Raw genomic sequence first — 72089 nt, 5'->3', positions numbered from 1 at the left:
AGATGCTAACCCACTTTTGAGTTAATAAGTGGAAGCTGTAGTGAACTCTAAAAAGTGAAATCCTCTGACTCTACTGCTGACTGATGCATTAACTGTGGTATTTTTTAGAAAATGCAAGGAAAAAGTGAGATATGCTAGTGAGGATTGTATCTTGTTGTGTGTATGGTCTTTCTAGTTATGTGAATAGTTGGCTGTCACACCATCTTCTTGTGTCATGGTTTAACCCCAGCCAGCAACTAAACCCCACATAGCTGCTCGCTCACTCCCTGACAATAGCATGGGGGAGAGAATCGGAAGAAAAAAAGTGAAAAAACTCATGGATTGAGGTAAAGACAGTTTAATAGGTAAAGCAAAAGCCATGTGTGCAAGCAGAGCAAACCAAAGGAATTCATTCACAGCTTCCCATCGGCAATCAGGTGTTCAGCCATCTCCAGGAAAGCAGGGCTCCATCATGTGTCATGGATGCTTGGAAAGACAAATGCCATCACGCCAAACATCCCCCCCACTTCCTTCTTTTCTCCTAGCTTTACACGTTAAACATGACATCATATGGTATGGAATATCCTTTTGATCAGCCTGGGGTCAGCTATCTCAGCTGTGTCCCCTCCCAACTTCTTGTGCACCCCCAACCTACTTGCTGGTGGGGTGGGTGAGGAGCAGAAAAGGTCTTGGCTCTGTGCAAGCACTGCTCAGCAGTAACTTAAACATCTCTGAACTATCAACACTTTTCAGTAGAAATCCAAAACACAGCCCCATACTATTTACTATGAAGAAAATTAACTCTACCCAAGCTAAAACCAGCACAGCTTGCTATCTCCTAGCTAAAACTTCCTGATTTTCTTTGAAATCTAATGCAAACATATTTAGAAGGCAAGTATGAGGTTGCAAAACATTGTGGCTTACAGGGAATTTCCATATATCAAACTTTTAATGAAGATTCTTATCTATTTCCTTTATGATTCAATTGATCATCTGTGAGACATGACTTGTAAAAACTGGCCCTGAAAAAGCAGGTCTGCAAGAAACAAGGACTGAGAAAAACAGCCTGAGAAAGAGATAAAAGTTAGCAGGGGGAGTGGAGACCCTCCGAGCTAAGGAATGTCTCAAACACTCGCAAGTAACGAAACTATAGTCATGGGGTGGATGGTGTGGAGGTCGAAGCTGATAAGGCTGCCCGAATAACACAGGATGCAGCTGGAGGGGGGAGCCCTGTGGAGACAGGACGGCTCTGCTCTGGTGTACCTGGCCAGATTTCAAGGGCCATCTGTCAGGTGAATGAACTTTGCTTCATTATCCACAAAATGTATATTAAAGTTAACACCCCTCAATATGCTAACGAAGACTAATAAGATCATGCTAATTACATCATCCCATGGAACACCTTGCCCCTCCCCATACATGGAATACGTAGGTATGTGGGTTGACCCAGGGGACAGACCCAAGGAAAGTGTGTATAAATTGAGAGAGGGCAAAGTGGGGGTTGGAGGAGGGCCTGGAGAGTGAATTGAAGTGAAGAAGACAGATGCCTCCCGGAACCCTTGCTGGCGGGGTCGACGCAAGAACCCAGACCGGTGATCTCTATTCTTCTATTCTCTCCATCATCTTTCTTTCCTTTTTCCCCTTTTCCTTCATTACCATTAAGTAATGCAAGGCATACTGTATTACTTGCCACAACTCGTTATATATTTAGTCAATTATTGTGTATCTAATTAGTACATTGTGGGAAGTTAATAAATGTTTGAACTTTGAGCCTTGTCTCACCGTTGTCCACTCTGTTGGGGATTTACGAATCTCCCTTGTCTGAGCAGGATGTGGCGTTACCCCTGCCTTTCACATGGTATTCTGGTACCTGGCAGCTTTTCCTTTTTCCTAAATCAAAATTGACCTGTGGGTATCTTAACCCCATGTGGATGTGGAAATCTCATTTTCTGTCCTCCAAGGCTATAAAAAGTAGTCCAATTTGGAAAAAATGTCTTGTCTCCTTGAAATAAAGAATAAAGAAAAGGAATATATAAAGCTACAGAATACTCTCGCACTTACTATGTGCTGTATCCCTGTCACTGCCACGACTCTTTACACATCCTCTCTGAATTAGTTTAAATAATCATTAGCATTCCACATAATGCAGCATATAATAGGGACTGTAGTGCTGATTCCAGGCAAGTGGTAATGTGAACTTTAGGGGGTTGTTTAGTATTCTTTGTACACACTTTGAAAAAAGACAGAACATATTTTTCAAACTTCACTGTACACCTGTGCCTCACTGCATGTGTATTGTGGGCCCTAGTGGCCACTGAACAAGCTGGGCCAAATCTGCCCTCCGTTGCACTCTTAAAAATCTGGATAAATTCCATGCTTTTAAAAACAGAGATACCCTATTTACACCACTGTAGTGGAAGGCAGATCAGGCCCACTGTTTTTTTCTGGCTGCTCTGATTGTCTGATGGTCTGTGCTTAATGATATTACAGGCCTGTAGGGCTACCTATACAACAGTCTCAATTCAATTTGTTGATTTCAGATAAACACAGTGCACTGAGACTCTTCTTAGGAAGAAATAAGAAAGGAAAAAAAAAGAATGCCAGCCTCCTCTGGTTTCAAAAAGGATCTTTTGGTAAAGCCTCCTGGTCCCTGATCTTCCATGTGCACCTACTCCCCCGAGCGCTTCTCTTGTCACCAGGGTCAAAGCCTTAGATCGTCTTGTATTTTCTGGGCTGTAATGTTGGTTTTCTAGGTAAAAGATTTGCATGGCAGTGCATCAAGGTCTTTAGAGTAATTCATCTTAGAGACTGCAAGATCATCTCTTGCTGTGTATATTCTGCTGTATTTCCTTGCTGAGTGCTAGAATCAAGCCTAGTCCTTATGTGACAGAACTCACCACTACCTACAGATCTATGTCAGGTAGTCTGATAAATTGATTTTATTTTTCATTTATCCTGAGTTATGGTTGCTCTATTCTAATTTGCTTAGTTTATGTTACACAGCATTGATGCGATTCTTCCTGTAGCCACAGAAGTCTCAGGGTTAACTTTATATTAAGCTGTATTCAAAGGTAATGGAGGTGCATAAGACTGTTACTGGAATAAGTGATTTTTGTTTGTTTCTGTATGTCTATTGTCAGTAGAAATTATGCTAATAAAGCATGTATGAGCTAAAATTCTTTACTTCATGGTCCTTGGTATTTAAAACAGAACATTTCTGAACTGACTGTAAATGTGGAGAAAACTTTTTGCCAGCCATATAAGTATAATGTATGATGGTTCTAAGAGGTGCTTTTTGAATATGGCAAATATGTATTATTTTTTGTTACAACTTTTGGAATTAGGGGAATATATTGCACCACCTTTATACAGTGCCTGGAAAAATAGTCTAAAATATTTTTCTAATCTCTGCCACCACAGTTTATAAGAACGGACATTTATAACACTTCATTCTGAATCACTGGCATTATGTGACAGTATATTTATTCTTTAAATGATAGGGGTAAGAATTTTGTTCATTTCATAAGGCAGGTTTTTGTGTGTGGTTTGTTTTTTTTTTTTTTCTCCTAGCTGCCAATCCAACCTGTGATCTGAATTATGAGCATTTTTTCCTAACTTCATTGGCCCAATCCTGCTTGGTAGCAGTGATAATCTTAATGAAGGTATATGAGAAAAAAAGTCTATGTAGATCCCTCCTTGGGGCAAAGGTTAAGGAAAAAACACCATAATAAAACTTTGAGTGGAAAACATTAAACTGATAAAAGTGTATGATGCAAGATATAATTGATCTGTACAGAATTGCGATCAGTGGGTGTAGTTTAGGCTAGGAGTTTGATGAAATTTAAATACATTTGGTATATTTTCCGCAAGTACATGTCACTACTGGCATGTGTTCCTGGCATTTCCATTTGTGGTTCTAATTCTTCTTACTTACATGAAAGCAACTGAATAAATCGAATAAACACTCAGTAAGCATTTATTGACTGTCTGTGGTACTAAATTATGAACTGAAAGCTCTTCTTCACAGCTATTGCTTAAGTCATTGCTTCATGTCAGCTCAAATCTCTGGTCCTGCTTCTGTTTACTGAACAGTGACACTTAAGTTCTTGTTTTTTACCAGCATACTGCTGTACACACCTGTGACATACTTTCCTGACACCTCTGGTGACATCACCTTGCAGTAACGAATGACTGCTTTTATCCTTTTCACTGGTGGTAGTCTACAAAAAAGACCACAACCACCAACTAATCTGTTTAGTTCTTCAGGCTGAGCAGTGCCTATGGTCTCTGTTGCACTTATTAAAAGTGGGTGTCTTTATCTTTGCCTAAACTTAAAGGTGTCACTGAGTGACCTTGAAGCCATCTTTCATGTTGCAATGGGTTTATTTTTGCTCCTTTCTTCTCACACTGCAGCTACATTTACTTTCTTAGCCAGATGACCATGCTATCTGGCTAGAAACCCATTTGCCTCATTTCCATGTGGTGATGATTTTAGTCCTTCCTCTCACATTAGTCATCTTTACCACATGGTTGACTGCCCATCAACTTCATTGTTGTTGGGGTTCAGCTTTCACCAGTTCTTTCAGCAAAGTGTTGATTTAAGTGAAGTATTATGAAACCTGTGTGAGGATAGCTTTTTCTTTGTCAAAAGAAGTTAGAAGAAGTTGCAATCTCTTGTACTGTTGCTGCACCGGCTGTCCCGATTGATAAATTTAAGGAGTGATAATGCTAGTGAGGGGACTGGACTTTGTTACTTCACAGTGAAAAGACTTTAGGGTTAACTCAAGTTGACTCAGGGTAAAAAAGACAGGGAGACTGCAGTTTGGAGGTTGTTTAATACTGTATCAGGAGGACAAATACTTCCTTCATCTGTGAGTCAACGCTGTAGAAAAAAAATAATTAAAGAAACTAAAATTGGAAGTGAAATAGCTGGAAATTACTCTGAATGATGAGAATAAACAGAGACCAAGCAAATAAAAAGCCACAATACGAGTAAGAACCAGAAGGGTTATACCTTTTATTATTTTGGTGTTATGGTGATATGACTCATCCTTCTGTGGCTTTCTTTATTTGGTATTCATTAATCACTCCACAAATAAGTCCCTGACTCATCTGAACTTGGAGCTAGCCATCTCAATTTTGAAAGAAATTTCATGTTTGGGAAAGTTGCTGAGCTGACAAAATTGTACAGTGTCTACTAATTGCTAGGTCTTAAGTAGGAGAGCTTCGGATTTTCCACCACTGGCCCACCATTCTTTTTCAAACCTTCCTTAAATGATACACCTCTCTGAGCTTGATAACCATTCAGTTATCTTGCTTGTCAAGTGTGGTCTTAAATCTGAAATAGAACACTTTAGCAGTCACGTACTTCTTGTAAAATGGAACAGACAAGTGTATTTATTTGTTTTACTTCTGATTTGAAGCAGTGCTTTAAGGATGAAAGGTTTTTTGTCTTACTTCCCAACTAAGATATCCCAACAGAGATTCAGCTGACCTAAACTGTAACATTATATCTGGCTGTGCAACCTGCGTTTAAGACTCTCTGCTGCTTATGTATATTAAAACCCCTTTTTTTACCCTGTTAAATATCAATACCAGCTCTGAACAGAGTTGCTCCCGAGTAAAGCAAGCCTTGATCTGTCTGTAGCGTGCTCTGCCGGGGAGGGCTCCACTAGATGGCAATGTGTATCCAGATTCTGTTTCCGTCTGCTTTAGTGGGATATCTTCCAAGTGCATCAGCAGATTTTGCTAGTGGAATGATATATTAAAAAGTTCCATAGGATAAAAACCTTATTTAATTAAATAATCTTGATTATTTTGTTTAAATTAAAACCATCGTGCGTTGTTTTAATGTTGCCAGATTGATGAGTGCAAAAGTGCAAAAAAATGATTGTTTTGTAAAATGTTTTCTTTCCCTGCCCCGTTCCATATCATAAAATATGTCTTTGTCCACACAGTATTATTTTATTCAGACAGATAACTCTGTATAGCAAATACAGGTAATTATGCCCATTCATAATTCAAACAATACCCTTTTTTTAGTGAAGGAAACATTGCAAGTTAATTGTGCCTGGCTTTGTATCACTTTCTCTGCTCGGCTCTAGCTTAGTTGAAGACTGTTTTTGAGAGCATCCTGACTCATACATGTAGACCGTAAGCCCCCAGTCAGTTCCCTACAGATTAGGGAGGTCTTTGTGCGGGTAGAGAGGTGAGCAAGGGGGAAGTTCTTTTGTCAAAAGTGATAGGCAGGAAATACTTTCCTAGTGATGAAAGGCAGGAGTAACTCCCTTTTCAGTCTGTGTAGAAGATATTCCTCGCTCCTTTATTACTGTTGGGCTCTGGTGCCTTCCTTCTTTACATGAAATCGTGGATAACTAGAGGCAGTTGGTCCCGGGGGCTGGGTGCAGTAATACATGGGGAGCAGAAGGACTCTGTGCACAAGAGGCTGCATTTAACCACAGAGGCAAAATGGAATCAGGTGATACTGAGGGAGGTTGTTTTAGCAGGTTTTTACCAGTTTATCACACACACACATACACACAAAGTGAAGCTTATTTGTGAGACAATGAAGGAAGGGGTAGCAGGGTTGGGGGAGGGAGAGAAAAACAGTTCCTCCAGGAACTACAGTACTATTAAAATCTGGTTCCCAGCGGATGTCTGTGCCTTATGGAGTCTAATAGGTATGAGCTATAATCTAATCTTTGCTGGCAATTGGTATATTCAGAGACTGCTGAGTAACACCAAGTTTCTCTTTCAGGGGGTGTCTCAGGTGAATAATAATGTTAGAATGCATGCTTTAGCCTCTCCATCTTCGGGCACTAATTTGGTCTTTCGTTGCCTGTCTATTTCCAAGCAATTTCCTTTGACAACCCTTTGTCTTATTTGGCTGAAATTGAATGTAAATTTCAAATATTGTCAAAGGGAAAGAGACTGGCAGAAAGAGACTGAGGTATGGGCACATAGCAAGAGCATGTAAAAGCATGTTTCCACCTCTCATGCTAGTGGGGGGAAGAACAGCGCAAAAAAATTCAATTTCTGTTCCTCGCCTTAAAAGTTTTGAGGAGACAGAAGGTCGGTAGTGAGGAAATAAGGCTGAACTGTGTCTCCTACCACACATGAGATGACATGTATTTTAAAAAAGATGTAAATATTTTGGGTGATGGATATTCATTTGAATGGGATTTGTCAAGATGAATGGAAATGGACTTTATTTTATATGCTGGTGGGCTGCTTGTCTCTCCTTTTACTCTCCTTCTAGCCTCCTGAATTGACAAGGGTCTGCTAATTTTCACCACTAGAGCATCTGAACAGTTCTTACCAGACACAGTCACCAACTCTCCTGTAAAAAAGACAGTTCTGCAGGAGTGCACATTACTGAAGGAATTCAAAAGACTTGCTCCCATGTAACTAAATCTGTGAGCTATAAGCATTCATCTTTAGAGATTTCATTCTGACGTGTTGAGTTTCTTTTGGTTACTTTAGTAAGGTAAGAAACTATTTGCACAATGTTTTTGCCCTGCCTAGTTGTAGTCTGTGTTTAGAGAATATCTAGGAATTTTGCAATATATTGGAACACCTCAACTTTCAATTTGTTAAAAGCACTGAGCATTTTCACAACAGTGTTTCAAAAATATGTCTTTTGGTAACACAAATGTGTAAGATAACGTGTGAGCTTGCTGAGTTATCTGAATCATCAGTGGAAAATGCCTGTTTATTGATGCTTGTGTCTGACTGGTGGCATACCTGATTTCCATACTGATATGAGCTTGGCAACATGATTCTCATTTTCTGACACTACCTAGATGATGCGAGCATAAAGTGACCCTTCTTGATTCTTGCTGGATAAACAGAAGTGAAATTTTGACTACAGTGAAGCTACAATAAATAAAGTTACAAGTGAAGTTTCAGTGTGAGAAACTTGTTCTGAAGGACTTAAAAGTAGCTAGACTAAAAGGAGGCATGAGAGAAAGCTTTTCTTTTAGTCTAGAGGTGGATAACTGAGATATCAAGGAAGCTAGGTGGGACTTTCTGAAAAGCACATAGCTGATATGGAGATCTAGCTGGGAGCTATCAGAAATGCCCATGTATTATACCAAACTAAACAGGATTCCCGGCAGTCCCCCTGTACTCCTATGCACCTCTAATAACTCTACTCCTGTGTGAATTTTTTGATGGCACCTTGGTGAATGTAGGCATCAAACCACTTTCCACAACCATGTCTTGACACAACCACTGAGCTTTGCTTTCACATGCAGTGGGACTGTGCAATGAAATATCTTATTAAGGATAGATGCCTCATTCAAAATAAGGCCTTGTGACTTTGGTTGTTGCATACTTGCAAAGTTCTGAACTGCATCTCAGTTCTGCAGGGAGGTGACTGCAACAGCTACAAAAGCAGTATGCAAATGACAATGGTGCCCTGAAACCACTTCTGGAAAAACAAAACCCAGCATGACCCAAGAAAACAGAAAAATCCTCTTCAGTCTGCCACCTGATGTCCTATGACTAGTTCTACAATTCAGTTACCAGTGCAAACCAGACACCTTGAGCACACCAAAAGTTCCTGTCTTGCACAATGCAAAACTGCAGATGAGATCTTTGCAAAAATATCACTCCAAAACTGAAACACTTATTTAAAATTGGAGATGTGGTAGACAGCAGCATCAGCAACATCAGTTGCACAGCATATGAATAAATCAGGTCCCATCAATGGCTAATGAAAGGCTTTTTGATACGCTTAACACTAAATTACTTTTGATTAAAAAGCTTGCTGGAGAGACAAATGTAAACTATAGCTAGGTGCGCTTACGTTAGACAGTTATGTGCTAAATCTAATTTGAAATGGATAAGTGCTAACACATTTAATTTCCTGCAAACTCAGTGAGACAATGTTTGCAGTTTTTTTAAAGAGTAATTTTGAGCGAGTCTTTCAAAGTGCTTGAGTCAGCAACACAGCAAGAGTGTTTGGAAAGATGATCATGCAAATGGAACTTCAAGTGATTTAATATGCTCACCATTGCAGGTAGATAGCTTGATCTATGGCATACTTAGAATGATGGAACAAGCTGTGTACACCAGTGGTGTATTTAAAGTTGTTAGTATTCTTAGCAAATAATGTTTAATATGGGTTTCTCTTTAGTCTGGAAAATTTACCAGGAAGTGTGATGAATAGCAAAGTTATGGAAGCAACAAAAAAAATGAGAGTGGATATCTGAATGTAATAACAGAGGGGAGAGAGAAAATAAGCTGGCTGGGTTGCACCATAACAATTTAAGCTCCTTATGCTAAATTATGTCAGAACTGTGATTTCTTATGATTATTCCTTAGACTGGAATCTAGCAATCTAAGAGGAATAGCATGTGTGGTACTAGTCATCACAGGAAGGAAAGTATGTAACTCTGTGGGAAAGTGTGCAACACAGAGTTCAGGGTCAGTCAGAGAGAAGCAAGTACCTCACTAATGGAAGTACTGGAAGTCAGGTAACTTTGTACCAGAAAAGGGTATTTCCAAAAGTGAAAAGCCTTGAGGTGAAGCAAAGAAATGTTGTGCACTGACAAAAGCTTTTTAAAAAGGTAGAGTCTGTAATGATTTTTTAAAATGTAGCTAATTCTGTTTGTGAATGTTTTGCCCAAAGGTAATTATACTGCATTCTAAACAAACCAATAGGCATGTAGTCCTGTCCTAGCATCATCCTTTTAAAACTCCCAGAAAACAAGGAGTATGCTCACTCTTTACTCAGCAGCACTCCCAGAATAGTTATGGCCCTCTGTAGCAATCTGTATAAACCAAGTTTTTCACAGAAGAAATATATGCCTTTTTGAAAGTCTGTAAGGTAGACACATGTAGTCTGAAAGTCTGAATAGGTAGACACTATTTTTTGCACTTTTGATGGCTCTTTAAACGGTTTTGAAATGTACTGATATCACTAAGTTTTTCAATGCAAAGGTATAATTTGAACATAACTGATATTCTTATTTCTCTTCTGACCAGACTTTGGCCACAATTTCTGTGATGGCAGCAGCCTGTTATCTGGTTTGGTGTCTGGCCCATAGCAGGAAAAGGAGACATGAGGTCTCTGGACCATAGTGAGACAGGGTAGCAGCTTAGTAGACACAGGTCTGTGCTGAACAGAGCAGGAATAATACATTTGAGCAGCTCCAAAACTGTTGTTTTATTGTGCTTTTTTTCCTGAAATTTCTGCTTCAAACTAATAGTTATTCTTGATAAAAATTTGTCTTTTGGTCCAATCTGGTTGCAAACAAATTTAAAAAAAAAAATTTCCAGTAGGATAGAAATTATAGAAAAGTCTATGTTGAAAAGAACCCCTGGAGATCACCTCATCCAACTTTCTGTTGAAAACAAGGCCCTGTCAAGCTGAGTCTTCAGTATCTCCAACAAAGGAGATTTCATCACTTGCAGCGTTTAGTTATCACGGAATCAAAGAATGGTTGTGGGTGGAAGGAACCTCTGGAAGTCATCTGGTCTAATTCCCCTGTTCATACAAGTTGCCCAGGACTGTGTACTTGAGGTGAAATATTTTTTTTCCTACATTCACATGGAATTTCCCCTGAAGCAACTTGTGTTTGTTGCTCTTCTGTCACTGTGCATCCCTGCACAGAGTACCTTCACCTCCTCTGCATCTGCCCTTTAGTTATGGGAAGACTGTCATTAGGTCTCCCCTGAGCCTTCTCTTCTCTAGGCTGAACAAACCTCATTTCTTCAACGTTTCTTTGTATATCAGATTCGTCAATCCTCTAATCACCTTGGTGGCTCTTTGTTGGACGCTCTCCAGTCCTTCAGTCTCCTTCTTGAGCTGCAAAACAAAACAAGATGTATTATTCCAGGTGTGGCCAGACAAGAGCCGAGAATAATAATAACAGCTCCCAAACTGTTGGGCTACCTCTGGCTGACACAGCCCAGGATTCTGTTGGCCTCATTGCTGCCAGGGCACATTGCTCACTCAGGTTGATCTTGCTGTCCCATGGGGACCTTCCTAGCAAGGCCGTTAGGTGTCCCCAGCCAGGCAGTTACATCTATCACCAGGCTAACCTATCTGTCTGATCTGCTTTCTCTTCTTACTCAAGATACCTTCCCAGGTTCCCCTCCACTGCTCTTCACTGCCTGTTTGTGAATCTCATGTAAGAAAAATCTAAAACACGACTTAAATGGTTAAATTTATCTAATCCAAGGGAAGTAAAAATACAGTGCTCCAGCTAAAGCTTTAGAAAAAGGGATAGACATGTCATGTCATGATGTAGTAAGCTTCCTGTCAGAGAAAAGGTACCCCAAGCCTGAATTGTACTTGAGCCTGGCCATTAATGAGGAGTCAGCCTGAATACTTAACCATCCCATCTCTGAGGAGGGGATGACAGGCTGTTTTTTTTCTGTACAGTGAGTTATTTAATTAATGACAGATACATGCATTTTATCTACCATTTACCTAACCATTGTGATTTTTTTTTTTTTTTTAATTTTTAAGTACAGAAGGAGTCAAATACAAAAGAGGTACAGCAGAGGGTATAAAAGATGTGCAACCAGCTCTTTACTCCAAGTGTCAGCCTCTGTGTTGATTCCATTTTACCTTAACTGGCTGAAATATCCCAGTCTTTCATGCCAAGACTAATTACATCATATCTGTTCCTCAGCCAGAACAGTAGTACTTCTGAGCTGAATACCTTTAAACCATTGTCCCAGAACAGTGTTTTTTCTTTAACTTTTAGAAACTGTAAACAGTTTAACTGCATTAAGGGTATTGATACAGACTATTACTGATTTGTTATTAACTTGAGTTGATGATTTTTGTTGATTTTCATAAGGAATGATTAGGACTAATCAATTAAATGGAATCTCACAGAAATATCATTTTTTATAAAAGAGAGTGGTATAATGCTTTAAGTAGTCATAGAGATGTTGTATTTAGTTTAAAGTAACCGTACAACCAGTTATGCTGCTGGACGAGGTACCATTGTTAGACTGTTTGGTGAGGATGGTTTATTGCCCTGTAGACCAGGTGTTTTAAAAGTTGCGTTGTGAAAGGGCCTCGAAGCATGTTAAAATTGCAATGTGAGCCAAAGTCCTTGAGTCAAGGGTGTTGGAGGGTCTTTCTTTTGGGTCAGTAGTCCGTGGTGGTCTCAAAAGCAGCTCCCCGACTCATTTCAGGACTCAAGTGCACATGACCGGAAAGAGGTGGGAATATGAAAATGAGTTACAGGGATTATCATGTTTATGTATGGGAACTTGATTGATATGTATTACTGTATCCAATATAATCAGCATGCTACATGAGTTAGGTGTGCGTTGCTGGTGAGACAACTCCCCTGCATACCCATCCGTTAAGAAAGGAGTGTCTGCTTATCTACATCAAATTGGTGTCGATAAGTTCTTTTATCCCATTTTGGTGACAGTATTATACGTATTGTGTTTTTAATTTGGCACTGTTTCTGAAGTTCACGTAGACTATCTAGCCTACTGAGGTAAATGTTTGTTTTTCATGATTCATCACCTTTACTGTACCTATGGATATATGTTTAAGCTTTTTGTGCTGAAGCTAACTTGGGGTTAAAAAGTACTATTTTTAAATTCCCTAAATCAATCATGGACATATTGTTATTAATCTTCTTTTAGTGAATCTTAGATTAATCCATACACATATGCTTTAAACTGCCCTCTACATTCTCTTCAACCCAGAGGAGAACACCTTGTTATCAGTATAAAGAAGATAGAAGTGAAAGAAACCATAGTCTGTACTCCATTTGCAAAAACCTTTGCAAATCTGAACTCTGGGCTTAATAGAAATACAAGGCAGAAGTTAACATTTGAAAAGGAAGAAGTTAATGTAATACATATTACATGAACATATCATAGTTATATAAATTATCTGAAATCAAATGCTTTAAAAGAAGACACAGCTTGAGTTTATAACAAAGGCTGAGATTTATCAGATCAGCTTCTGATCTGTAGCTGGATATAAATGCTGAGACGATTGGGTAGTGTTTAAGAGACGAGTCAAGATAGCTTCCAGTGATGTATTATTGGGCATCTCAAGAAATAAGCAGTGGGATTCAGTTGAATATTTTTCAGAAAGGGCAATGTACGGTGGCTTTAGGATATCATCCCTCCACAACACTTCACTCTCACACTTCTCCCAGCAATGGAATTGGGTAAGCAAGCATCCCGCACAGCATACAGCTCTCACCAGTCATTTCTTCATCTCCTGCAGTACTGCTTGCTCAGCTCATCGCTTGGGTCACAGCAGTCAGTGGATTGTAGGGATGTATATACCCTCATTTGAAATCTTTCCACACAGTTACACCAGGGTTGGTACCCCCTCGTGGCATCTTTGCTACAGCTCTGATTATGAGGCTTAACAACATAGGAGAGATGCAGAAAAATACTCTAGGAGACTGGGAGTGTGGAACCTTGCGAGTGAACTGAGTCAAGTCTGACACAAGAGGAAGTGCTGAGATATAGATTAACAGTCTAGTTACTATAGTGACGAAGGGAACTATATCTTGAATGTGACAGTGTCCTTTTCAGCACTTGACATAATACGTATCTTTTCTAAAATAACAATATGATTTGCCAAAAAAAAGACAAATGTGTAAACTGTATATGCTGCTTTCTAGTATATGCATATTTATTTCACAAAGCTACAATGGGAAAAAGCTGCAAAATATCAAGACTGGTAACAGAAAAAAAAAAATATAAATAGGTACACATGAACAGTTACATCAATGAAATAATGACTCACACTAATGCTTTCATGTAAGATCTTTGGATCTTGGAATAGAATCTGATCAGTAAGAATAGTCCTGTTTTAAAAATCACCTCCCAGTTTCTGTTTTATTTGTAAACACCTACTGTTAGCCTCCTTTGTGACACAGCTCCCACAGAGTGCATAAAAAACTGCATTATCAATTAATTTGCCTGGCTACATTTCCCAGCTGTACATCAGTGTCACGCTATGCATGAAAAGAGCTGTCTTCGTAAATTTTCCAGTAGGAAATAAAAACAGAATGGTACTTTTTGAAGCCTAACTGAGAACTGATAATATAGACATACAATGTTTTCACTACTGCAAAGGGAAAACTGGCATTTCATACTGATAAAAATCTCTCCTGTTGAAAATTAGGAACAGGCTCCCTGGTAATTTTTTCCTAAGAGTCTTTAAAATGTCTTTTTATCAGGCTTTCAGTGTTCTCTGCTGCAATGCATCTGTTAATATTATTATTTAATTTGTTTCTACTCTTGGATACTATTTAAAAGAAAGTTAACTGTTTGTTATCATATAGTATTTTCTTCAACTTTCATAAAACGGTTGCATGTTTTAACCTCCCCTCATCATGACACTGTTTAATTCTGCCTTCTCCTTCTTTTTAAAAAGATTTCTCCCAGGTCTGAATCCTCACTTTAGACAGCAGAGTTGTCATTACTGAAAGAACTGCTATCCTGCATGGAGCATTAAAGTTGGCATTAAACGTTGATCTGTCTAATGGGTTAAATCTGTATGAAGAAAGAGCTGGGAGGAGGTGTTGTAATGCTAATGCAAAGTAGCTAGAGGTGACTGTCTGAGGAGTGCCGAAGGTCCTGCTCCAGGGAAATGTCTCACAATGGTTGCCCCATTTCTTATCCTTGGCTTGGGAGAGTGACTTCTACAAAATGAAAACTCATGGATGTACAATGGCCATTTAATCTTCGGCTGACTTGCTGATACTGCCGACAGAAGGCAAGTTTGAGCTTCTGCAGTGGTCGAGTTCTGGTGGATGACTGTTGTAGGATCTGATCTGAGATGTCCAATTCATTTCACACAGAATACCCAACAGCCTTCAGATACAGCAGCGTTGGTTTTTACTGACCTGGACTGGGTTCAAACTGGCAGTTAAAGCATGAAAGGCTCCATATGCCAGCATCTCCCCTGAGCCATTAGGTGACATATGGTTTCATTCTAAGAAAAATTATGCTAAGCTGATCTGAAATTATGTATACAAAGGTTAAAGGTGTCTTCTGCCATACCTCATGGGAGGTTTTTACAGATATTTATATCACAAGGGAGAAATCCATAGTGTGGAAATTGTAAATCCCCTCATTCATTTAGTATGCCTATTCATGTTAAATTGAATGATCAGTGGTATCCTAGAATCAGGCCTTACAATCATTTGTTTGTTTGTTTGTTTTGTGGGGTTTTTTGTTTTGGTTTTTTTTTATTGGGTTTGGGGATTTTTTTTGAGGAGAGTGATGGTTGCATATTTATTTGTTCTGTTTTCATCCAGCTATGTTAATTGTTGATGAAAAATATGTCTATTAATTTAATTTTCATTTACAGTTGCCATGTCATCTGACCAGAGTTCTTATATAGCCTGGCCAACAGGACTCCTAAATCTACCTTTTCTACTTTTAGCTGATAGGCGCAGCTGAACTCCTGTTTCTGTACTACTCCAAAATATGAGGGAGAACAGGCCCAGTTTCGTTTTCCACTACTACTAGAGTTGTTTGAAAGTTTCAGTTAGAAGAAAAAGAAGACTAGGAGGAGACCAGGATCCAGACTCAGAAAAATCTGGTCACAAATAAGTCTTCTAAGACTTTTGTCAGCACCAGAGAATTACTGCTATGCTTAACCCTACCAGTTCTCACCTAAAATGCTTATGGCATAGTCATTTTAAACTGGAAATACGGCATGAAACCTGAAGCAGACCTGTTGATTTCACTGAGAATTTTGTTGTAAATGTTTTTATTCTCCTCATGTTTCCTTCTTCTTAGTATGCAATGTAAGTGCAGATACTACAGTGGGCGTAGGAGACACGTCATTATTCTCAGACATGGGTCTACAACTGTTGCACCAAAGGAATGTTATTTCTGATGCCCCTGAACTTCTGATGTAAGTATGTCCCCAGAAGAAGAAAATATGCTTGTTAAGGGAGGGAAATTATATGTGAGAGCATGCCTCAAGAGGAGGCAGAGAATGATCGAAGTTTCAAGAGAAAGTCATAGGAAAAAAAGTCTTTTATAAACCACAGAGAAGCCTGGAGCATACTCTGTGGGATCTGGAGGAAGAGATAAAACCAAGGAATAAAAAAGTGTGTACTGATAGAATGATGTAAGCTACCTGGAGAAAGAAGAAGTGGTTGTGAAGAATGAAAATATGTATCAGACACCTGCTGGAAGTAAAGGTGTGACAGACTAGGAATCGATTTAGAAAGTGATCCTGTCACTAACTATCTACATCAGTTCGTAAACAACACAAATGGAAAAGATGTTTTTAACCTTTGCTACAAATAAGAGAAAATAGCATGTATTTTATTCATACAGTTCTGTATGTCGTTTTTGTAAATGTGTTATAAAATACTACTTAGCCAAAGAATTGGAATCAGGAATTTTAGACCACTGAGGATGACAGAGTGGATTGGAATGGCTGGCTGCTGGAATAATTTTGAGAACTGAATATATGAAATACAGTGTGTGTATTATCCCACATAGTATATTTTGCTTCACTTTGTTTCTGTGCTGTGACAGTCTTCCGTTTCTTTTTCTACTCTGTGCTATCAGGTATAATTAACTGCAGTTTGTTGGGTTTTTTTCCTAGAGCTGTCTACAGAAGCTTCCACTCTATGTATTTGTGTAGCTCTCTTAAGCACAACCACAAAAAGAGCTGTCAAATAAGCTGTCATGAGCTGGACAGGGGTCAGTGCTAATTAATAGAAGGACTTGGAAGAGGACTAGTGTGGTTCTGAGATCAAGCTTGGGATGTTTGGGCAGAAAAGAGCTAGGCAACCCAGTTGCTTCTTTCTGTGCAAGAGCTCATAAAGGCACAGAGGAGGAAGTCGCAATAGTAAAGACAAGGAGATGAAGTGGATGTGTGAGGATTTCAGTAGTGATGCTCTTCAGGCAGTGGCACTCCAAACCTGCTTCTTGTTGGGTGATAAAGAAGGAGGGAGGGCAGGCAGTTCAGGGATCAAGTTCAAGGTTTAAAACTGGGTTAGATTTTTCAGTTGCTTAAAATTTTTGCAGTGTCATTCAATTCTAAGTGTAAATCAGCACTTTCACTTAATAGAGGCTAGAAGGCCTGAAGTTATATCTGGGGAGAGAGTGAGGAAAAAAACATATATTTATCTGTTCATGGAAGACAGAGAAGGAGATAAGTCAGTCATGGCATTGACTGAGTATCTTCTGAACAGAAATGGCAGTGGAAGATCATTTTATTAAAGCTGGTTGTACTATCCCAAGACTGATTTGTTAAGTTTTCCATGGGAGGACAGGGTTGTTTTATCCCAAGGTGACTACTTCCCATAGGGGAAATCAATCATTTACAAAGTCAAAAACACAGCCGAACTGTGTGAAGCTGAAGATTACATGTGGCTCTGTACAGTACAAACCAGGATCTGATATAAACCTTACACCAGGAGTGGATATAGAGCTTAGTAATGTGACCCAGGTTTTAAGCAGGTGATTATTCTAGTGGATCTGCTCTGATTTTTGCTATTTTAAATTCCAGGGCTATAAATCTTTACCAATTTTCAGTGTTTTCCCCTTAGAGAGGCTTATTTTTTAAAAGTTACATGCTGATCTAAATTTTAACATAATTATGAATGGAACATGAAGTGTATGCATTTTAAAACCCTTTAACTTGATATAGTTAAACTAACACTTGGGTAATGAATGATTATTTTAAGCAGGTTAACCAAGGTCTTTTTCATTTGTACATCAATTTCCAATAGGTGGCACTCCAACAATTTCTGTAAATTTTATGCTGTTTGAACTTTTGCAAAAGCAGAAGAGTCTGTGAAATAATGAAAAATTGATTTGTAATTATTTTGTTTTAGACATCACACCAAAATCTTATGTGTTTATGAATTATATGTTCCAGGCTGTAAACTGGGGAAATAAGAGGGGAGGAGAGGAAAGGAATTTGTGCAATTGTTGGTTTATAAAATGTTGTGATATGCACTGCGGTAATTTGATTTAGTATTCTCCAGTCACCTCCCGAGACCACTACAGTCCTTGCCCAGGAAGTCTGGAGTGCTTGGCATGAGGGCAGCTTTCCTGCCTGGGGTGCTCTGGCATTTGACTCAACAAAGGAGTGATTCTTCTGGCCCTCAGAAGAGCTACTGTCAGTGAGAGAAAAAGGGAAAAAACATATGTAATAGAGACCGGTTTACAGGAGGACACAAGAAGGAACTATGCAGCTGGATTTACCTAAATTCACAATAACTGTAAAATAGTCTGAGTAGGTCTATTTGCTTACTCCTAAAGCTGAGCTGACTCCAGCCCCCTGTCATTCTTCAGCTGATGAATGCAGCTGGGGTGAAACCCTGGCAACACTGAACTCAATGGTAGAGCTCCATTAAGTTGAAAGGGGCTGAGATTTTACCTTGTGGTACTTATCCCCCATCCATCCATAGCCATCACCTGTGATATAGAGAACAGCAGAGCTACGGGAAGAACCACAATTTGTTCTGAATGCTCGTTAAATCTAGCTGAGTCAAGAAAAAAAACACATGTTCTTCACTTTACATGAGGTAAATTTGGTGACTCAGTGCGGTCACTCTGTGTGCCCAGCAGAGGAAGGACATACGGTTCAAAAGGCTGGGGCATCTCATTCCAGAAGAGCTTGATCTGCCAAGCAGCAGCACTATGATTGGGAACTTGTCATGCTGCTGGTTTTATATGTGTTTCCCACAGATCTTTAGTTTTATTCAGGAGAGTCAATCTTGCACAGGCAAACTTCGGTAAAGTGAAAAATAATGCCTTGGTGATCTCTTAGTTTATGGGTGCTATTTCAGATGTTCAGCGTATCATTCTGGGTAACAGTTCATCTTTCTCCCCAAAAGAAGCAAATTTGAAGGTAAAATATGTCTTTGAGTTAATATACAGTGTAGTAACAAACTTCTAGCTCCATTTCCTAAGGGACAGCTTGACATGGTTAATGGAGGTGGCAACCAAACTTCCTGAAGGGTAAAAGTGGTTTTTAGGTAAACTTGCTGAAATCTGGCAAGCCAAAAGCAGATGTAATATTACTTAAGAAGTTTTGGCATTGTGTAGATTTAGTTTCATGTTTGCAGTAAAGGGCACAGGATTTGCCTTCACTGCAGGTTTACCTGGAATGCAGAGAGCTTTACCTTATATTAAATATATTATTTTTAATTTTGATGGGATGAGTGAGCATCAATACACAAAACCAATATGTAAACATGCATTGCCTCATTCTGAAGAGCTGTTTGTAAGCACATAATAAGGAACTTTTCTGAATATTAACTGCATTGTAGAAAGTCTACCCTTTTGACAGCTGCTCAGATTGCTCCTTCGCGATGTCCTTCAAATCATATTAGGTCAGAGCACCTTGCTGTCTTTTTGTGTTGTCTATATTTGTGTTGATCAATCTGTGACACCAAGTTAAACAACACTACGGCTGGACTGTGCAATATACTCTATTTTTAGGTTTCTGCAAAAGGTTTGTGTCCTATGTGAGAGCTGTGGAGGAAAGGCATCATTATGGAGGAATCCTAATTGTAAATTGAACCACATAATTTCCTCTATCCCCAAATTAGCAGTATAAGGTAAGAGAGGTTAGATTTCAAAAGCTGTGGCATGCTTCCCTCTGTTCCAGTTTACTTGTCCTTGATTCATCTGGAGAGAAAACAAGCATGTTAAAAGGCAGTATAAAGCAGATAACTTTGATGTACAAACAAGCATCTTTCAGCCTCATGAAGGTTTGAAAAGTCCAGCTATTTATCATGTTACATTCTTGCTCATTACATGGTTTCAGATATCAAAGCAATATGATGATACTTGTCAGACAGAAGAGTGAATTTATTGCTGTTCCTTCCTGGTGAAGGATTCAGTGTTTTACCTCCACTTTTGCCTGTATGTACCTGTATGCTTAGATGGACTGGGAGCTGGGGAACCTGGGAGATAGAAAACTGGGACCAACAATTATGTGTTGTAGTACTAAATCCGCCAAAACATCTCTGTGGGAGTCCTAGAAAACACAAAAAATTGGAAAATCTGCCTTGTGTTGCACCAGTAGATCCATTTTCAAGACAGAGAGCAGCAGCTCTTCAGAAGAAAAGAAGGAATGAATTTACCATTTAGTTTTAATTTCTTAAAAAAAAAAAATCAGATCTATCCAAGAATTCTGACTCTTCTTCTCTCCTTTTGCTTTGAACTCATCAAAAACATTTAAATTTAGCGTTTAGCTTAGCTATGAGAATAAATCTGTGAAATCATAATTGGGGGAAATCTATATGTATAATTGTTAAAACATTTTGATATATGCATATCATGTATTTAATATCGAAATTTTGTACACTGTTTAATATACTGACTATATAAATAATATTTTTGTTAATTATTGCTCAGCATTTTACTTTGTTCAAATGTATTTATATTTTTTATGAGAGTCTATGCCTACACAGATTTAATTTTTAACATAAATCATATCTTGTATTTGATTGTGTTGAAGATGTAAGCTATATGAATGTCTGTGCTACAGAAAGAAGGTTTGGGGGTTTTTGACAGATATTTTAAAATACACAGTTCTCACAAATACAATTTGACATGAAATTTTAGGATCTTTTTGAGATTTCCTCAAAAAAGCAATACTGCGTGTGCTCTTGGAGTTCTGTATTATGATGTAACAAACCCTTTCTTCAGTCAGTAGGTAAAATAATGTCAATATGTTACCTGGCAATTGGGGAAAGATGCTAATTATAACATGAATTTAGTTACCTGAGCTTAATAGTCTATACCTAACTAACAAGGCAAAAGTCTCCTGAGTTTTGGGAACTGAACTATATTGTGTTGATCTCCTTTCCCCTGTGAGAATTGCTGAGCTGCATCTTTTAATGATGCTTCCTCTCTTTAGAGACAAAGAAATGTTAAATCTTGTCAGTAGCCTCCTTCCCAGATTCTCTTTTAACTCTGAATAACTTTCTACTTTTACTTATTCCCTTGATGCAAATTTTATTGAAATCTCAATTCCTTGTAAATTGAGTCTCAAGCAATCTTTTGAATTTTATCTAGAGGAAACATAAAACTACTGAGAATGACTGTTCCTCCTTGTCTCTCTCTTCATGAACTCTCCGTAACGCCATAGACAATGAATTATTATTTTCCTTATTTCTGTGGCACCTTTGCTCTAAGATACTTATATCTTGTAGTGTGACTTGAAGGTCATTAACACTGGACTCTGAAAAACTGCCAGTGAAGAGGGAATTTTTAAAAGTCAGGACTCCTCACCAGACCTGATAATTTGATGAAGAAGACACACTTAATCGATTGGGATTAATTATGACTTTGCTGGATTTCCTCTGCTGCTAGATGTAGTCAGAACTAGTCACAGAATTTTGAATCTCCTGAAGGCGAGGGCTTCCAAGTCAACTCTGAAAGCCTTGCCAGGACTATAGCCAGAAAAGATTAGCCAAAAGGTGACTGCTCATCCTCAGGCCACATGAATCATTGAGTGAAAAAAGCAGGGGGGCAACACAACGTGGCTGTATGTTCACACCACCATAAAGCTGGAAGCAGGAAGCTATACTCTGCATTGATTCCATCTCCCAGGGGATCTTCCAGGGTGTCTGGAAACACCTGCACAGTTCTCAAGGCTAAAGACAGCAAAGGGATAAGTGAACCTTCTGGATGTAACCCTAGATATTGAAGACTGTTGAATCTAAATAATTTTTTGCACATTAATTTATTACATGCACAATGAAATTGCTTGGTGTTGGTGCAGCATGTTTACTGCCCCCAGTGACGTGTCACATTAGGCAATCTCAATGTGAAGATATGCCACATACCTCTTCCTCACTGCAGCTGCACTCTGAATTTCACTTCTGTGAAGTTTTATTGTGCCTACCTAAGGGGACTTGTCCTGGGCGAGACAGGTGTCCCTAACCCAGCAGAAGTCTCACCCAGGAAAACTCTGGCTAGGTTTCTGTGATGCCAGAGGGTTGAATTAGCGACATGCAGAGCCCTGCAGCTGCAGGCTGGAAGAGGCAGAGCAGAGGCATGGGCAGGGCAGCAGGGGACATACATGGCTTTTCTGGTAGCAGTTGAATTGTTACAGTGGCTCAATCGTTTTGTGTGGCTTTGCGAGTTCGAGGATGAAACTAGCTCAAGACTTTGATAAAAATAGTCCCATAGAGCAATTTGTTTCTGAGGCAGAATAGAATCATAGAATCATTTAGGTTGGAAAAGACCCTAGTCTTTCATCATTGTTTGTTTGCAGTGTAATAATTTGACCATTTTAACTTATAATCAGCACTGACAGCTCTTAAGTATCTCAGATATCAGGATGTTTCAAGCTCTTATAGTAAAAGTCTCTAGAGCATGAAAGGCTGAAGACAGACTGAAAGTCATGTCTTAAGGCTGTTTAGGGACTCAAGATGCAAAAGATGCTTAAAGCCTGAGAAGTTGTAGGAAAAGACCCAAAAGCTTGAAACTCCAGAACAATAAGAGTTCAGCATTTTTAATGAATGATCTCTTCATTTTTTAAAAAAGTGTTATGAATTTCAGGAAGGATAGTCCATGAAGTTTGAATGCCAGGGACTGGCAGTACCAAGTAATTTTCTGTGCTGTTTGGGTTAAAAATTAACATGACTTTAATGAGAACTCTACCATAAATTCTGAGAAATGTTAACTAGGGAAAAAGGGGCCCTGAGAAAGCAGACTTCAAAGAACACATTCAAAATTTTCATTTGAACAGTCTTTTATTTGCCTAGAAAAGTATACAAAAACAGTTCAAAAGCTTTCTTTCTGGATCTTCTGTTTGGCTCCAGTGCACCTGTTTGTTCGTTTAGTACTGTGCCCTGGTACTTTTACCTTGACTTTAATTTCCATCTTTCATTTTGCTCTTGCTTATATATTCCTCCCCTTGTCACAGAGCTGCATGGGAAACCGAACAGTAACTCAGCCTCATGTACACTGACCAGTTCTGTGACTGCCCTGGTGCCGCATTTGGGACTGACATGAGAGCCGCCAGCAGTTCTCAAGCAGCTTCTGTCACGTGCAATTTCAAGGTGACAGGGAAGAGAAAGTCAGGGTGTATCTAGATTCCTGTCCTGAGAGCCCCTTCTCACATTGCTGCTCATAGACCTAACAGGCTGTTGCTACTACTCCTAATAACTGAGAGGCAGATTTGAGTAAATGGGGGAGGCTGTGAAAAGTGGGGTGAAAGAAGATCAGGTGGTAACTTTGGCTCTTAGCCCTGCTAGCATGATAGCAGTTGTGGAGGCAGATGCCAGGGTGGCCATCCCTCTCACATGGCTTTCTTTGCACAGATCTGTGTGTCTCTTTAGCACTTGGAGAAGATGGTGGAGCTCCCCACTCAGTGACACAGATAAAACACATTCTGCAGGAAAAGGCAAAACTTGTCTTCAGACTGAGGGAGCAGAAGCTCAGCTTGTCAATGCAATAATGGGAACTTGAATGTCCCTTCTTTGACCTTGCTCCTCTGACAGACCCTCACACCCCCCCAAAAAAACCCCAAACCCAACAGAAAACCAAACAAAGAGAACAGAAATCTTTTGCTCTGGGAGCAGCTTTATTTTGTGTTTAGAACTTCAGAGAACCTGTGTTCCTGAGGCTGCTGGGGGGATGTGTTGGATCAGTGTTTTACATCCTCTAGCATGGTTTTCCTCTCTGACGTATTCCTCCTATGGCTGGCAAACAGCCAGGTGAAATTGTGCAGAACACCAGGTATTAAGAAACCAGGGGACAGACTTCTGTGTCTGTCTTGCCTCCAGATTAGAGATGGGACATTACAAACTGACATTTTCCTAAACTCGAGATTGGAATTGCTGAAGCATTTAGGATAGTATGTCTGCATGTACTTTTATTTGGAACACAAAAACTTATTTTTAACTGTAATTCCAGTCCTCTATGTGGAAGGCTTTCATTGTTTCAGTTATAACTGATTAAATGATGCTGCTAGAAAAACTATATTGTCAGACAGGTAAAATTCACATACACGTGTTTCGCTTGGTTTACTTTTTAATTGACATGTTAATCTGGAGTAATTCTGAGCATCGGAAGGCATGATTGATTGCTTTTATTTCTATTTGTTTTCAATGATTAAAAATTATTTTTCTGAGAAAAGTTTTCTAACTACTAGTTTCTTGTTAGAAAGTATATGTGTGCAAGTCAGGAATTACTCTGCAGTTTAGGAGATACAGCTTGCAGATCAGAGACACATAGTAATTACATGCCAGATTAGAGGAAAGCTCAAGAAGCCTGTCACATTGACTAGAATTCCTGCTGGAAGGCTGTATTTTGCTCTTGCCTCTTGACAACATAAATAAAGCTCCTCTGTTCAAAAATCCTGCAGCCTAGCTGTGAATTCTTGTTGCCTACTTGCCAACAGAAATACCAGACTTTCTTAAGGTGCATAGAGGACTGGCAACCAGGAAAATTTGCACTTGGGTGGGAGCCTTTGCGACTGAGTGACAGAGATTCCAGGCAAGCAGGTACCTGAAAGAGAAGATAACACGAATGGAACTAGGCAATGCACCTGCTCAAGTTTGCTGGCTTTTGTTGAAAACAATAGCTCAAATCTAGGGGTATTTGGGTGAGCGTCAGTATTTCACTAGTTTGCTGGCAGAGATGCTGGCCTTGTCGTTGGGATTGACTGTTTTCCCTGGTGATTCCAGGGTATGTAATGGCAGTGTCCAAGTTACACTATAAATATAGCAGCTAATGTAGTTGAAGGTATACTTATTTTCTGCATCCTTAATCTTTGTAGTGATATATTAACTGAGTGCTGTCAAAGTCCCTGCAGTAAAGCTGTAAGACACACTTGCACCTACTTTGAGATCTTCTTCAGAGCTGCCTTGGAATTAAAAAAACTGGTTTGATTTTGAGATAAAGAGGATATTCTTTAGTGCATCCACCAATTAAAGCAATAAAACTTCCCATGAGACACTAGTATGTCAGAACACAGTCAAGTGTTACATATTAATTACTTCCATGTATTGCTCCTAATTATCTGTAATGGCCAAAGGTAACCAAACTGAAAATAAACAAAGCATATGCAGAGACTGTCTCGACCAAACACATGCTACAGAATTTTGATATGGCTCCAGAGGGGCTTATTATAGGTTGGAAGTACTGAAATTTGCCTGTGGTTTAGGCATAAAACTTTTCAAACATGGCTGCACTCTGTTAGTTTGTTGACAGACTCATTCCACATAATTGTCAGCCCCCTAGTACATATTATAGAGCGGTCATTAGTTCTGGGAAAATGGAATATTTGTCATCACTGCAGCAGAAGTGTGTACATATCATAAATGGAGCCTGAAGGGATTTAGTTCCAGGTTATTAAGTGTTCATTTGAGATGGTGGATAATAGCTGTTACTTCTGATATTTTAGATTAGGCTGCCCTTACTGCTTGTAGGGCTTATTTTCAGTGACTGTTTGTCTTGTTATTACAAATACATATTTAATGATTGAGGCAATATCAACAAAATCAGTAAACTGGTGTACTGTTCAAAAGCTGCAAAGTATCAATACATTAGTTAGCACTTTTTCATTAACTAAGCTCTAACAAGAGCTCTGTTGCAACAATACCCAGTAATTAATGAGACAGGGTTGTTTGGAACTTTTTACATGTAAAAATAAACAACTGTGTGGGTTTGTTCACTTATTAGAATACATATAAAAACACTGATACAAATCTTACAGAATAAATTTCTGTAAGAGAAGCTGCAGTAGAATCAACATCACCCTGAAAAAAATAAAATTAAGATATCAGGGCAAACACAAGTACTTTTTCAAAAGGATTGTCTGAAATAACACTGTTGGTCACTCCACTAATGTCTTTTCCTTGCCTAATTAGACTCATAGCCTATACTGCAACCTTGAACTCTAACAATAGTGATGCAATTGTTAACTAGAATAGCACATTAGAGGGAAAAAATAATTACCTGTAGCAAAATCTCTTCGATAACATAATTTTCTGCTGCTTATTTGCAAATAGACAATACAGACTGAGCTTTTTGTATCAGTATTTTGCGGATATAATTCCTTTGTGTTGGACACTGTATCTAAGAGAATCAAGAACTTTTTACTATTGTCTATTTTTTTTAACTGTTCCCTGTGGTTGAACAGTCAAAATATATTGGCAAGTTACAGTTCTGATCAAATGACACCAGTGTTCATGTCGGGTATGCAGTACAATCAGTGGAATCCAAACACAAACGGACTATTTTTTAAAGAATTGACCAAAATAGCTAAACTAAATATTATCTTTCAGATTTGTTACTGCATCTTTTTTTCCCCTCTGATTTTTGTCAGATGATTATTTTATTACTGCAGTTGTTTGAAATTATAGCTCTACCTGCTGCTGCTGTGGTTATGAAAAAAGTAGCGACCCTGACTGTGAACCTCTGAAGTCATACCTTTGCAAGTAGACCCACTGAGGCTGAAAACTGGCACTGAGTACCAGGTGAAGATTAGGCCAGTAGTCTCTTACATTTCAGTAGTCAATAGCAGGAAATTATTTAATTTAAGGAATGGCATTTGAGATAAGTACACCTAATTATGGAGTCAGCACATAGCAACCTATTGTTAAGTTTGGCTTCCCTGGTAATATAACTCTTTTTCAGCCTATTTGTGAGACTGTCTTTTTTGGGGCTGGAATTTTCTGTGTTGTGTGTCCACCTTAGTTTGAAATATGATTAAAACTCTGACTGCTAGATAACACACAGATAAATACACACAGCTGAAATAGATGGGAAATAAGAGAAATAAGTAGGTATTTGTATTGTCAGTCCTGACTACTGAATTTTTGTGTGAAATTTTGTCTCAAATGCATAACACCATGTAAAACTCCTGTCCTTCTCTGTAAGAAATAAATAGTGTAGTAGTGCTTAATTCATGAAGGCAAGTGTCCTCAGGAAGTAAAACATTTTCTAGAGCTACTCTTTGTTTCATCCTCATTTATCTACAGATGCCCTTTTCAATCCACGGGTGTTATTTATGTGATTTACTATTCCTTATTCACACTGTGGCAGTGAAGCCCCAGTCAAGTGCTGTTTAATAGGCAAGGTAGAGAACAGCTTTCCTCAGGACACAGCCAGTTTGCAATTAGGAGGAATATTTGGACTAGGAATTTGGTAATTATCCTCATACTCCTAACTGTAGAACTGCACCTCACATAGCTGTTTTATGGTTCCAGAAGCCAGATCTATGCTAAGGTTTATTGTAGTGTGGGTAGGCTCTGTTCCAACACATGCAGCTTCAGCAGGTAAGTTGACCAAACTGTGCATAGTTATGCATGCTAGCACATCTGCATGGCTGTATAATTAAATTATCATTCCTGAGCTCAGTCCTTGCATCTGCTAAGGTCCACCTTTAGATCTACATGAAAGGTATTAATGTGCTTTGATCCCATCTCTATTGTTTTGGTTGGGTTATATTAATCTACATTAGCAAGTGATTCAGCACATTACCAACAGCTCATGGACCAAAGTGGCTACTGCTGAGGCCCCTGCATTAGACTAAACCTGGTTCAGAGGTTTACATCAGACTCAATCTAATTTAGTTACTTGGACCAAGTATCTCCACTATGCACGTGTTTCAAAACTGTCTGAAGAGCTAGTGTTTGTCTCAGGTCCTTAAAGGCTAGAGTCCTTTGGTGTGTACTTGGAACATGGCTTCTGGTCTGGTTTAGTTTCCTCTCAAAGAAATCTGGTTTGCATGCCTTAAATTTGCTCTGTGATCCAAACCAGTGTGTAGTAACTGCAGACAGTTGAGGGTTTCACTTAAAAAAGGATTTCCTGCTCTGAATTTAAATGCTAATTCAAGTGTAGCAGCTGACAGGTGTTGAGTTGCTGCTTATTTAAACATGTCCTATCTGTAACTGATTGTGTGAGTGCTTCTGGATGGTGTCTGAATGAAGTCAAACTGCAGCTTAATGTGGTTTTATTCACCCTTTTGACTGCCTTGATTTGAGTAAGCTGGGCTTCAACAACTGGCCACAACTCAGAGACAGTTTAAGAAAGCAATTCTTGCTATCTCTCAAGTATTAGTCACTGGTTCCTGGATTGGACACAGCACTTAAGAGTAACTATGTGAATGAGTGTAGTATGTGCTCATATTATCTGCCATGCACATAAATTTGCATGCGCTAAATGAGTGTTTTGCAGATGACATTAGTATGCCAGTTTAAGTGCATTACCTCATAGATATGATCCACACCTATTGCATCATGTATCATACAATTAAAGTACCATGACCAAAAACATTAGTCTTTGACCTATCCTGTACAATTTTAGTTGTCCTTTACTGGCTTAGGCAAGTGCTGAACTGATCTATATGTTAATGTAAGACATGGTAACATCTTGCTAGTGCAGCTCAGGGTGGTACTGATTATGCAGAATAACTGATATTCAATTCCAATTCTTTTTCTATTAGGCAAATTAATAAACTCCAAGGAAAAAAATATATGGGTAATTAGATTTTCTTCTCAAACATCTAGTTCAACTTTCTTAATATAACTATTGTAATCTAAATTTTCATATGAATCTTCTTTTTTTTTTTTTCATTGGAAAGGGGGAGAAACTAGAGACCAGGGAGGAAGAAAATGCTATGTTCAGCTGAAGGTGTCTACTCTCCCAACAGCTTATGCTCACTGGATATCCTATTTTATCAATGAGTGTGGTCTATATGAACGAGACAGGGTTTTTTTAATATAACAATTCAACTTGAACTGACTTATTTGCTTGCTTTTTAAATGAAAGATAGGTTTGGAATTTTTGGGCATGTCTGAAATGCCTAAATTCAGGCTTGAATTTCACCAATTCAGTAACTAACACAAAAGGACAAAACGCTCTCAGTCACCTTATTGTCTGCCTTTGGCTTTGCAATTTGCAAGCAGCTTATCTGGCTACATCTGTCTGCTAGACTTAATTATTTCTACTTTATTCCTTTCTCAGTCTGGTTGTATGTGCAGTAGCAGTGGCAGTAGCAGTGAAAAATGGATGAACACCCACATTTGGGTACAGAAAGCATCTGATGTTCAATACCATGGAGGTGCCAGGATACTGCTGTACTGTAAAATATGTGTTAGAATAGGTAAGCATGACTAATGCATATGCACTTGAGCAACTCACAAAGAGCTGGTTTTGTCTAAGAATAGGAGGATTTTACTTGCAATACATGCAGTCTGCGCAGCAGTGAATGTATCAGAAACCCATTCGTGACTGAAATGGGTTCCGTGTACTTGTGAAGATAAATAATGCCTGCAACACTCCTCCAGGAGTGATGCCACCTGCTTGTAGTGAACGTGTTTTCACACATCCCTCAACCTCCTCAGAGCTCCTCATGGAAAAACTGCTGCTCAGGGACATGAGGTTGTTTTGGGTACTCTCTGGGGAGTGCTGAAAATTGTGGTGTATGGATTACATTTACTTGTGTGGTCTTTTTCCTGTGTCTTATATAACTTCATAAACAGTCAGATATACTGTCATAAAAGTGTTCTTAACGATTTAAAACGTTGACATTAAATATAAAAGAATAATAAATGCTTATTGGGCCAGCTTCTCTTGGATCTTGTCAGGCTTGCACAGAGTAAGGGTATGCACTAGTGTGGGTGGCATTACACCACCATACAACAGTGGTTAAGTTAGCAAATCTAGTAGATCCTGGTTATCAGAAGTGGGGAACCTGTCACTTCTCCATTTCAATAGGCCTTGTCTATGTCTTTTAGCTACTGCTACAGAACAGTGAACTACTGTGTTTTTTACGTAAGTGACAGCAGGTTCAGGTCCTGTTTGCTCTTCTTCATCAGAGATAATGTTTAACTTGGGTGGTAGCAAAAAATCATTTTAAAGAATAGTGGAAAATAAATTAACACAGACGAAAGAGACCAGTCTGCAAAGGCAAAAGCAGCTACAACTTTATTATTTTTCAGCATTGTTTTTCTAATAGAATAAAACCACAGGAAGAAACAATTGCTTTTGGATTGGGTTATATGAAGAGACTGAATCTACATTCCCTTCAGTCTTGAATAACCAAAGAACATTTTATAAATTTTTAATTGTTTTAATCCTTCATGGAATAACAACATTTTTGTGATAGCATGTTTTTTTTCTGTGGGAGAATGTCACTATGTAAAAGTGGAAACATTCTGTAAATTGTGTGTTTTAATGAAATGTTGTTTTAAAAGGATAAAAAAAAGATTTCTGTGAGGCCAAAATGGTTTAATTTTTGTTTTGTTTTGAAATTTATCAAATGTATTCCTATCTACTTCTTCAGTGTAAACAAAGATGCAAGGTAAAATTCCATCTGGCTCAATATTGTTAAAGAAAAATAGTTATTTAGAATTATGACTCTCTTCTTGCATATCGAATAAATTAATTGAAGAGATAACAAGTAAATGTTTTCACCCAGAAGATATGGTATTTAGATACACAGACATATAGGTAAACAGAGCACACTATTATTACCCTGTGTTTAGTTGTTCGTTCTTGTATTTCACCTGACCTAGAAGAAGATGAAATGCATCCAGTGTTTGGATTAGTGCACACCAGGTATGGCAAGTGATACCTTGCAAAGCATTCCTGTGCTTCTATGATGAACTGATTCACTGCCTTCTATTTCAAACTCTGTTTCATACTTACTTGCTCTGACATTTCTCATGCTGGTTCATAATAACCTCAGTAGTCTTTTCTTACCCGCCCCGTGAAAGTAAAAAACATTTCCTCTGTTCATTTAATGATTAAGATCTGTAAATTTTCTTATATGTTGATCAGAAAAGCTCATTCTTTTTTTCCTGATTCCATTAAAGAATATATTTCTCCTTCTGTCCAGCTGTCAGACTATCAGACTAATCCTTAACTCACTTCACTGTGACTCATCAAGACAGGCAGAAAAGTTTATATCTGCATTAAGCCAGACTCTGTGAGCTCTGTAAATGGAAATGTGCGATTTTGCATGCAGCAGACTGAATGTATTATTCCTACTAAACAAGTGATCCTCTTTCCTAGGAATATGTTGTTGTCACTTGGAAATGCAGAGTTACATAAGAAAGTCCTGCTACATTGCAGTAATAATATATCATGGAGGATTAAAGGTGTCTGCTTCTCATCTATCCCTTTGCATTTTTTTCAAGATTATGTACTGTGGCCTTACTCTTGCGCTGAATTTCAGTAGGACATTATTAGTAGCTCTAGTGAGTAATCTGGAAAAGGCACAGACTCTGATCTTTCGCTTGTTCAATAGTGTAGTTACTGGATGTAGAAGGTCAGAGTCAGGTCCAATGCTTTCTGTCTTTTCACAGTAACTTCAAGCAACATTTTTATCTGGTGAGGGAAAAGCCTCGATGGACAGCACCGTCATCTCTCCTTTCTGCGTTTTCATGTGCGCCTGGATCTGCCTTGCTCGGCCTTCCAGACGCAAAGTCCATTCGTGGCGGAGTCTGAAAAGAGAGGACAAGAGCTTAACAGGTACCGAGCCAAATCCTTCAGATGTATCCAGGCTTTTCAACAGGGTCGAAGCTTTTCTCTCTTTCATCACCATAGCACTTGTCCAGTATTTATTTACTGTCTACACATCTCTCTAGCTTGCTAGACTGAGAATGTAGGGGAGAAAGGGATAGGGCTGATGCTATCAGTGGTTGACATTGCTGGATTCTTAATGAGTCAAACAGCTGCTGAAATACCGTCAGCGTGAAGAGCTCCGGTTTTTCCTCTGGGGTATTCTCAAAGCCACACAGAAGTAGTGTCTATCCAGTAAGGTCATTCAATTTATAAATGAAAAAAAAACAATTGCACCCCCTGACCCCCCAAGTTTACTGTAAAATGCTGTGGAGAAGAGCAAGCAGAACTTTAGATATGTCCATTTGGGTTTACTCTGAAGAAAAAAAGGGGAAAAAAAGGAACCATTTTGTACCCAAAATCTCTGCAAGCTTTGCATGTGTTTAATTAAAGGAATTGATGTCACATGCAAGAGGAGCCACATAGCTTCAATACACAAGCATAGTACAGACAGAAGAGAAAATCACTAGGGACCACTGCAAGATCTTGTTGGCTGTGTCATTTTCCAAAGGAAATGTTGTTATGGAATGCCTGACCTAGCAATGCTATAGGATTAGATATCATATGGTAAAGCCAAATACATCATGAAATATATGGGGTTTTATATTACATTTGGTGTATTAAAAAGAACAGCAGCCAATGATTTCATCTGAGAATAACTGAGCAGTAGCTGCTTCACATGGATGCTTGTGTTAGTTTGGCTTCTGATTTTGATTTCAACTTGTGTTTTAAACTTTTCTTGTTTGGTCTACTCTGTCTTGGCTTCACTATTCTGTTGTGCATATAGTTAGGACTCAAAAAATCATTGCAATTAGTTAGTAAAAATTAGCCATTTAAAACACTTGTGTTCCTTGTCAACTAGTGTCCTAGGTGTCACAGAGGGAACACTTGCCTATACTTAGAGCCATCTAATTCTCCCAGGTGCCACTTACATGAGGTAGTGGACCTGTAGATTTTGTGATGACAGTGTCTATTTCCTCCGGAAAGTATCTTTTTTCCAAATTAGAGAACACTTTGTGAACAATCTGGGCTTTGGTCAAGTGACCTTGAATGAACTTGCTTGGGTCTATTTCAGTCGTGACCAGTCAGCCGGTTAAGACCTATTGAATATGTAAGTTAAGACGTATTCGAAGTTCTTTTGCTGCTTGTTTTTTTCTATTCAGAGAAGATCTTATAAAAGCTTTTAACATTTTTAACTTTGTGAAGTTAAAAGTATTACCTACATCCCAAATGACAAGTGGTTTGTGATGTTTTCTTGTAATAGTTTTTGTGAAGCTACAGTGACAAAGGTTTCCAGTGCAGCTGAACACTTCCCTGAGTTTCATTACACATTTTCTCTCCATCAACTTGGTGATTTGGGTTAGGAAATATTACTGACTGGCTGGAGTAGCATACTGGGAGCAGGACTGTCTACATCCGACTCTGTTGGACACGAGGCCTGCCCAGATCTTGATTTCCTCATCTTTAGTGATGACAGTAGCTTCCTTCTTGGGCACTAGGGTCAGAGTACTTGGAATTTTTTTTAAAGAAACAGCCCTTTATCAGCACATTCCAGTTTGTTGAAGTCAAAAAATTTATGTGGATGTCCCAGTTTTGAGGAAATTTTATGCAGGAAAACCTTTGTCAACTTCAGGAGGAAAGCCCATCAGAAAATCACAAGAGGTACAGGTATTTCTTATCCTCTTTCTTCATCTGTTATTAGTCAGGGGGTTCACTTAGTGTGTGGGACACCCTGGTTCAAACTCCTAAGATGCAACAGGTTGAGCAAGTATTTGAAGCAGTCTAGCACACTTGTGTGGACTATCTGTAGCACAGTCACAGCTCTTTCTAGTTGGTGCCTATTGTTTTATGCTCTTTTGGAAAAAAAATTTAAATCAATTTGTATAGCCTTATTTTTTGTTTGTTGTATAGCAGCAATGATTATGAAATGTCTTTCATGGGACAGGAAAACCTTATTGTACCATTTCTCTCTTTAGGTTTATATGAAGTGAAGGGCTGTTAAACATGATAAAGATGCTATGGATTTGTTTACACTACATGTTAAATGGGTGGTTTGCCTGTCCCTTTAATGTAATACTGTTTTATTTATTTGTGTAGCTGTACTAGTTCCAGGCAAAAATCCTGATATTTTTTGGCTGTCACAGGCCATAGTGCCAAAGTGCTTTATTTTTATGTGGCTATGCTTCAAGGCCTTTGAAGAATGCTCATGAGGTTCAGGGGTGAGGGGTATCTGAGTTTCCATGCAGAACAGCCATGGAAATATGAGACAAGCAGCTGTGAGAGAAAAAGTGCCAAAGATCCAGAACACAATCTGTGCTATGAATAAAGCAGTACAATAACAGGTTACCTTATTTTAAAGCACGTGATAATATGCCTCGCTATCTTGTGCAAAAGGAAAAATACCACTTACTTGTTCAGGGCACTTTTGCTTAACCTAGACTCTTCACTTTCTTGTTGCTTAGTTTGCTCTTGGATTACTTTTTCCCAGAAGTTCTTCAGGTCTTCGGCATCATGACCACCCATCTTGTGGAATCTAAAGTTGGTATGCTTGCTCATTTTCTGAAAAGCAATTTGGAGGTCAAAGCAGTCAGGAGCCTAACCTGAGACAGATACTGTATTGCTTAGCTCCTTGCAAATTCTTTCTCATGAAGTGTTATTAAAAAAAGTATGTCACCTGAGAAGAATAGGTAACTGATGCTTATTCTTCCCTGAAGCAAAATACAAGGCATTGAAACAGGCCTTGAATGATAGTTAAATGGTGTACCTATATTTTTGTCACTGAGTGATGACTACACATGACACAGTTCACTGAAATATTGCGGAGGCCTCAGTATGTGTGAGATTTTAAGTGGTTTTGGAAGACCTTGGGAAAAATACTTTCAAATATAGTGCCATCATCTCTGAAATTCAGATGAGATGTTGTGAAGGGCTTTCCCTTTTTCTGCCTCCTGTAGTTTTAGAAGAGATCATAGATGGTTGTTATCCAAGGGAAATATGTTGCTCTTAAATTATTCCATTTACTACTCCAAATGATATCAAGCACAAAATATGCAGGGGAATTATGAATCTGAAGTTGAAGCACACAGAATGCAAAGCCCTGGGGAGCTTGTTATGACCTTGTTCTTTAATTTATCAAAATTCAGTCTTAAATACTGTTAAAAGTAGAGCTTGTTAAAATGTAAAGATGGGTTCTAATAAATGAGAAAAAGGACAGAAATTAGGTGAATTTCTCTTTGCTAAATGCGTAGTATTCAAACATGGAGGATTTTTAAATTCTCAGCATGTCTGAGGCGCTTGCTGATACTACCAAATATGCATTGGTTATCAGAGCTTAATGGTAGTTTGAAAAGTTAAGTTTTGTTGTTTATTCCCAAAAGAAATAGCAGAAAAATTGCATCATGTACTCTATTTGTTGCTGGCCAAATATTGCTTTGCTATGACATTAAATAAGGTACCAACAACCCATTATACTTCTATCCCAACTGTGAAGCAGGATTTCCTGCACTAGTCTCCTTCACTAAGGTCCTCCAGTCAGTGGAAGGATGCAAGAAAGAAAAAAAAAAATCAAACCCATGCTCATGAGTTTTCTATGACTAGATTAGCACATAATTTGAGGGTTCCTATGAAATCCCTTTTCTTCCTTGTGTTCATCCATATTCTGCTGTCACTAGATACTTTTGCCAAATGTGCACCTTATAATGCTGATGAATTAATGCCTTATAGACCCTGGTATGTTCTTGTGAGTCTTCTTCATAGACAATATCATACTTTATGAGTTATACTAGGCAAATACTATGAAGACTATACTACTGTGGGCCAATCTGAGGAAACCTGTGATTTGTGCAACGCTATAAGTAGAAGATCAGAGAAAAAGACAGTCAGATGTAACAAAATGAAGGCAGACTTGTGTAAGGTTTTCCTATCAAACGCTGTATTTTAAACTCCTGAACTTTTAAAAGGGCACATAAGTAAGATCTTGACATCTTTCTGGACTGAATATTTTAGATTTGACACCATTTACACAAACCTGTTTTTTAGAAAGATCAATAATAACAAGTTATTTTGCCAAACTTGGTATTAAGTCTGACTGGACTGAAAAACTCAAAAAGAAAAAGAAACCAAAGAAAAATGAAACAGAAAGAAAAATCTCTGCCACTCCCAGATAAGTATTTTTCCACAGAGAAGTCCAGTTGCTTAAAGACTGGCACAGTCCAACTGGAGTAGTAAACGTGAACTGGCTAGTCCATGTAATATAATCTCCTATGTGAAGGAGTATCAGACATGCTTGAGTGGTTAGGATACTGGTCCTCTTCACAGCAAGGTCAGCAAGAGTGGCAATATCACGAGAACAATCAGATATTTTCCTCTGAGGCAAACAGCAGTTTTCTAATGTTTTCCTTGCTGTGGACTGGGGATGCTGTAGATGTCCTTGGTTTGGCTGGGATAGAGTTAATTTTCACAAGAACCTGGGAGGGGACATGGCCATGACAGCTAAACTGAAATAGCCAAGGGGATATCTGATACTATATGATGTCATGCTCAGTATATAAACTCGGGCAGCTGGCCAGAGAATGGGAGGAATTGTGGCTCTGAAACAGGCTGAGCATTGGGTTCTGGGTGGTGAGCAACTGCATCACACATCGCTTGCTTCATGTATTCTTTTATTAGTATTGTTATTATTTCTTCTCTTCTTTTGTTGCCCTATTAAACTGTCCTATCCCAACACATGAGGTTTTTTTACCTTTTTCTTCTGATTCTCCTCCCTATCACACCCAGAGAGGGGGGAGGAGTGAGCGAGTGGCCGTGTAGTTAGTGTTTAGTTGCCAGCTGGACCTAAACTACAACAGTCCTTTTTGGCACCCAGTGTGGGGTATGAAGGGTTAAGATAATGACAGATCTGACTACAGCATGTTAAAATCAATCTGGTTTATGTATTATATTAGTTATTTAACTATTTAGTAGCTGGTCACAATGTTGGTTTATTTGTTCATATGGTGGTGTTATGTAAATTCTTATATGCAATATGTATTCCCTGTGGTGATGTTTATCACCTCTGACAGAGGAATCAGGACTACCATTTTGCTGTACTGGGTAATGTTGACTTATGATTACATCACTGATCATGATGTTAAGCTGGTATTTGTAGGTGACATTGTTGTCATGCCCATTCCTTGAGTGCCTTCTCTCAGAATTCATTAGTAATCACACTCAATCTATGGGGAAGACAGTGAAGGGATATTTTCTCCTGCTCTTTCACCTTTCTCCTTCAGGTTAATTACAACAGCTTTTGAGAATTTTGAATATCCTTGGGATGTTCAAGACAGCATACTCTTACTGCTATGTCTCCTGAATGTGTTTCAGGTCTTGTTTAGGGTTACAATTTTTTTTTTTTAAATTCCACCCAGAGATCTGCCCCAAGGCTGAATGGTCATGGGTGACATGACATGTGGAGGAGAATGGACAGGTAGCTAGAGAACTTCTCATCTCCAGTGGTTCGGAAGTTCACTCCTGAACAACTACAAGACCCTGATAAAGTGATAGAATATTTGAAAGGGAAATGTCGTGGCTATTCCAAGGAGGCACAGCTTATGACACTGTGCAGGGCCCTGGTCAGTATCTACCAAACACTTCTTCATATTATGCAGCCCCCTCAGTGTGAAGGGAGGGAAAACAGACTGACAGGTACTGCAACTATTCCAACCCTTGTGACAAGCACTGCAGCTACCACAGACCCAGCGACAGGCACTGTGGCTACTCAGTCCCCAGTGACAGTCATTGCAGCTGAACCAGAGAACCTGCCTGTGCTGGTATCAGTTGCCTACACACAGAAGAAGAAATATTAAAAAAAAATTAGTTCACTTAGTGAGGGATGAAGGTGAACCAGGGTCATCATGAGAACAAGAGAAAGAGACAGAACTAGAGATAATCACCCAATCCATTTTCCTGAGTGAGCTGTAAGATGCAAAAGGATTTCAGTCACCATCCAGGCAAGTGCATTGTAACCTGGCTGTTCTGATGCTGGGATAACAGGGCCAGTAGTTTGGAATTAGAGGGTGGGGAAGCCAAGCAGCTGGGATCCCTGTCTAGGGAAGGGGGCATTGATGAGGCAATTGGAAAAAGACACAAGCCTTCAGCCTCTGGAGGCACTTTCTGTCAGGTGTGAAGGAAAGGTACCCCCTCAAGGAAGATGTTATATGTCACTCAGGCAAGTGGACCACCATGGAGAGAGGTATCCAGTACCTGAGGGAATTAGCCATGCTGGAGGTGGTTTATAATGATCCAAATAACGAGCAGTTGCCCACAGATCCAGATGAAGTCGAATTTACACAATCCATGTGGCAGAAGTTTTTATGAAGTGCACCGCCGTCGTATGCCAATTCATTGGCAGTAACATCCTGGAAAGAAGGCAAGGGACAAATGGTGGATGAAGTGGCTGGCCAGCTCCAGCAATACAAAGGAAGTCTCACTTCCTCCCTACAGGCCTGTATCTTGGCTGCAGAGAAAGTGCCAGACATGTTAACCAAGAAACTTTCCCAAGAGTTCCAGTAATTTGAGGATAAGTTCTGCTCCTGACCTGTACAGGCCCATATCTCAGCTACTAGGAGTAAGCATTCCTCTGCTCAAGAGGGTACATACCATGGGGTATCCTGTGGTTTTACCTGTGTGACCACAGAGATGACATGAGGGAGCCGGATGGAAAACCTACCTTGACACTGGAGGTATGGGTATGTGAGTTGCAAGGAAAAAAAATCACAGAGGATTCTTCCTGGAAAAATGTCTTTTCAGTTTCCAGCGGGCAGTTCCCCAAACAGAGTAGAAGGCTAATCCCTCTTCTGACTCCCTTGAAGGGACTTCTGATTCATATTTACAAAAAGTGAGTAATGAATACTGTGACCAGGATAAGAGGGGCCCTGCCTCCAGCTAGGTGGAGGAAAGGGACAGAGGGGTTTATCGGACTATGTGGATTTGATGACTTGGCACGTCAGACCCACAGGAGTATAAGGCTCTAGTGGACACTGGTGCACAATGTACCCTGGTGTGATCAAGCTATAGGGAGTGGCACCCATCTTTTTTTCTAGAATGACAGGGGGATTCCACCAGTTAACTGTATTGGAAGCTGAAGTGGCAATGAGTGGCATAAACACCCCATTGTGACTGGCCTAGAGGCCCCATGCATCCTTGGCATAGGCTACCTCAGCAGAAGGCATTTCAAGGACCCAAAAGTGTACCAGTGAGCCTTTGGTATAGCTGCTTTGGAGATAGAGGAAATTGAACAGATATGCACCTTGTCCAGTCTCTTGGAGGACCCTTCTGTTGTGGGGTTACTGAGGGCTGAAGAACAATGGGTGCCAATTGCTACCAGAACAGTGCACCAGCAGCAATATCGTACCAACTGAAACTCTGTGATTCCCATCCATAAGCTCCTTTGTCAACTGGACAGCCAATGGGTGATCAGCAAAACTCACTCACCCTTTAGTAGTTCCATATGGCCAGTGTGAAAATCTAATGGAGAATGGTGAATAACAGTAGACTATCAAGGCCTGAATGAAGTCACACCGCTGCTGAGTGCTGCCATGTTGGACATACTAGAACTTCAATACAAACTGGAGTCAAGCAGCCAAGTGATACGCCACAACTTATATTGCTAACGCATTTTTCTCAATCCCTTTGGGAGTAGAGTGCAGGCCACAGTTTTCTTTCACTTGGAGGGGCGTCCAGTACACCTCAATCGACTGCCCCAGGGGTGGCAACACAGTCCTACCATTTGCTATGGATTGGTCCAGACTGCACTGGAACAGGGTGAAGTTCTGGACCACCTATACTACATTGATGACATCATCATATGGGGCAATACAGCAGAAGGAAGTTTTTGAGAAAGCAAAGAAAATAGTTCAAATCCATTTGAAGGCTGCTTTTGCCAAAAACCAAAGTAAGTTCAAGGTACCTGCACAGGAGATCCAGTTTTTAGGAATAAAATGGCAAGATGGACATTTTCAGATCCCAATGGATGTGATCAACAAAATAGCAACTATGTCTCCAGCAACTAGCAAAAAGGAAACAAGCATTCTTCAGTGTTGTGAGTTTTGGGAGGATGCACATTCCAAATTACAGTCTGATTGTAAGCCCTCTCTGTCAAGTGACATGGAAGAAGTATGATTTTAAATGGGACTCTGAGCAACGACAAGTCTTTGAACAATTTAAACAGGAGATGGTTCATGCATTAGCTCTTGGGCCAGTCTGGGCAGGACAAGATATTAAAAATGTGCTCTACACCACAGCTGGGGAGAATGGCCCTACCTGGAGTCTCTGGCAGAGAGCACCAGGGGAGACCTGAGGCTGACCCCTGGGGTTTTGGAGCTGAGGATACAGAGAATTCAAGGCCCACTACACTCCACCTGAAAAGAGATATTGGCAGCATATGAAGGAGTTTGAACTGCCTCTGAAGTGGTTGGTATGGAAGCATAGCTCCTCCTGGCACCCCGACTGCCAGTGCTGGGCTGGATGTTCAAAGGGAGTGTCCCCTCTACACACCATGCAGCTGATGCCACGTGGAGTAAATGGGTTGCACTGATCACACAATGGGCTTGCATAGGAAACCCCAGTCACCCAGGAGTATTGGAAGTGATCATGGGCTGTCCAGAAAGCAGAGATTTTGGAATATCACCAGAGGAGGAGGTGACATGTGCTGAAGAGCCCCTACTGTATAATAAACTGCCAGAAATTGAGAACCAATATTCCCTGTTTACTGATGGGTCCTGTTGCACTGTGGGAAAGCATCAGAGGTGGAAGGCTGCTGTATGGAGTCCTATACAACTAGCTGCAGAAGCTGCTGAAGGAGAAGGTGAATTGAGCCAGTCTGTGGAAGTGAAAGCCATCCAGCTGGCTTTAGACATTGTTGATAAAGGAAAACAGCCAATGCTCTATCTCTGTACTGACTCAGGGATGGTGGCAAATGGCCTGTGGGGGTGCTTTCAGCAATGGAAGCACAGCAACTGGCAGCACATAAGCAAACCTATCTGGGCTGTCTCATTGTGGCAATATGTTGTGGCAATATGTTGTGGCCTGGCTGGAGAAGCTGGTTGTAAAAATATGTCACGTAGATGCCCACATACCTGTCAGGCCACTGAAGAACATCAAAACAACCAGCAGCTGGATCAGGCTGTTAAGACTGAAGTGGCTCAGGTGGATTTGGACTGGCAACATAAGGGTGAACTATTTATAGCTTGGTGGGCCCATGAGACCTCACCATTAAGTAAATGATGCAACATAGAGATGGGCTTGTGATCGAGGGGTGGACTTGACCATGGACACTATCACACAGGTTATCCATGAATGTGAAACTTGCTGCAATCAAGCAAGCCAAGTGGCTAAAGCCTCTGTGGTATGGAGGGCAATGGCTGAAATATAAATATGGGGAGGTCTGGCAGATTGGATATATCACAGTCCCACAAACACACCAGGGCAAATGCCATGTGCTAACAATGGTGGGAGCAACCACTGGATGGCTGGAAGCATATTCTATACCCCATGCCACCACCCAGAACACTCTCCTGGGGCTTGAAAAACAAGTCTCATGGCTTCATGGCACCCCAGAGAGAATTGAATTAGACAACAGGACTCATTTCTGAAACAATCTTATAGACATCTGGGCCAAAACGTATGGTATTGAGTGGGTATATCACATCCCCTATCATGAATCAGCCTCCAGGAAAATCGAATGATACAATAGATTGCTAAAAACTACACTGAGTGCAATGGGTGGTGGGACCTTCAAACACTGGGATACACATTTAGCAAAAGCCACCTTGTTGGTTAACACCAGAGGATCTGCCAATTGAGCTGGCCTTCCTCAATCAAAATTTCTATGTACTGTAGAAGGGGATAAAGTCCCCATAGTGCATGTGAAGAATATGTTAGAGAAGACAGTCTGCATTAGTCCTTCCTTGGACAAAAGCAAACCCATCTGCAGGATTGCTTTTGCTCAAGGACATAGGTGCACTTGATGCAGAAGGATGGGGAATTTCGATGTGTACCTCAATAGGGTTTGATTTTGAGTGACAATAGCCAGTGAATTAAATTGTATAATGTTAATTGCTAAATAACCCTGCCACTTTATGTCATCACTACTACTGTTGCTATATACCGTATCAGTGGTATTACAGTAAGAATAACCCAAATCACTGAAGGACAGACTTTGTTCAAACTGACTGAAGCACAATGGTGATGAAACTTGGACTGGATTCAGCAACCGACACCCAGCAACCTCCTCAAGACTGACACCTTCAAGTTGCAAACCACAGGCATCGGGGACACCAAATACACCAGCCATGAGCTCCAGGTGCAGCATGGAACAATCCAACACCACACACCATCTCTCCTGCTCTGAAAGACTGTTACAACAGATGGAGTCCCAAAGTCATGGATTAAATGAACTCAATGGACATGTTAGAGGGATGGCCTATAGACTAAGGGAAAGATATCTGTATATATATATATATATAAATATATATCTTATTTCAAAGACAGGAAAAGTGGTGGTAAATAATTGGAAAGTGCAGGATCTGGGTATGATGTAGATGGTATAGAATAGGGGATGGATAATATCCTGGGTTTGGCTGAGATAAGTTAATTTTCACAAGAAGCTGGGAGGGGACATAGTCAGGATAGTTGACCCAAACTAGCCAAGGGGATATTTGATACCATATGATGTCATCCTCAGTATATAACTGGGAGAGCTGGCCAAGGGAAGGAGGGACCGTGGCTCTGGAACAGGCTGTGCATTGGGTTCTAGGTGGTGAGCAACTGGATTTTGCTACACTTGCTTTGTATACTCTTTTATTAGTGTTATTGTTATTATTATTTCTTCTCTTCTTTTGTTGTCCTATTAAACTGTCCTTATCCCAGACCACAAGATTTTTAACCTTTTTCTTCTGATTCTCCTTCCTATCCCACCCGGGGCAGGGAGGAGGGAGTGAGAGGCCACATGGTGCTTTGTTACCAGCTGGGCCTAAACCATGCCACTGTAGAACAGCAGGATGCAGCAGCAATTGTTACACTGGTACAGTAGTTCTACTACCATCTTTTGCTAAACATGCTTTGTTTATCAATGATGTGGTCTAAATGGGAGTATGGGTAATCTTTTAATGATCTTTTTTCTCACTCTGAGGCCCTAAAATAACAGTATTATTTAATGTTTCATCTTGCAAAAAACTATGCATGTCACGGACACACTGGAATATGCCCTATCTGTATCTTAATTTTATAGGTTTTGAGCAGTGTTAGAATAAATGCTCTGGTAATAGCTTGTTACAGTAAGTGACGGAATATGATTATTTTATCACTCCTAGACCAGCAGGTCACCTGGGTCTCTGCACCATTTAAAGGCTCTTCTATCAGTAGCAGCTGCCCACTTGACACCAGATAATCATCCCATTGCCTCAGAAGCCAAGTACAAGCTGCTGACAAACTGTCTGAGTAGGTTTGCCCTCCAAACCCTATTATATTTTGCCTCATGTAAGAGTCTGCCGTAACACATTAACCTTTCATTAGAGATTAAGTTTTTATGATTATTAAACTTCTGGTAGATGTTCTTCAAGTGGTACAAATAGGGACGCCAATTTTTATCTGAGGTCTAAATTGGTTAGAGTTTTTGGGGGTGCATGAGGGTTTTGGCTGCCTTAAACTTTGGCTGCTCCACTCAGAGAAACAAGCTGTGGTCAGACAGGTACCCAAAAGATGGAGGTACTTCTGCAAATGTTAGTCTGATATGCCTATGGAACATTTTGCAAACCAAGAACATTTGACTTAATTCTGGCAAACTTGTTCTTGCTTCCTTCATTCGGATACCTCAGGGTTCAGAAACTAGCAGGACAATTAGATTTTCTCTGTAAATGAAAAACACTTTCTTAGAGTCACTCCACCAGTTTTACCTGGGTGAAAAGTGAACAAGGAAAGAGATTCTTTATCATCGTTATTTTAATTTCAGATAGCCAGGTATCATTCCAGAGAAATTAAAGGAAAGTCAAGGGGGCATCTTTTTGGCTATTAATGGCAGGTTGTTTTAACATGTATTTCCACTGATATGAAAGTAAAATAAGCAACAACACCACTTCCATAGGTTCAAAATGATTCATTCGGAATACTTGAATCAGTGTGTGTATCATTTATGAACGGAAAATTTATGTTATGAAACTTTCTGTAGTACATTTCCTATGGAGGACTACTAAAATGTGCATAACACTGGTGCAAGGCAGAGTCCCTTATGAAATCTTCAACTAAGATGGTTGAGGAGAGACTGTTTTTGTATGGGCTGTGAAGTCCTACCTGCCCTTTGAAGTATAGTTGACTGCTTTTTTTGGGAGCCAAGCTGATAAAACATCATTTAAATAAAGGTAAAAATAGATCTTAGATAAAGTGGCTTATGTGTCTGGTAGCTCTGAAACTCAACTGTCAGAAATATGTGTGTGTATGAAAGGGTTTTTTAGAGGATTCATCATTTATGGGAATTAATTTGTGTGTTAATGAATTATTAATTTATAGAGAATGTTCACAAGAAGAAGTAATAGTAAATTAAATTAATGGCACTGTAAAACAAAAGTCTCCTACATTTATAATCAAACTGTAAATCACATGGCAATGAAGCAATCTGTAAGACAGCCAATCACTCATGAAACACAGATAGCATCTACATACAACACATTTGTTTAAACTGTTTGAGCTACTGTCCCAGAACATGTTTAAAGGAGATTCAAAGTGTGAATGGCAAGTAGTTTTTCCTCAACAGATCTTTCCAGTGCAAGGGAGAAGAATTTTTGCTTCTAACTGGATGTTATTATATGCTCAACTTTTATTCACTGCCACAAAATTAAAATAGAAACAGCCAGTAGTACAACCTTCTCTCTTTTAATCTGATCTGCAGGCTGAACGTGCTTTGGAAAGGTGTTAAATTAGTATGTCTTCATATGCTCTGGTTTTAGCCCTTTCCTGGTCTGTACATTTTGAATTATTGTAATCTCAGACAACCTCCACTGAGGTACAAAAAGGAGTTTCAACAACTATCTAATGCAATGAATTTCTCTTCTATACACTTTGTAACTCTATTTGTACTTTGGACTCTTGCCAGAGAAATTTTTGGAGTCAGAAATGGCTCTTGATGTTTTGAACAAAAGTGTTATTTTTAGTAACCTTTATCTAAAATAAGCAAGCAAAAAAAGAAAATCTTGTCTGAAACTTCAGGAGTCATTTTTTACCCTTTTTCAGTCTTTCTATTTAATACATGTCTTGAGCTAGCCATTGTCTTCAAAATTCAGTATTTTATATAGAGAGATAATACTTGTGCATACAATGAGATTCTCTGAAAATCTTTTATTTTTTAGTGAGAATTATTTTCATGCATTCAGTAAAGCTGTTAACTGAGCATATTTTGAGAAAAATGCCAAAATAATTTTTAGTCTAAATGATGCATAATTAAAAAAAAAAAAAAGAAAAATTGGTTTTTTTCTTATTGGAAAAAATTTTAACCAGCAAGATAGAATAATGTTTGAACATTTCTAAATTTTATTTCCAAAATGTTTGTTGAAAGAACAAAATCTTTAATAAGAATGATTGGGTTTTTATATCTCAAAAAAATGTTTGCTTTCTAAAAGGTGGAGATAGGGCTAATTTTAACACTTTCAATAAATTTGAGGATTTTCATGTTGAACGTGAACATGTTTCTGAAAAACCTTCCAAGTCACTTCAGAGTCTTTTGAAGACCATTGTAAACAATGGAAAAATTATCTTTGACTTCAACTGGACTCAGTCCCTTGGGTCGTATCATGACCATGAGCTATTTCATCTTTGTTAGGCCACTAATTAGTCTCCTATTCCTTTTGCCCTTCGCTGGGACGTGTCAGTCTAAGCACAGAACATTTTCCAGTATTATAGAATTATTATAGTACAGTATAGAGTTCAAAGCCTGTTTATGGTACTTTTTTTTTTTTTTAAATAAAAAAACCTTTATATTCTAAAATGTTTTAAATTATGTTTATAGAATGCATCATTAGGATGACTATCCCTTTACATGTTCATTATATGATGGTTTTCCTTTCAGCTGAAGTATGTGTAATACAGAAGTGCTAGTAATAAAAAAAAACAGACATAGAAACAAATAACAGGTTAATAAGTTAAGATTAGAGTAAAACAAAACAGAGCCAGGATAACTCTGATATTTTATAAATCAGACAGGATCAGATTATCTTCCAATAAAGTATACCATAATATACAGAATTCAAGGTCATGGAGGGAAGAAGAAAGCGTTATGCAAATTCACACAATTTAACAAAAAGTAATGTATATGCATGTACGTCTAGGTGCATTTAATAATCAAGATAGGAAGAGAAAATCTTATTTTGGCCAAAATACAAGAATATAAATGCTTACTTGGATTGTATAGTAGCTTCTTCTTCTGTCAAAGTATGGATTTCTTGAGTGATTACTGAATACTGTCAGTTTTACCTCTGTGTTCCCCTTTTCAAGAGGACTTCAACTGCCAGGAATAACTGATTAAATATTTTCACCCATCACTCATTTTTATTTGGGAGTGATGACATCTACTATTATGAATTAGTTTAATGGCAGGGGGAAAAAAACTCAAACCCACAGTCTCATTTTGTGAAGTCTGCAACACACCAAGCAGAGTGACCGGACAGTTACAGGACACAAACTCTGAATACCACATCTGATCTGTGCTATAATTTTTTGGCAGATGCCACTGGTGTCATAACTTGGCTCTGGAGAAAGTTATTCTTTGACAAGTGCAGATCACTGGAACATAACTTCCATATGACTTGCAGGAATTCAGTACTGTCCCCTCCAAGAAAATGGACAGATCTGAAGAGAACATGTTGAATAAAACAGCTTGCCTCAAGATTGTGCTACTGAATGACTGACAGATAAATAGATTTCTTTTTCACCCCTTTTGAAGTGTTGGTCTATAAGAGCACCTGGTAGGCTGCATGACAGGATTCCAGCTAAGCTGTTAATATGCTGAATAGCGTAGGAATCTGAAGTCAGCCAGCTGCGAGCTGGAATCATAGCATATATAATTTATTACAGAATTTAGCACTTCCACTTCTTAGACAGATTCTTCCTTCCTCCACTGGTACCACTGGGTGAACAGAAAAATACAGAGAAATAAGGTGCTACTTACTCTGGCAAAGGGAGAGAAGACAGAGGGACCTCCTGCTCCTCAGCTATTATTGGCAACCCAACTGCATAACACCTCTGATAATTTGGCAAATTCCATCTTGAAATGAGTTATGTTTCTTACTCCAGGTATTTCCAGTGAAAGGTTGCTCCAGAATGTTTCTGCTCAAAGTACTATAAGTTTTCTTCTAATTTACAACCTGAGTTTATTCAAGGCACAAGTTACCCTTCCCTTGGTTCCATGATATATATGCAGAAATCACCTCCCCTCTCCTTCCTTGTTTTGAAGATAAATCACTCAAGGACTTTGGACTCTTCTCATTCTCTTGATAGGTCTCATGGCCTTTCTCTGCAGTCTCATTGAGCACAGGCAATGAGAACTGTATGCCATATTCTAGCTGAGTACCTTATATACTTCCTTATTTTGTTTGGATATAACCATCTAAATCTAGAATCACATTTGCCTGTTCCAGAGATGTACCATGCTCATAAACACACTCTAATCAATTAATGCACCCTCCTGATTCTTATTTTTTCCAGCTGATAAGGTGCAGATTATAACAGAAATTTTAACTAGATCCTAAATTCATGACCTGTATTTTGTGCTGCTTTCTCTATTTCAGTCCTTCAGGTCATCTACTTCTTTTGTCTTTGAAATTCAGTCCCCTGTGCTGATGACAACCTTTGCGTCCTCCAGAAAATTTCTTTAACTCTCTGCTTTGTTTTGTGCCAAATGTCAATGCTCAAAACAGTAGCAAGACTGGTTCTAAGACAGCTCTGGAGAAATTACTTTTTTAACCTTCTGGCAGGTAGGGAGTTTTACTAAAAGATGTTATCTGATTTTAGCCACTCCTTATTCACTTAAAAGTCTTGTATGAAATTCTGGTTTTGTTTTGTTTTGTTTTGTTTTGTTTTTTACAGCTTATCTAATATTATTCTTGTGACACCATGTTAAATATTTTACTGAGGTTCACAATTTATCTGATCCACATCTATATGTCCACACTTATTTTGGTTGAAGAGAAGCACTGAGGTAATGTGCCATGGCTGGCCTTTGGCAAACCCACTTTGCGTTTATTTCATTTGCCTTCAGGTCTTTAATTATTAAATTGTTTGAAAGCCTTAAAAGGTGTAAAGTCAGACCAATATCTCCATTTGAAATGTGACGAAATATGGTTCCACCTATAACACAGTAGGTTGTATTCCAGTTCTCTGTCAATGCCTGAAGTTTGGATGAGATTCATAAATAGAGGTAATATCTTTTCTTAGATCAGCTAGTATAAGCTGGGAAAAATGCATGAGGTCTGAAATAGAAGCAGCAAAGTTAAAGGCTAAATATCAGCTAGGAACAATTGTTCAAAGTTTAAATAGATAAACCTCAGTTACCCCATCAGAGAGAAAAGTTAGTTCCTCTGTAGAAAGAGGAGAAGATAGTAAAGGAGAGGTAATAAAGTTCACCTTATCTCTTACCATAAAGAGAACCAAGTTATTTATTGCTTGATGGATGTGGTTAGTTGATGGGGAGAAAGGAAGAGAGAGGGAGATTGTAACGTGTCATTAAATATCTCCATTAAGTCCATAGGTTAAATGAACAGCAAAATTAATTTTTCCACTAATCATTCAATAAGACACTCAGCACAGCACCACTACTGTTAGTGGAAGGTAGCCATGAAGTGTAACATGAGATTGGTAATTCACTGCTCCAGGACAAACTGCTCTGTCTGATAGCTGATCCTTGACCCTAGGCAAATGCCCAAGTTGCTGATGATAGTGTTAGACTCTCACAGTTTCTCTTGTTGGAGCTGCTCCACTTTATATAAATAATGCAGTACTCTGGGCTTGAGTGACGGAGCATGCTTGTTTAATCTTCTGTATGAATCACTGGGGGTTTTGCACTTTCCCACATATTGGATAGATTGGCTCACATTTTGACTACTAGGTATTCCAAGTCATGTTTTTTCATGGCAAGGGAGTTACTTGGAATTTCTTTTGAAAAATCTTGATTTTACTGCAACCCTGCTATGAAACAGATCTCAAAATCCTGCTTGTATTCTTGTGTTTGAAACTGACCAAATTCAACACGTCTGAGAACTCACCCACAGTCCTGCTGTGTAATTCCAGTGGTACCTGGTGGCAAAAAAACATAAAAAACTCTAGGCAGAGGAGTAGGCCACTACAAGGAATGCAGAGAAATAATCAGAGCTCTTTGATCTTTGCAATTAAAGTGGCTGAGACTTGGCATGCAAGACTCAGTCTGATACTACATAGAGACCAACACTATAGTCTACTCCAGTCTTCTGGTAGTACAGAGTCAATTGTGAGAATATTATGTGACTCTAGAAGTTGCACAGATTTACTTTGTAGACTTGCCAGACAAATCAATATTTTGAGTAAATTTTTTCAATTTTGAAAATCACATAGATACCACTATACATTTGGAGGTTTATAGTCTAACCTGACAGTTTCACCTAAGAGGTTGGCAAATCTACAGTGTACCTCTCCCAGTATGTCTCTGACAGTTGCTTTTGCTCATTTGTAATGATTTAGATCTGTTAACAGGTCTCATGTAATACTGGCTTGCACTGACATAAGCTTTGGTATGACTGATTATGTTTTGGAAGTTGTATTGTAGTAATTCACTTTGTTACCCTATCATCATCTGATATTTTTTCGCTAGCTGGTGCAGAAATCACCATTTATATGGGGCTTTTTTTGCTTTATGTGAGCAACTGCAGAATATGGCTTTGAACTGTGATGTTTATATTTTGGAGTGTTTCCTTACTGTATTACTATCAGGAGGATCTCAACAGGTCTTCACAGACGTGTCCAGTCTCACCTGGAACCCACACCCCTGCCCAAACACTCTGTTTCAGCTCAGGTCCAGGAATCTGGTTCCTGCCTGAGCTCTGTCAGACAAATTCCCATCTCCAGCCCTGTGAGAGCACCCTGTCCCTGGGCAGACCTCAGACCTACATTGCAGAGGAAGCATCTGGCAAAATTATTTAGTGACAGCATCATAGGTAGCTTGTCTCCGGACGTGTCTCCTGGATGTGCCCTAGAACTGTTTCAACCCCTCACCATTCTTGGAACTGCTGATGGATACTGTTACCAGCACCTGATGTAGGAACCTGCTTGGAATGCTGTTCTGAGATCCTACAGGAGTATGACTTCTTATTTGCCTGTGCTGGGGTTACATTCGGCTCCTGGCTCATGCCTCTATTAGGGGGCAGCTCTGCTTTTGTTTCTATCTGACCATTACTATGAATGCAACTCCATGGATGACAGCAATATAGGCACATCAAAGCTGGTAGAACACCATCATTAAAATCAGGAAAGAGTGTGGAAGAAATGACTGCCTTGCCTACAGTTGGGGTCTCACTAATCTCTGCGCAATTTTGTAAAAAATGCTAAAAAATACTAGTGTTGGCAGTACTACATTCTAACTTGTTGATTTGGACTCTGAGTCACTAAACCACCTGCTATGCTGAGAAACCATGAACTCATGTCCCATGGCTGTCATCGGTGTTTGAAATGCACTTATATGAGTGGCTCAGAACACTTTTGTTTCACCTGAATGACTGAAGAAATATCTTATTACTGTCAAGTACATTAAGAAGGTGGAGAGCAGCTGAACACAAAATACTCCCCTCATGGTTAGTGGATTCTGATACTGCATGTGGTCAGTTGTGTAGATACCTTCATCTAAACTAGGTATCTAAAAGTAGATTCTTAAAGGCAAGAAAATTTCCTTTCAGTGTCTGAGTTCATGACAGGAACATGTGGATTGTGTTGCAAATGTGAGAAGACTGTCAGAGAGGGGAGAGCTTGAGCCTGGGGAAGGTAGCATCTGTGGAGATTAGCTCCACTGCTAATTTGATGAAAACAAGAAACACATGATACCACAGAACATGTAGATGAGAGTTATCCTTGTTACCGTAGTCTGACAGCAGTGACTCTGGTCAATCTGTTACCCGTCAAACTGTACGGTTTGCTGGGATGATCCAGAGAGTACTTGAGTAATTGTAAGTTTCTCTACCTCAAGTTATTTCTAATTACACAAATGGTTTCTAGTGAACTTTACACAGATAGGCTTCTCTAGCTATGTTGATGCTGTCAGTAAGATGCTTGTTTGCATTACGTAACCAAGCATTATCCTTTATTGAAGGGAAGAGAACTTGTTACAGACCACTGAAGATTTCAGTGGACACTTAACTGCAGTGACCTCTGAATAGTCTAGCAGGCTGCTAAATGCCTATTTCTTTCCTCAGTTAGGCTTGGTCACATGTACTTGACTACCTGAAGAGGAGGGTGTCCAGTCTCATATTTTTGTTTGACTTGCATTTACTTAGCAGGACTATGTCTTTTGTGTATTGTGCATTGTTTTCAAGCATGAGGGGAAGCAGGCATCAAAAGGAATGAAGACCAAATTGCACTATAGCAGCTGGTTTCTGTTTTTTACTGACACAAAGCTCCTCCCAGCTTGCAGGGCCTGCTGTACATGCTGTAAGCTCCCTCATGAAGGGGCTATGGATGCTAGATGCATGAAACAGGACTGTGTGGGAGGTGCTGATGGTACTGTAGTCTTTCTATGGTCTGGGAAAGTGTTCTTAGTGTCTCAGCATTGTTCTTGCTTTGCTACTCAGCAAACACAGCCACCAACTACTTATTCAGAATGTGTCTGTAGTGCTCACTTGCTGAAATCTTGTCTTTCTGACAAGACATCTTACTGACATGTCCTTCTTCTCTTTACTCTCGAACTTTCACCTATGTTGTGTGCATGTGTCTTCAGTTGTGTGGCTTTGGTCAGCAGGGTCAACCTTCCTTAAGCTTGAAAATCAGGGTGATGAGTATTTTCTCTGCAACTATACAGCTAAACAGCCCACAGGATTTAAGGGTTCTTATTACCATCTTCCCTTCTGTATCAGGGGACAGTGCTACTAGTGGTGGGGTCTATTCAGATGCTCTCTGTGTGCACCAGAAAGGGAGACATAACATGGACAGTTCCTAGGAGAAACACACCAGCGGGAGTACAAAAATAGGGGACAAGGTGAGAACAGTGCAGTGTGTTGGCTCTGTGAATATCTCTGAACCCATGTAGACAGACACGATGCTGGATGATGAGATATTATTTCATCTGTATTGCTCCAGGTTGACAGGCATGTCTCTCCAATGAAGGCAGCTGTATCATGTCACTAGTCCTGTATAAGCTAACTAAAGAAATGTAAAATTATTGGAGAAAAAAAGCAATTGGAAAAGCCTTATATCCTGAGAACTAGGACATGCTGTAATACTACCTTGATCTACAGCTTAAAGGAAGACTTGAAGGACTGACCAATGTGAAGGAAAAGTCTAAGTACAGAAAATGTTCAGAATGGAAGACAGCACAGGGGTCCTGTGCGAGGGAGGTTGCAGGGTCCAGAGAGGAACGGAAAGGATGTAATACCAAAAAAGAAGTATTTGTGAAAATTCCAATTGAAATTTGCCATGAACAGACATTGGGGACCAACATAAAATCTACCAGTGCAAAATTAACCTGTCAAAATGTTTTGAATGAATCTGATTTTGCAATCTGAGTTTATAGGTGGTCAGTGCTTTGCACTGCGGAATTGTATTACTGGAACTAAAAAGCTGGCTTCACTATTGAAAGGAAAAGTGGCTTAGAAATGCTTGCCTAAGAGACTGTATCAGAGTACCCAATTTTCAAATACACTTTAAATAACTTAATAACTCTCCAAAGTAGAGATGCAGTAGACAGATTATTATACCCATAAAATCTGGGAAAATAGCCAGTGTTGAACCTATACTTCAGCTGACAGTGAGAAAAGAATTGTATAAGAACTGCTATTTCCCACATTGATGTTTTATTCATATCAACATGTTCAGATCTACTAATTACACTTTAACTTGCTAAGGAAGTAGTGCAGTGGTTTCCTTGGGTTTTTTTGTTTGGTTGGTTGGTTGGTTGGTTTTGTTTGTTTGTTTGTTAATTAATTAGTTAATCTACAAAAATAATTTCTGTTAGTACTCCATTGAATTTTAAGCCAACTCTGCTTCATGGTATTTGCAACCTTTTCATGTTCTGATAAAATTTCAGGAAATCTCTTTATGGACATGAACATCTAAATTTTAAATACTTTCTAATAAATCAGTGAGCTATTCCCAACTCCATATTACTTATAGTACTGAGCCATTCCTTTGAATAGCTCCTTTAATGATTTATCATATCCTATCTCATCAGGGCAGTAAGCTGTTCAGGACACAAACCATCTTTTACATCACAGAATGTAGCATAATCAGTCCTTAGTCCTAATGGGCTGCTTGGTCCATGATATTCTACTATAATACAAATAAACAATATTTCTGTTAATAAACTTTATTTACTTTTAGTAGTATTTAAATATTAACCTGCTTTTAAATCTTTGACTGTTGTCTAGAAATATCTGAGGGCTAAAATACGCAGACAAATCACCCATGATTTCTGGTAACCTTCTCTATATGTTATTTTAGGCTGTACAAAAGTGACAAGCCTTGAGGTTGCTTAATGTGCAAAGGGCAGTCTAAATCAATCTCTACAGTAACAATAGTCCATAATAAAAAAGCCTCATCAGGGCAAAACAATTGGTGGTGACACCCTGAAGTCCACAATCTTGTGCATTTCAGGGTCTTTAGCAGTTTCACATATCTATTACAGACTAGCTCTTCTCTGGTCAGAAATTCTGTTAGCAGTTGGTTGATGTGTACTGGGTGGGGTCTTGGACCATATCTTTTGGTTTAGTCTTACCTGAATGGTCCTTTTTATTTTTTAATTTTTTTTTTGTGGTCTGAGAAATGAACCAAATCATGGTAAGTGGGCAGCTGGGGAATTAATTCACTTCAAAAGTGTTCTTTGTTTTCAAGCACCAGTGCTAAAGTATAAGCAACAGAAGTATATTTGAACTACTCTTTGTTATGGGCTAAGGAAGTGGATCTACAGAATTAACATGAATCAGGTGATGTATAGTAACTTATTATTTGTAGAAATATGTTTATGTATCCAAGCTGTTGAGGCCCTTTATTTTTTTTTTTTTCTTTTTTAATACTAAACTGACCTAATTCACATGGAGATATGTAAGAACACAAATTATGCAAGAATATAGTCTTCTGATTTACAGTTAGTATTTCTTTTTGCAAGGGAAACCTAGGACCAAAACCCCATTGTTTCAGGCATTTTAAGTTATACTGGGCAAAGCACAGCCAAGTGCACTGAGGAGTCAGAGTAAAATGGCAGGGAAATGAATTAAATGACCTCATAGGTCTCTTCCATTTATGATTTTTATGGTTCTATATCCCTATTTTATTTTTTTTTGTGACAGGTAGGCTAAAGTTGGGGAGACAAAATTCATTCTGTGAGGCACAAAACTCCGTAATGGGAGGGTCAGCAATTTGGTTTTTTTAACTGTGTTCAACATGTCACAACTGGGCAGGTGTAATACACATTTTCTTTATTTTTATATTTTGTTGTTCTTGAAGCTTGATATGAGATTTCATGAAGGAAAGCTCTGACCTGAAATGATCAGTCCGGGAACAGTATGACCAGTCACAAACAAATGAAGACTCTGAAATGCCTGGGTCTGGCGAAAATTTGCCACTTTCAAAAAGCAGCCCTTCTAGGCAAATCTCCTGTACTTTATCGGTATTGCACAGCTTTACAGTTACTCTGCCACTTCCCATAATTTGCATAGTTTCTTTATGAGACTTAGCTAATACTTTTTCTTGAAAATAAGACCCATCTTAGTGGACATTGTCTGGGTACTTGTGTCCTAAATATTTTAAAAGTGGGAACTGACAATGTTGAAATTTGTGGTGGTAACAAAACTCATTTTCTGGTCAGGTTTAAGTGACAAGTATCCCTTCTTCCTCTATGGCAAGGCAAAAGGGAGGCACAGTGGGGACTCTTACTTTTGGATGCCATGCAAGCATCACAACATATCAAAAGCTGTCTATCCCTTTCTAAATAAGCAGTAGATATCTTGCACTAAAAAAACTGTTTGCTGCCAGCAAATGATTTGTTGACTTTTGTGCGGTGCCTTTGTTTTGGCTCACCTCAAAATCTTAAAATGTTTCATTCTGGAACTTTCTTCTAACATGTTCGAGAGCTCTTGGGCTTCATTTTTCCTGTTTCTGATTTTATTTAGCATTATCTATCAATGTCAGATGTGTTACTGACACCCCATTATGCATGTTCAACAATTCCACACCCTGAATGCATCTGTACAGGCTGAGGCTATGGTCACCACCATCCTGCCTCAGCTACTCATCATCTCCCCCACGCTAGCAGCTACCTCTTCTCCTGCTGTGGCAGATACAGTGCTGAAAGGAGTCCCTGATCTCTTCATCCAATGTAGCCCAGAGCTTTAAAGGTTCTGAAGAGTAGGTTCCTGCTCACACAGATATTTTGATGGAAAAGGTTTGGGGTGAGATCTCATGAGAAGCTGAGCTGGCAGGCTCACTGCTGCTAAAACCCTCTTGTGCCAGCCTGCATTATCTCAGACTTGAAAGGGAGTGTAAGTCTGTTTTCTTAATGTTCTTATTTGCTCTCTCTGGTCACACTGATAAACTACATGCCATATTTCTCTATTCAAATGTTGTCTGGGTTTTATCCCAGTTATAATTTACTTTAGAACAATACTTAACTCCAGGAATCTAGGAGGAATTGGTAAAGTAACAAGTATTTTTAAATGAGTAAAACATCACCTGAAGGTGGCAGAAATTAAACCATTCACATATATTTTAAAAGAACAAACATCCATCATGATGACGGATGTTTCTAGGTGTTTAAAAGGCTACGTCTAAGAGCATTTGTGACACTGGGTTTTGTGCAAAAATGGATAAGACAGTGAGCACCCTGTTGCCAAACATCTTTAACTTAAGAGATAGCCTAAAGGATGAGAATAAAGATTAAATCAGTTATGTCACTGTTGGACATGCTTTCCAAAAGGTACAGATGATGTCTAACAACATATTTAAGTGTTAGTATCCACTGATTCTCTTTCAAGGCATAGATTGCTACTGAGAAGTTATGTTTTCATGAGTATAGGACAGATGATTTAGAAAAGTAAGGATTTCTGGGGAAATAAAAATATTTTGGCAACTACAGAAATAAAAATCAATGCTGGCCTTAGACTTTAGGAACACCAGGGTCCTGGGCCCTGGACGGTCAGCCCAGTGAGCTTCCTTCAGTTCTTTTTTAGAAGAGATTTTTTAGAAAATATGTTTCCCACAAACAAGACATTCTAAATTTTAGTCTTTTCTGCTTTCATCTCACTTTTAATCCTTTTCTATGTCTTTGGAGTATGCTATGAGTGCAAGGTTGTGGTGAGGGATGTGGACTTTAGCGTATCCTCTTTCACAGCATAAGAGCTCTTCATGTGGCAATGAATGTCAATTTTTCAAAGTAATTTCTTTAGAGGCAATCAAGAAAATCGTAAACTGTCCCACAAGGGAAAGTTTCCAAGTATATTGGAAAGCACAGATAGAAAAGAAAAAAAAAATCAAAGGAAATTAAATTAATAGATATATTGGGAAAAAAAGAGGATACCGCCCTTCCATTCTAATAATTTAGTGTAATTTTTTGGTTAAGAAATATATTTCAGTTGAGATGCTACATCCAGATGAGTTTAAATTAGATCTGAACCTAGTTATGTTCTGCCCAGCCTACTTTAAATGCTGTAATTGTCCTTTATAACCAAACTATTAGAATGACATTAAAATGTAATCCTCAGAAACAACATAATCATTTATCAAATGTTGTGTTAGCCTGCTTGACATTTTAATTTACAAGCTTTTTATTATTAGTTTGGTCTCTTGGTTATTAATTGCTTGAAAAACATGTAGTTTTTCATGTCTTGTATAAACAAATACAAGAAAAAGGGTCAAATTTCAATTCTGGTGAAACCAGCATAAATTAAAGATAACTGCACTGAGTCAGTGAAGAGTTACCCCAGTATAAGAGAGAGACATCTCCTCTGATATCTGAGCAGACACAAATGAAAATTTGTGTCAAGCATTATGTAGAAAAGACAGAATTTATTTAATTGCATTAAAAAAATTAGGCTGTGTTTTTTCTGAGAGCAAAAGAGACTATTTTTTTCTCTTTTTTATTTTCTCAGTAGTAAAATCATATGGAGCACCATGCAATTTCTCACCTGTTGTGTTACTTTCAGTAAAGCAATGTCGAAATGTTTCCTGTAAGGACTTGGATGTCATTTTCTGAAGCCTATAAATAAGCACTTCTTGAGCAGAAAAAAGAAGTAAAATCACCTTCTACTCCCATTGGAAAAGCATTGGACTTGTGCTTGTTTATGAACTGATATATATGGCACATATATTTATTTTATTGAAAAATAATAATGATGAGTTTTAACTGAGAAAACTTGGCATTCATGTAATGCTTATTGTAATTTTATTCCATTGGTAGGAGCATGATAATCAGACTGCTTAATAATTTGCAAGCTGTACGTGAACAAATTCACCAAAATTCTCCTGTTAAATTGTCAGTGTTGAAAGTAAAATATTGAGAACTTATAACCAGTTGACCTGAGAAACACAGTACTGTACATCAAATCAAAACTTGCCCTTTACATTCTCATCTCAAGCAATAAACCTTAAAAAAAGTGAACAGCTAACGCTGTGGAGGTGGTATCGGAGGAGATGTGGGCTTTTTTTCAGAAATTTGGAGAAAGGGTGGCAGAGCTATCAGTAGTGGAAACATGAGGAATGCTCTGCTTATGTACAGATCTTTTTACTTACAGACCTTGCAGTATTTTATTTGGAATACAAGTGTTAATGTTTTCATTTTATAGATGGTAAGAATAAGACTTTGAGGAGTAAAGTGATTTGTTCAAAACAACTCTATAGCTGATCCAGGAATCCATTTATGAGATAACTGCAGTGAACCTGCCCTATTCTGTACTTACACTGGAGAAAGAGATAAACATTTGCTGAGTTATTAACTTCTTCTACATCTCCTTTTTCATCTTAGTGTGTTTTCTTTGGGCCACTCTTGGGCATGAACAAGTGCTAGGATAAAATCTGTTGTGATGTTTCTAATGCAGGAAAAATCAGGAAGCATCAGAAGTCTTTCATATTCTGCTTTTGCCATAGAAGATCAGTAGCCCTATAAATAAGGCTAAAGTGGCTGTGTCACCAGTGAATAATAACTTTTCCCTCTGTTTCTATCTTTTAATCTCATTCAGCCTACTATTTTCTTAATTGTCATAATTAGGCTTTGATAAACTGTTTTAAAGAGGGAGAGAAAAAACCCACAAACTTTCAGCATAATACCTGACTGGCTTCACAGCCTTTAATGTGTATTTTAGAGAACACCCATGTGTGTTATGAAAACAACCTTATTTCTGCTCTACAATGGGAAGTCAGGGCATAAAAGAACTGACATATTATTGCCACTCTATATCTTCTACAGACATACCATGGTTTGCTCTGTATTTTTTTCTTAGCATGTTCTCACATTTGTACTTTGTCCTTTATCTTGCTATCCTTCATGTCCAGATAATATTCAAGATCTTAAACCAAACAACCCAGTGAAAGCCATTCACTTAATCTGTTAAAAATTCCTGATGGGACCTGACTTAATTCCAGAAAAAATCTGCATGTTTTGTATTTGTTTTGTGACAGTTTATTTATCTGTCTGATGTCCACAAGTCTACATCTTCTCTACATATTTTTTTTTGGTTTTTCTTGGTTTTCTTTGTAGATATATCTCCACTAGACCTCTCTTAAGCAAACAAGGGCTTCTTAAAGACCCATCTCTAAATCTGTACGATGAACTGGACCCAACATCATGTTCTATTGTCATTGTAATTCCTCATTCAGTAGCCCATGTGTGGTTTGGAAAGTCTATGTTCCCTGCTCCTCTGTTGCAAGCTGGGTTTTCCGACTTACTATAAATGGCTTAACAGGCAGTTTTAATTATAGTAAAACATGACAACAGAAATGAATCCTCGTGGTTAACAGGTCATAAGACTACATCACAGTCCTCAGGGACAGAGAAGGCAAGGACGCAAATGCTTGTAAATAGTGCAGGTGTTGAAAACCAATATGAGGTTATATAGTTTCTTGACCAGAGAAATGCCAACACATGTCTTGCAACATTGTGATGTGTGACAGTAGAATTCTGGTGGTAATTTACAGGCAGGGAAAAAGGTCTTTGATCTCACTACAGTTAGCAACCTTTACATTTCATATTCCTTCATCACCATCTTAGGATGTGCTAGTTTTCAGACAGAAGTAATAAGACTAAGAAAAAGTGGCCAGCTCTGCTGCTAGTTTTTTAAGAAGAAATCCACACAGTTTATGTGAATAAATTTGAGCCCATTTATATATGAAATATAAGTGTTATTACTTTCAATTTGTTAATTATTCTTGCATGACTAGGGATCTAAATTCCACAACTCTGTATCTGCTGTTTAACTGAGTCACCAAAGCTTGACAGAAGAGCAGAAAAAATTATGAAAGGCTAATGATAAAGACCATTAGTCGAAGATAATTGGTATAAAAATAGTAACATTTCTGTGATTGAGAAGTAATCCATTGTCATATGTACATGAAGACAGAAGATGGGTGTTAAAAAAACTGCATACTAGTGACATAGGTTAATACCATTTCTCTGAACAGAACTTTGTACTACTTTTTGTAATCTTTGGTCACTGTTCACATTCATGTTTAAATGCTGAATTTGTTCTCTTGCCTGGTCAAACTTGTTGTATTACATAAAGAAACCTTTAGACTCAATTCAGACGTAAGAAACAGCAGATGTTATGAGGTGTTTGAAAATCTATACAATACTTTCAGGGAAAGATTTTCAGCAATATTTTTCTATTTTGTTTTTGTTTTACTTTTCTGAAAAAACTCGTATTTCTGTAGTGCTACAGAAATATTACTTCTATAATTGCTCACTCAAGCCTCTGAAATGTTACAATAAAGTAATTTCAACTCAAATGATAAGACATTCCATTTAAACTGCACTGTTGCTGTGAGCTGTACTCAGATTTCTCGGTAATCCAGATTTATTGCCCTCCTTATTTTCAGCAAGTGTGAGCAAACACGACATAGTTTTCCGTAATTATATAAAAAAGAAATATAAGCAATGTTTCAAAACCTATGAGATGGCAAGGTCAGTCATATGCCACTGAATGATTTCCTGAGTATCTGTTCATTCTGGCTTTCTCAGTGTCCAACAGTGCAGATATGGTATAAATAATAGCTACAGTGCCATTTACTGGGGTCTAAACCTGCAACTGGATGTTTTGCAAAAGTCCTGCTGAAGGACATGGAAATTTTGTGGGACTGGGCTGTGATTCTAGACCAGTCATAAAAGTCAGTATCCTGTTTGACCTTAACTGAAACAGTGTGCAAGTACAGCCTGAAATCAGACATGTAGCTACACAAAGAGAAATACAAAGTTAGTATATCCCAGCACAGGGAATTAGCTGTCCTCTTCATAGTTTAGCTGTGTAGTACTTTGCAAAAGACGGGATTTGAAATGTGATGGGCTACAACACTTGGCAGCTGCTAACTGGTGCAAAATAAAAATCTGTTAGACTTCACTTCTAAGTGTGGCTTCTCAAATTACTTTCACAGGTTGCTTTTAATGTTAAGTTCATAAAGGACATCAAGAAACCAAAGACTTGATAGCTCACAAACCGTTTTCGCGTAAGAAAGTATCACAGATTTTATCACATGGTGACACTTTTTTTGCTGAAATATCTGCTGTTTCATGATACATCAGGTAAGAGAGACTTACAAAAAAGCTTGATAGCTTTTTTGGTGACAGCTCTCATGTATGTTCTCATCTAAATACATATTTTTATAAAATTGTGAGAAGGGCCTGAATCAGCCAGAAAGACTTGCTCCCTATTCAGGTCATTCCTGGCTTCCTTGGACTTCCTGGAAGCCATTCCTATGTCCATCCAGGAGAGGGAAACTCTCTACATACACCTTGTGTACAGCTGCCAACACTGCTTTCTTAACCAGACACTGTGTGTCTGGTGCTGTCTCAGCTGATAAGACTCTGAGCAGGACTATTCAGTGTCTCCTGAAAGTGGCAATTTTACCAAGATCAGTTCAGCAGTGTGCCTATTCCAGCCTCACTGAGCAAACCAGGTTCTTTGGGATTCCTTTGTGGTTGAAAATTATGGTAACATGCTGCAACAGCTCCTCTATAGAATGCAGGAGATGGCACACATCTGGGTCATTGGCAAAGCACACACAGATGTATTTGTGGTCCAAATTCAGATCTGAGCCCGTCACTTGTCTAGACCTGTGCAGAAGCATGACAAACTGCACAGGCAGAATGGGCTCAGTGCTTCCCTGAGAGAGAAGGAGGATAGGGCTAGTTGTTTCCAGCTGAGGAGACAAGACTTTAATTATGACTGTTGCAGTGAAATTTGCCTTTTCTCACAGTTCTGTAAAGAAGTGTGGAGAGAAGAAAAATTGAGACGAAGAGAAATTAAAAACTCCTTTGTGCTTCAATATAACTAATAAAGTAAGGTAATGAATAGAAGAAAGCAGTGTTTTGAAAGAATAAGAAAATTCACCTGGGTAATTGAATTGTTAATGAGTACCAGTTGTAATGAATAGATTTAATCAGAAAAACAGAAGTACAAATATTTGCTGTTTTTTGACTGATACTTCCCAATCTTGTGTGCTCCTGTCCCATCCCCTTCTGTTGCCTAATAAGAACTAATGATCACTTCCTTGATGAGGTAATGTGTACAATGGGGTAATGTGCTTAATCTAAGTTAATTGTGACTAAGGTAAGTAGCATTTTTTCTCTCTGGTAGCTCTGATTCTCCTTTTGTGATGAGACAGATATTAGAATTAAACTGGACTCCATTGAACTGCTCTTCCCACATGTACATACATCTAATGAACACTGAGTAGAGAATTAGTGTTCTAGTTGTTTTCTCATTTTCACTTATTTGTACATGGATAAGAAAAAATGTACATAAAATGTATCCCTTTAAGTGCTTAAACTTTACTAGAAAAAAAATTGGGGATTAAAAAGATTTAATGCAACTTTCTGCTGTTATCTCAACTATATGCCAGTGTTTGCTGTCTTACAACAAGGTAAGACACGGATGGACAGCTAGGGTTTTATGGAGTGCCTTATGGAATGGGCTCTTTAGCCTGGAGTAATGCCAATCCATTATTACGTCAGATTGGGGATATTGCTACGTGTTTGTGTAAGTGGGGATAGGAAGTGTAGAGCCAGATATTGTTGGCAGAGTTAATTGAGTGCAGCTGTATACATTGCTTCTGAAAAGCTGGCTGAAAACAGAACTTGTCCCACCCACATATACATAGAACATATTTGTCCCAGATTAGGCTGGGTGGGGAAAAAAATCAGTTTCTGAACTCTTGATGACTTCTTTGTCTTTTCGTGAAACAATTAAAGTGTTTTAATCAGATTGCTCTAATGGACGCAAAGACAAAAACTCTTAGGCCCTATGGAGAACCAGACAATCTTTGAAGAAAATTTTGGGTAAAATGTTTTTGACCTCCTTTCATTACCATCAGCTCTATTATGATCAACTAACATGTTTTTAAGCAAGATGACTGTAGTTCACATTAGGAATAAAATGTTTACTGTTGAGCTGGATAGAGCTGTACATGAATCTATTTTCCCTGCCATAGGCAATGGCTAAGTTATTGGTGGTCTGTACAAGAGCAGTTATGTGACTGTAAGGTTACCTTGAAATTTCTGTGTTAGGATAGGCAAAGACCTCTTATTATTCTTTTGATTCCCCTCTGGAAAACAAATCAAAACCAACAAACCAAACCAACAAACACCACAAAAAACCCTGCACTTGGGAGTAAAGAAATCCTCACTGCATATGTTGAGAATTAATGAAACAACCAGGACACAAGGATGTTTTTGTTGCCAAAATGGGATAAAAGAACTTATCGACACTGATTTGATGTAGATAAGCAGACACTCCTTTATTAACAGCGGGGTGCGTAGGGGAGTCATCTCACCAGCAACGCACACCTAACTCGTGTAACATGCTGACTATATTGGATACAGTAATACATATCAATCAAGTTCCCATACATAAACATGATAATCCCTGTAACTCATTTTCATATTCCCACCTCTTTCCAGGCATGTGCACCTGAGTCCTGAAATGAGTCGGGGAGCTGCTTTTGAGACCACCACGGACTACTGACCCAAAAGAAAGACCCTCCAACACCCTTGACTCAAGGACTTTGGCTCACATTGCAATTTTAACATGCTTCAAGGCCCTTTCACAAACACCTGGTCTACAGGGCAATAAATCATCCTCACCAAACAGTCTAACAATGGTACCTCACCTAGCAACATAACTGGTTGTATGGTTACTTTAAACTAAACACAACATCTCTATGACTACTTAAAACATTACACCACTATCTTCTATAAAAAATGATATTTCTGTGAGATTCCATTTAATTGATTAGTCCTAATCATTCATTATCAAAATCGCCAAAAATCATCAACTCAAATTAATAACAAATCAGTGACAATCAGTAACATTTTGTGTGCTCTAGATAAACATTAATATTATGAATCTTACTTCAGTGGTCTATGTATCATAAGCAGCTTCCTAAGATCGATAGAAGGATCAATTTTTTATTCAATTAGTGCTAGTTTTAAAGACATCAGGCTTAATAAATAAATGACAATGAACTGGCTTCAATGACATGCTAGCTCTTTTATGATGGGCATAGGTATAAATCTGCTCTGCAGTAGTCCCAGACTTCCCTAGAGCAAAAATACATATGAAAGTGGAAATGAGATTGAATTTTGTGATTCTTCTTCGTCCATTTTTAGTTTCAAACTCTTTAAAGTAGAAAGTAAACAATTGAATTATTTACTTATCAGAACTGAGAAGGCTCCGAGTGTGCACACTGAAAATAAAGACACATTTATTTTAAGGTGTTAATGCTTCTTATATGAAGTTTCCAGCTCTGCTGAAATAAAAAATTCTAACTGAGAAGATACCCCAAGATAAAAAATGTTAAAAGAAAGAAAATCAGTAATGCTGTTTTTGTTTTTGAAAGGAAGATTTGATATCTCAAAATTTCTCTACTCTGTATTACCTGGTTAAACAAGGTGTTTTCTACATAATTTACATTTTGGAAATGCAGTTTCAAAATTCTGACAAGCATTAGTACCATATGCTTATCATTTGTAAGAAATGGAACCTACTAAATGTTTGAATTAGTTTTGAAATAAAAGATTATTTACATATGGCAGTAGTAACTACAAAGGTGAAATACATACCTGAAAGCCCAATAAATATGATACAAACTTTTAAAACTGTGATTCAAGAGAAACCCCCCCCCCCCAAAACAAACCAAACAAAACCCCACCCACTCGCAACAACAAATTTACACATAACACTGTGAAAACTGTTTTATCTTTTCAGTAGCTGAAATAGTGCAATTAGCACTAAGTTATAAAAATAGTTGAGTATATGAAGAAGTTTTGTTCTTCCACTGGAAGAACTGATCTTTCAATACTAAATATGTCAATTGTTGGATATAATACGGCCATTTCAAGATGCAGAGAAGTGAGGTTGTTTTGCATCTGTCTTTCAATTTCCAGGAAACGTGCCATCCCTCTCGTGCTGGAGCCCTTCCATTCGTGCAGCTGTGGGGACGGTGGACATGGAGGTGCCCTGCAATCCTCCCACCACAGGCAGATAATCATTCAGGTCTGGAGCTGCCAGCTTCCTGAAGCTCCATATACGAACTGTTTTGTCAGTCAGGCTACCACTGTTTTGTTCCTTTCTGTCACTCCTTAGAGAAGCTGACAAAGCAGCGGGAACAGAATTGGCGCAGTAAGGAGATATGTTTTACGCTGAAGGCGCAGTGCTTCAGACCTGGGCCCAACCTGCATCCAGTTGGGCAGATTTTCTTTTGTGAGACCCGAACAAACAAAAAACTTCCATTTAAATAGCTTTAAATTAAACAGAAACTAGAATGATTTGCCTGGGTTGTTTCAAGTTCTTTATTGCTCTAAACTACTTCCTTTCAGCCTTCCCAGAAGCTACTTCAGCTGAACAGGCAGTGATGGAGGGTCCTTAAAGACAGTGTTCACAGTTTTGAAAAAGCAGCAAACAGCAGCACTCAGAACATTTAAGAAATGACTGATCAGATTTTATGGTGCTTAGGAGAGAAAATATCTGAGTATTCATATGTAAATCTCAGATATTCACCAGAATGTTACTTTTTAAGCACTGCCATATTTTTCTTTGCAAGTGCATATGGAGTAAATAGCTGGAGGTAATGTTCCCTCTAGAGACTCAGAAATTTGTTTTAATGTGAAACAAAAATGTCAGAGTACTAAAGCTCTCAGGCTTTTTCTTCCTTTGTAAGGAAAGTCCTCAAGGGAACATGGATAGAAAAATTCATTCTGAAGAGATTAACAAAACCATTAAGTAAATTAACAAATCAGAATGTTGTCCTTTTTTGTTTGCTTAATTCTAACATTAATAACTTAACATGGTAAATGTTTAACAGAGAAGAGCCTTCTTTTTTTGTCACACACAAACATAGATAAGTTCATGTGATTAGAAGACTTTTGCTTAAATTTAAGAGCCTCTGAAAGAAGTTCACCATAGTTGCTCATGAGTCAAATTTGATCAACACCTCGTTTGGATATAGAAAGACAGTGTTTTTGAAATTTAGTATATTGTGTGTGCATATACACTATATACATAGATAAATTTAACTGTATTCATATCTCTGCATGTGTACATTTTCTTTTTTTGTTTTATATGTATATGTGTATGCATGCAGGGTCAGATCTCTTTTTAAGTTTCTGATAGGCCAGATAAATTAAAATCACCACTGGAAGTAGGAAAATAGGTGGTATTCTTAGTTTGCTTTCCCACAAAGGATAAATTTCACACTTTGGACAAACCTACAATGTCCAGATAATATTTATCCAAATCTTTCAATCTTCACTTTGAATTTAATGTGAAAAAAAACCCCAAACAAAACAAAACAACCCACTAACAAACCCCAAACTTCTTTCTGAAACTAACACCATAAATAGAAACTATATAAGCAATGTCCTGCAAATGCTTCAAATCTGGATCTGAAAGAGTCATTATAACACGGAAAAAACTACATCTGTCTTTCAGGAGTCTCTCCACTACTGTGATGGGTCAAATGTCATTGTTGATTTGCGGAAAACAGACTCTACAACTCAGAGAGTTATAAAGCAGGTATGTTTTACTCCAGCCGGTGTGCAAGGGGATTTCTCCACAAAGCTTGCACACCCACCGCACATTTTACCAAAAACTTATAGAGTGTGGATATACATATTCATTGGATTACATAACACAAACATACATATGCATGAGTAAGGCTGGGTTAGTTCTAGAGGCTGGTGTCAGCAGTTTATGTTATCTTTGCGTCTGCGCATTTCCTCCTGGGAGGCGTCTTCAGGGGTCTTTGGGAGGAAGGCTCGTAGTCTTTCTCACCTTGTACTTTTCCCCGGAGCATGGGCAGATTCTCTTGGCCAATTTCTTGAATAACAAGAGTGTTTTTCAGCTAGTTTATACATTCTATCTTATCTAAAAGTACCAGTGTATCAATTTCTACCATCTATCTTATTCATTACCAAGACTAAACTAGTTAGAGCGCATCTGCTTTCCAAGGACAAGAAACATTTTTGCCGAACATAGTAATTCTTGGTAAGTTTCCACAGCAAACTGCTTTGTTTTGATGAACACAGTAGCAGTAGCCCTTGGTAAGCTTCCACAGAACAGTCAGGGCAAGCAGGATTATTAAGCAATATTCAGAAATCATTATAAGTTTTTATAATTAAATAAGTTGCAAAGCAGGTGATCATTTCCTTGTATCATCGTTCCTAATATAGAAAAGATTTGGCAACTGGTAAAACCTGAGGTAACTAGTGGCAGGCTAGTCTCTGATGCTGGCTAGCAGAGCCTGTCCTCACACCCCTGAGAAGCTTTCTGCCACCCACGCCCAATAAGCCCAAACCCCATCTGTCCTTCTCCAATATGCCCCAAACCACACCAACCCTCTTTTCTCTGGGGAGAGGTAAGTGACACTTCTGTAGCAATTATGACTTTCCATCACATTGGTGATCAAGGTCATGAGGTTATCTTCAGGGAGGAAGTATCACTAGATGCCTAAGCACACTTTGATGCAGCTGAAAGATCTCCACAAACAGTGTGCCATTGTTTTAGGCAGTCAAATTGACTCAGCGATACTCAGAGGCATGAATAACAATAATGAACAGCTGGGTGCTGGTTTAAGGACTCCCATCATACAGACCATCCTGTGTGTCTTACTACAGCTGTCTCTCAGACCATGAGGAAAACAGTGAAGGACCCCCCTGAACACACTGGCAGAGCAGGCAGCCGTCCTTGGTCCACTCCCCATGCCTCACAATGCCACAGAATCTGTGATGTTAGGAAATAACAGCAATCATAAAAAAAAGCCTGGGAAGTAGAATTACATGTCTTGAAAGTAAGCTTGCTACTATTTCTGGGAAAAAATTCCACTCCACATTTTGCTCACCTGATACGTTTCTCATGTTCACAGTATTTACCAGTAAAATACTTTGAACATATGCAGAAAGTCCCCAGGAAACAGGTTCCTCCATTTCGGCAGCAGTTCCTGTTCAGCTCACAGGCTATAGTCAGAAATAAGAAGTTATTGCAGGAAATTTGTTGAGCAAATAAGGCATCCCCTTTAGCTGCAGATGGCTGGGCCACTGGTTTAAGCCTGATGCTTTTAAAATTTGCTTTGTTTGCCTGTTGCAGAGGATCCACACAGTTACCCTGACTTGTTAGCAGATTCAAAAGGTCAAAGACTAAATTAAGCAGCATCCTCATAAGTGTTAATTAGTCCTTCAATAATAGATACAACTGCATTCAGGCTTTTGTTTTTGTTTCTGCGAGTAATCAGAGATTAAAGTTTGTAGACGCACTTGGTCGAGGATCTGACCTTTCATATGTTTTTTTTAAAACATAGCAAGATTTACTTTCTTTGATTCAGTTTTCTGGCTACCAAGTCTGTAAAAGATATGCAAACCCTGGTGTCCAAACAGGCAATAACAACTCTCAATTAAACTATTCCTGGGCTAGGTGGGTCTGGATTCTTAATAAAAAGGAGTCAGTAGGAAGGTGGCAAAAGAAAAGAACTCTCTTTACTTGTGTGTATTTGCAGAGATATTTTGGAAGATGCTTTCAGATATCAAAGAGAGACAAGTGTCATATATATCTAGTGAACAGGCCCTGAATATAACTGCAGTTGAAGCTGGTAACACACATCTTATGTCAAGCATAAAAGTATCAGTTCCTTATACTCTCCATGGGAGCTGGGGGAAATGTTAGGAAATGTAAAAGGAAATAGCTTCCTCTGAATCAGGGCAATAGCTTTCAGCATGGATCCCTTCATATTCCCATGGTAAATAAAGTGCTCCGACTTTGTTAATAGCATCGAGAGCAGGCCAAGGGAGGCATCTCTATTACTGCTGTTTTCTTTTTTGATTTAGAAATTTAGAACTAAAAATTTAGAATTTTAGAAATTCTCTCCTCCAAGTGAGGGGAAGAATTCACAGGTGGTAATAACCAGTGCTGCTGATGCATGTCCCAAGGCACTGACTTGGGGGGTCTGACATTGGCCTTCTGGGCCCTGTGTATGAAATAGTGAGTTATTCTTTATGTGCCGGCTTCTTGAGCTTGGAACTGGAACTGCCCACACATCTCAAAATTGAGAGTGTGAAGTGAAAAGTGTTTTTCTGATCACATACCATCCAGTGTTTAATTGGCCATACAGCCTGTAGTTGTGGTATCACCTCTGAAGGGGTGAGGATTTGGCACAGGATTCTGAACTTGCCTGTACATCTGCTTCTATTTTTTAAAGAAAATCATCAGCCCTTTCTTGCTTCCTGCACCAATTAACAAAAATAATGAAATGATCATATGACACTTCTTATTTCTCCATAGGACCAACATATTTCAGGTACTTCGAAGGATATTTTAACAGGCATTTGTGATGTCTTCAGGAGCGCAGAAAAGTACATTTGTGTTCACAAAAGGACTTGCTAACTGAGTTGCCCATGGCTGCCTGCATACTTAACTGGGCTTCACAGGTTCAAGGACTCCCTGCTATTTGCTAAAGAAACCATGCTGTCGTGTAAAGGTCCTTTGCATGGAGTCGGCATGTTTTTCATTAACATGTAGGGCTATTGTTTGTTTGTTTTTAATATAGCTATCAGTATGTACCACTGCCTTTTGTGCATTTGATTGTGCATTTAAAAGATGGAAACAGAAAGTATCCTCTGGAAAACAGACTATTATATGACCTTCATGACCTTTCCCCCCTCTAGAAACACCTTCACAGTGGACATGAAAATCAACTATATACTCATGCAGTGAAAAATCTCCCATGTGTTAACCCAGTGAAAGGCAAGACATTAGAAGGGTTTCTCCTTTTCCTCTTGGAACTGAGGTTTTTAATTTCCTTAAAATTGTTTAAAGATGTGCTGTGATTTTCCTGGTTTGGGGAATAGTTACAGTTTTCACATTCGCACCCTTTAAACATATAAATTAAAAAAGGACAGTGGCATTCTTGGGAAAAACTGAAACACAGAATTAACATATAACACTGTTATCTGAAAAGCAGATTCATGCCCGGTGTGCAATAAACCAATCTTGACATGCTCAAGAGAGATATTCTATTTATTCAGGCCTGGGTACTCGGTGGACTTTTCCACAAATCAAGTACATCAACAGTAGGTTTTCATGCTCCTTTTATACACAAAAATCAGAAGTTCGTACTTTTCCATAACTCACCTGTTAGATTCTAACTGGTTAGTAATGAACATACAATTATAATATGGCTTACCAATGTTTCTAATACTACTCATGCTCAGGGAAAGGGTCTTAACCTGGGCAGGGGTCTTTTTGACCTGTGGGTGTGTTTTTCAGTATTATAATGAAGACAGTTCACTTTCAGGACACTCAAAGTTAGTTTTGTTGCCAAGCCAACTGATTAATCACTTTGTCATGTTGTCAAATAACTCATTCTCAGCACAATTCTATACATTGTCTTTATGGTCCAGGATGTTCTAATTATTTTCTAAGATATGGAGAACAAAGCCTATTCTTTATAAATTTCAATGTCTCACCTGACCAATCTTATTATCTCCAGGTGTGCAGTAACTATAGCTACTAGCATAATCATTAACCATGAAATTTAGTAAATATGAAGTATACTATATCAACACTACTTACAAAAATTGACAGCATAAAATTATTTCTTGTGAAAGTAATGTCAAAGCTGTAATTTTAGAAAATGATAGAGAAGCTGATGTGTGTTTTATGTTAGCTATTTCTCTTTCTGCTTCACATTTAAATACAGTGTTATCACATGGGTTCAGGAGGTGGTGGAATAGTAAAATAAAAAACACAGGAATGTTTGAAATAGTGTTTTTGATCAGGGCATATACTGTGTGTCCTGAACAGGCAACAGATAGACCCTATAACTGGATCCTGCTCACTCTGAAACTCCACGTGGATGTCCTGCATCCTTCATCACACAACAAAGCCTGGCTTATTGAAGAAGCCAAAGAGAGTAACATTGCAGAAATTCCTAAACCTACTGTTACTTAAATTCAGTCTCAAAAGCACCCTCTAAGACTTAGTTAAAAGTTTTAGAAGGCAGGCATTCTTGCAGTGCTGAATGGCTGAATGCACCGGGGATAGTTCCACCTAACATGCATGCCAAAAGACAAAAGCACACTTATTATAGACAATAAAAGAAATGAATATTCATGTAATTTCCGAGAAGTACACACCTATTTCCAGAGAATCTAATACATTGCACAAGCATACTAAAATTTGGGGAAGGGTCCTCGAAGGATTTCCACAGGTGTCTGCTGGTTTCTCTGCCCTCCCTGGGATATACCCATCACAGCTGCAAAAATTATGTCCTTGGGCGCATTCTCCTCTGAGGCCTTTTACAGCAATTAGCACCAACTGCTTGCAGGCATCAACTAGCAGGCATCACTACAAACTTGGGGGCAATGTCACTCACAAGAGTAATCCCATTCATGCATAAAGATGTCTGAAAGCTGAGACTATAAGACAGTTATTTTAGTGCTAGTTATTAACAGGAGGAGGAGGGAACATTTAGTATTTTCTTTGCTTCATAGAACCACCACCCATTAGAAAAATCCCAAGAAATGAAGGTTATGCCTTACCAGTTTCAAACTGGAGCACTTGTAATGGTAGTGACACACTTAAAGAAATCTGCAATGCAAATATGAATTCACAAAAAACTTATTAAATTATAGCATGAAGTAATGAAACATAACTATATGATTTTGGAACATACAGCAGGAAGGGAAGTAAACCATTGTCTAGGTACAACACAAGTGTTATGGGAGAAGCGATCCCCCCCCATCTTAACTAATTACTAGAAAAGGAAGTGTGAAAAGTACAAAATACAAGAATTTATTAAACAAAATTGATAGATATATTTTTTCCTGTTAAGCAGTTAACAAACATTTTAATGACTGCACTTTTATTTTTTAAAAAATATTTTTTCTTACCTAAAAAGCTTCATATTTTTTCTCTCTGATCTGCCTGTATTTCACTCCTATCTTTGCACATGGAATTTCTCTGTTATAACTTTACACTGCTAGGTACACAAAAAAGAATTAGTTTGACAGTCAAGTTTTGGTGAAATATAGAAATGAAAGTAAAGACAATCTTCTGCTTATCATCCAAGAAAAAACTGGTGTACTTCACTTTCTGAACTTTAATAGTGTATACCCTGCAGCAAGTGATTTACAGACGATCAACACATTTCTGCTATTGCCTCCCATTTCCCTACTTGACCTCTCTTCATTAACCCAGCAATTTTCAAAGGCATTGGGTGGTGGATTTATCACAGGATTTGCTCTGAAGTGGTCTCTGGGGTAAAGAGCTAAAGGTAAATTGACTTTGCTATGTGAAAGCCTCTTTTTCTTTTTTCTCTTTTTCCTCTTTTTCTTTTTATTTTATCTTAAAATGTAATATCATTGCCATGACTCAGGTCTAGTAAATGACAGAAATATAGAACTATACGGTCACATACTATAATCCCTAGAATAAATCAGGAATTTATCTGAAGGATAATATTTTAAACTTGACTCTATTTTAATAATTTCTATTTTCTATATGGCTTTTTGGTTTAGAGTATATTTTTTATGTTACATGTTATATTTTCAAAATTGGTTTATTTTAGTTTGACAATATTAGGGTCTCAATACTGCTGTCCTAGGAGGTGAGAAAAGGAATTTTGAAACTAGTCTGTTGTGGCCTAATCTA

At 38.6% G+C, this 72089-nt stretch overlaps 1 protein-coding gene across 1 annotated transcript; it reads right to left on the bottom strand.

Annotated features, from left to right (window-relative positions):
- Positions 1-31252: 31252 nt before the first annotated feature.
- Positions 31253-34059, bottom strand: LOC141917962 (protein FAM240B-like). Its single transcript, XM_074811774.1, has 2 exons — positions 33914-34059; positions 31253-31385 (listed from the first exon to the last, which is right to left on the bottom strand). The coding sequence occupies exons 1-2, from the start codon at positions 34057-34059 to the stop codon at positions 31253-31255; spliced, it is 279 nt and encodes a 92-aa protein (XP_074667875.1).
- Between the last annotated feature and the right edge of the window lie 38030 nt (positions 34060-72089).

The sequence above is a fragment of the Strix aluco genome, chromosome Z, assembly GCF_031877795.1.
Source record: "Strix aluco isolate bStrAlu1 chromosome Z, bStrAlu1.hap1, whole genome shotgun sequence".
NCBI lineage: Eukaryota > Metazoa > Chordata > Aves > Strigiformes > Strigidae > Strix > Strix aluco.
Note: the sequence above shows the minus strand (reverse complement) of the source record. Positions and strands in the feature narration are given on the sequence as shown.

What these genes read in the sequence shown, in the direction of transcription:
- LOC141917962 (XM_074811774.1), bottom strand. Translation starts at nt 34,059, where the DNA reads ATGAGCAAGCATACCAACTTTAGATTCCACAAGATGGGTGGTCATGAT. An exon ending in AGCAAAAGTGCCCTGAACAA is followed by an intron (nt 31,386 to 33,913) that starts GTAAGTGGTATT and finishes CTCTCTTTTCAG; the next exon opens with ACTCCGCCACGAATGGACTT.